Source organism: Sardina pilchardus, chromosome 6, assembly GCF_963854185.1.
Source record: "Sardina pilchardus chromosome 6, fSarPil1.1, whole genome shotgun sequence".
NCBI lineage: Eukaryota > Metazoa > Chordata > Actinopteri > Clupeiformes > Clupeidae > Sardina > Sardina pilchardus.
Window position 1 is genome coordinate 17,832,366 of NC_084999.1, and position 71,932 is coordinate 17,904,297.

The 71,932-nt window shown below is 41.7% G+C and overlaps 4 protein-coding genes and 1 long non-coding RNA gene across 11 annotated transcripts; 3 read left to right on the forward strand and 2 right to left on the reverse strand.

The window, feature by feature from the left end:
• Positions 1–9,776: 9,776 nt before the first annotated feature.
• Positions 9,777–13,131, reverse strand: LOC134083375 (serine/threonine-protein kinase pim-1-like). Its single transcript, XM_062539703.1, has 9 exons — positions 13,098–13,131; positions 12,233–12,880; positions 11,993–12,087; positions 11,770–11,820; positions 11,212–11,590; positions 10,938–11,114; positions 10,298–10,764; positions 10,014–10,175; positions 9,777–9,854 (listed from the first exon to the last, which is right to left on the reverse strand). The coding sequence occupies exons 1-7, from the start codon at positions 13,129–13,131 to the stop codon at positions 10,667–10,669; spliced, it is 1,482 nt and encodes a 493-aa protein (XP_062395687.1). The 3' UTR covers positions 9,777–9,854; positions 10,014–10,175; positions 10,298–10,666.
• Positions 13,132–24,134: 11,003 nt separating this feature from the next.
• rpz (rapunzel) lies at positions 24,135–34,630 on the forward strand. 4 transcript variants are annotated; one of them, XM_062538807.1, is made up of 4 exons: positions 24,135–24,268; positions 25,820–25,886; positions 28,909–28,988; positions 32,290–34,630. In XM_062538807.1, the coding sequence occupies exon 4, from the start codon at positions 32,325–32,327 to the stop codon at positions 33,015–33,017; it is 693 nt and encodes a 230-aa protein (XP_062394791.1). In that variant the 5' UTR covers positions 24,135–24,268; positions 25,820–25,886; positions 28,909–28,988; positions 32,290–32,324; the 3' UTR covers positions 33,018–34,630. The 4 variants fall into 4 exon arrangements, with proteins under 4 accessions (XP_062394791.1, XP_062394790.1, XP_062394789.1 ...); XM_062538806.1 differs by having other exon boundaries at positions 24,137–24,268; positions 32,286–34,630; XM_062538805.1 differs by lacking the exon at positions 32,290–34,630 and adding an exon at positions 30,633–31,737 and having other exon boundaries at positions 24,159–24,268.
• A 6,313-nt stretch (positions 34,631–40,943) lies between these two features.
• On the reverse strand, positions 40,944–45,678 carry LOC134082814 (uncharacterized). Its single transcript, XR_009939662.1, has 3 exons — positions 45,437–45,678; positions 41,088–41,143; positions 40,944–41,000 (listed from the first exon to the last, which is right to left on the reverse strand). It is a non-coding gene; the product is annotated as an uncharacterized LOC134082814 (long non-coding RNA).
• Positions 45,013–48,704, forward strand: LOC134082812 (protein rapunzel-like). Its single transcript, XM_062538804.1, has 3 exons — positions 45,013–45,068; positions 45,820–45,946; positions 46,360–48,704. The coding sequence occupies exon 3, from the start codon at positions 46,363–46,365 to the stop codon at positions 47,545–47,547; it is 1,185 nt and encodes a 394-aa protein (XP_062394788.1). The 5' UTR covers positions 45,013–45,068; positions 45,820–45,946; positions 46,360–46,362; the 3' UTR covers positions 47,548–48,704.
• Positions 48,705–57,554: 8,850 nt separating this feature from the next.
• Positions 57,555–65,834, forward strand: rpz5 (rapunzel 5). 4 transcript variants are annotated; one of them, XM_062538810.1, is made up of 3 exons: positions 57,580–57,698; positions 58,217–58,288; positions 59,324–61,073. In XM_062538810.1, the coding sequence occupies exon 3, from the start codon at positions 59,389–59,391 to the stop codon at positions 60,568–60,570; it is 1,182 nt and encodes a 393-aa protein (XP_062394794.1). In that variant the 5' UTR covers positions 57,580–57,698; positions 58,217–58,288; positions 59,324–59,388; the 3' UTR covers positions 60,571–61,073. The 4 variants fall into 4 exon arrangements, with proteins under 4 accessions (XP_062394793.1, XP_062394794.1, XP_062394796.1 ...); XM_062538812.1 differs by lacking the exons at positions 58,217–58,288; positions 59,324–61,073 and adding exons at positions 63,310–63,389; positions 63,595–65,834 and having other exon boundaries at positions 57,585–57,698; XM_062538811.1 differs by lacking the exons at positions 57,580–57,698; positions 58,217–58,288; positions 59,324–61,073 and adding exons at positions 61,347–61,453; positions 63,310–63,389; positions 63,595–65,834.
• Positions 65,835–71,932: the final 6,098 nt, after the last annotated feature.

The window sequence follows — 71,932 nt, forward strand, 5'->3', positions numbered from 1 at the left end:
ACAGGGAGAGAAAATCTAGAGGGTTATCATTAGATACATTTCTGTCTCCTAGATATCCAATAGGCTCATCAAATGGTTTGATCCAATCGTGAAACACCTCCTCATTCCCCAAATGAATCCAACCATCGCTAGTTTGCCCACCCGTGAAGCCTCCATCACGTGTACTAGTACTAGCGCTATTTTGCCTTCCCCTGTTGCCTCTCCCACGTGAAGTCCCAGCCCTGCTGCCTCTCCCACGTCCACCTGCCCTCCTACTAACACTACGGCCACGTTTACCCGTTACCCCCACCTCTGTTGGGCAAAGAAACAAACGAAACATCGTGTTGTGCTTGGTGGTCACGTTCACTCTCATCAGCAAGCATGGCAGCATCGCCGGTATCACTGTCACTAGTGTCTGCACGATCGTCATTCCCTAAAGGTAAATGTTCACCTTCAGAGTCAGAATCGGCATATACTCCTAGCTGCTGCAGTACTTGCTCGGTCGAGAACATTTTTCTCGCCATTTTCTCGCTTCAAACTATCGCAAACAATGTATTTCAATGGTGAAAACAGCTTCCGCGTTCAGTGTACAACTCTACGAGACAGCCACACTTTCAGCTCTGTTTCCTCGAACATTTTTCATTGGAACATGACGTAAATGTAGGCTTGAATGAAAGCCCTGGGTGTCTGCCATCTAGTGGTAAGGAGTACATTTGCGATTTTACACTCTACTCGCGTCTGTCGCCTGTTTTATTCAGTGATGACGCTTGTCGCCGTACGGCGCCTTGGGCGGTTAGAGGGTTAATGACCTCATGTCGGAATGGCACGTTGTTTGAAAAAAAAGTTAAATACCGCCACTGCGACCATGAAAAAAAAAAAATGTCGGAGTGGTGGAACTTTCTCCCATAAAGAGACATGCCTCCACTACGACAATTGGACGTCAATGTCGGAGTGCTGGTATGTCGGAATGAACGGCGGTAGCCGGTTTGGCCCGCTAGTCAGATTTCTCCTCGCTCAGATAAGTTTTTTCCTCGCTCGGAGAGAAGTTTCCTCTGACTGCGCGCGTGCGCGGAGATAATTTGCGCTCGCAGTTAATTTTTACGAGCGCGAAATAATATAATACGCTCGAATGTATATTTATCGAGAGAGTGTTTTTTGGCACTATTGTGTCGCCATATTCTACCTTGAATAGAGAAATTCTTTGCTGCTTTTCTAATGGCTCTCTTGGAGGACTCAGTGACTCCTTGACGGTACTTATCTTTGCTAGAAAGATAAAAAAAAAAAAAAAAAAAATCTTGTAATAACACCATCTTAACAATCACTATTACTAACAGTCACTATTACAATCACAAAAAATGCTTTAAATAAAAATAATGGGCTAACAAGTAATGCTTTGTAAGTTACTGACAGCTAACGTCAACACAAAATGTAATTAAATTGGGGCTGGCTGGCTAATGCTACAAAACACTATGAAACTAAACAACTCTAACTCTAATAGCTAATGAATAATACTAAAACTAATGTAAATTATCACAAAAAATGCAAAAAAGGGTTATTAGAGGGCCTGTGGCGGTAGATGTGTGTATCCCAATGGAAAGTCAGGTCGTGCTCTCGCTGGTGTGAGGTGGAATGATGCAGTGACAAGATGTACTGCATATACAGTCTATGGTACTGCACGTTAATAGAGCTCCACAGTCCCGCCCACAGCCTTGCCCGGAAGTAAAAATCCAATACAATTTCTCCATTGACAACTGGAGAATAAGCCATAAAATCGTAACCGTCCATGGTAGACTTAAAACCAGCTACGATGTGACTATAAGCGATTATACCTGCTCATATACAGTATGTCAAAAGTTAATGGGGCATCAACCTTGTTTTGAGAAAACAATGTTTTATTCACAATTTAACGAGAGAGTACTACACTACCCGACACCCTAACGTGTAAAACTGGTGAAAGCAGAGCCTTTGATTGGTAGAGATCGCCGTTGCCATGGCAATCCCAAACAAACTGTACTCAACTTTTCCTGGGCCTATCGTCCAGCTATCGTCTTGCTGGAACTTCAAAACTTAAAATGGCTGCAGGGCTGTCAGGACCGATGTGTGGTCTTCCAAAAAAGAACGGTTTTCTCATCTTGAATTTACTCAATGGAAACGGTAGGAAGTAATCATCTTCTTTTCTCAGATTAATATGGAACCATGTTAAACTATCGTTAGGCTGCAAATGTTGGAAATGTGTGTACGTTTGCAAAGCATCACGGGATTTGAGTTCTCTAACTCGGAATTTAAGATATGTACACAGTCTTGTACCTTTCGCTTTTTTTACATTTTCTGTTCATTTTTTCACTCGAAATTATAAGTTATATGCTTATGAGTCACATCGTAGCTGGTTAGCCTAAGGCATGGTCTAAAACTCTTTATATCCTGATTTTTCCAGAAGTCAATGGGAGAAATTAATGAGAAATTTACTTCCGGGCAAGCACCTCTCTCAGAGGAGGGGCGGGACTGGTGAGCTCTATACGCGAGCCCTCACCAGATAGCGTTCTTATGCGCGAGCCCTCACCAGATAGCGTTCTTAGTGACCAGCGTAGCAACGCTGCCGAACAGCTGATTAGAACGGTATTGTCACGTCATCCGGAACTTCTTCCCTGGCCGGAACAGATTTACTGTGACAGAACCTCACAGCTGATGTTCATGCTACATTGGCAACTCTGCTCTGGAGAAGTCGGCATATGCCTCAGTCACCTTGGGATGGACTAGCGTATAGTTTAGCAATACAACTCAACGGGTTTGGTAAAGGTTATAAATGGTTTCCATATTTCTTCTCTTGAAGAAATATGGAAACCATTTATAACCTTTACCAAACCCAACTAACATAATCTGTAACCACATATATCCCTTCTGATTAACAACAGCATCACCAACAGTAATTACATATCCACCCTGTCCAAGCACTGCACAAACACTTCTTGTCCCTAGTCTCCTGTCTTTGTCTCTCGTCTGTCAATGTGTCTTGTCTCTTGTCTATCGCTGTGTTTTGTCTCTTGTCTGTCTCTTGTCAGCCTGTCCCATATGTCCAACAGTTTGTTGTTGCTGTTGTTGTTTTGTTTTTGTTTTTTTGTTTTGTTTCCTATTTGATGTATGAACCCCCCTTGAAACAAAAAAGCTGTAACTAAAAAAAAAAAAAGATGTCCCCCGAAGAGGGGGGGTGGTGGTGGGATAAAAAAAAGCAATACAACTCAACAACATCAACTAGGGCAAGATTGTAGTTCTATGCACACAGTATCTGCCACATTTTGTACAGCTCCACACAGGGGTTAAATTGGGATTGGTTATGTGGGGGGGCTCTGCCCCGTACCCGCCTCCGGCCTGCCCAAATATACATTTGTAAAATACCCTCTAATTTGATAACCATACCATATTGCCCCCCATTTGTTATTGTTTATTATTGTGTATATTGTTTTGAAGAAAATTCTGTGGGGGTCTGGGGGTCCTCCCCCTGAATTTTTTTACTATCATACATGTTATTTGCTACATTCTAGTGCATTTTAATGGGTTGTTAGCTGACTTTACAGAGGTAGGTTGAGCCATAATATTTAAAATCTTGTCACAATGTTAAGGTGAAAAATCAGCATGTGGAGAAATGTTCAATATGTTGGTGTAAATATTGATCCCTCCACAAACAGACACACATGCACACATAATTACTAGTAGCTAAAAATGTTTTGTCATTTGTGTACTGATTTCAAGACTATTACACTTAGTCATATCTTTAATGGGGTGTGTAGGTCTCTAATTGATTGCACATTAGTGGTGTGTGCAATTGAGTGCCTGTCGCTTTAAGAAATACGTGAGGGTGATTAGCCTTCATTCTCACGGTTTTACGCGAGTGAAACAAAGTTGCATAGTGCATGACAAGGATATTTGGATGCAATTCTTTATGCTTTCTGTGTCATTAGATAAAATACATGTTCAAAACACTAACAAGTCGAAGAAAATCGTTCTGGGATCATATAAGAGATGAGTGTTTTGCAGTGTTCCTTTATGATTTTAGTGAGCACTATGACTTTAGTTAGCAAGCTCTTTCCAGGTACAGTTGCATAGAACGCAGTGGGCAGCACAGATAAACGTGCCGCACGCACCACTAGCCTCAACTACTCGCTGAGGAGCAAGTATCAAATAAGTCGCGAACGTAGTAGAAGAGAAGTGTTAGTGTTCTAGAATCTCTGATCGCGAATGCCCTACTGAGCTTTGAGAGGTCGTCTTGCTATCAGGAAAACTAGACGTTTTTTGTCAATTGTTAAAAATATATTGTTTAATCAGAACTGAAAAGCGTGAAAAAGGTTCGTTGCTTATGAGTTGTGATCATGTGTCATAGTCTAATACCGCATGAGCTTATGTGCCGGGGCTCAGCCCCGGAGAGCCCCGGCCCAATTTAATCACTGGCTCCACACAACATTACAAATGGTAAGACTGGTTAAATAAGAGGGTAAACTCACCCAAAGCACAGAAAGATCAGGTAGATCCCCCCCCACTGAGGCCTTTGTAGAGTGTGCTCCTGTGAAGTGAAGTGTAAAGCGTGTATAAGTGGAAATGCTCAATGGCTTATAGACCTGAAATCAAAATACCCATGTATTGTTACAATATTGCTTTTACCTTACCTTGCACAAAATGTCTGTGCTGTCTGCTAAACCGAAGAGCTGAACAACCGAGGTCTGTTGTTCAGCTCTTCGGTTTAGCAGACAGCACAGACATTTTGTCCACTGGGCTTGGTTTTATACCCTGTAGTGTTTGCAGGACATACTTTAAGCACATCTCCAGTAAAACAACATTATTTCAAAACAGTAATAAGTTATATGTTTTTGGTTGACTTACCAAAGTCCTAGGTTTGTGCCACTGCTGTTCTCCCTCTGTACAGCTTAGCGTAGGGGGGACTACAGGTACCTTCAGCTGCTAGTAGTGAGCTGACTGATACAAAAGAGCAACACAGTGGTTGCACAGCACAGCTCCAGCAATGCAAGAACATCTGTGGCTTGCTGTCTTTAAGCACCACCTGCAATGTCAGAATGTCATAGTGAGTCACAAATTATCATAGGCTGGTCAGTCATTCTTTTTCAATACTTATAAATGCTTATTTATGAGTACATGACAACAAACTTTGAGCTTGAACTTCATTGCTTACAGATTCTTTTAAGATACAGTCTTGCATTGTGACTAATTTATTTAGACCAGCAGACCACTCCTGATGTTGAATCCTCTATCTAACATTTTGAAGTTAGGAGATAGGATAATATTCTAAGTTATGTGTTTGATTAATGTGCTGAAAATGATATGCCATAATATTCAGCACAGTAATACAACCTTTCAAAGTAGGCTACCTTTCACTCCAGACTGTAGCTTAATTGAAGGATCAAAACAATGAGCAAGAAAACCTTCACCCAGTGGGGACCAGCTAGGTAAACTTACCTTTTAATCTGCTTACATTTGCATCTATTTTCTAGTCACCATCATCAATTCACTAAACTTTACCCTAGCTGATTCCCCACCTGCTAACATTAACAAATGCAAGCAAAAACCCAGTGAGGACAAGCAATGCACAGTGAACCTGTGGCAGCTAGCTAAGCTACAGTAAACATAGCACTACAGTACACATTGATGATCCCTGGGACATAAGAAAAACGCTGGATTATTTGGCTGATAGGCGAACTCTTAACTTATTATTACATTATCTTCTTATCTCATCTTATCTTATCCATAACTACTGTAGCATACACTCAAGCTGTTTTGTTTTTTCTTTTTTTTCCCTCAGCGATCTGTAGTACATTGCCCAGACGCCCACCTCTCCTGAATCCTGATCTTTTATGGAAACTGATATAATTTGTTTTTATTAATAACAACATTAGTATTTGATAACAAGCAAACATCGTCGCAAATACTAGCTGGTACTTTTACTAGGTAGCGTTACTGTGCGTTCACACCACCGGCGACTTGAGCTTCCAAAGATTCCGGAAGTCATTCATTTTCAATGGAAGCCGGCTTCTCTCAGCTGGCAGCAGCGACCAATCCGTTGGCGTCGCGTTTTGGGCGTCTTGAGCGACTAGAGAAAGTTGAAAATGGTTTAACTTTATGGTAATGGGCTATGACGCAGTTCAGCGACCAAACGATCAGCAACGAACATAGAATGCTACTACGTCAGAGCGGCCAAAGAATCCAAGCTTCCCACGGTGTCCTTTACAGGGCGTCCAGAGCGATTTTGGAAGCTCAAGTCGTCGGCGGTGTGAACGCACAGTTAGTCAAGCGCTAACGTTAGCAGTTATCAGATACTTACCCTCATAGTTGTGAATGTACGAGGAAATGTACATTTTAAATCCCTTGTCCCTCTTACTCTTCGGGGTGCAGGATAGGGCACCTACGATCCTGTGGACGTCACTGACGCTCACTGCCCCGGTAAATCTGCAAGACATCGGGAAAGTGAAAAGTAAGAACTGTTAGCGGCGGCTGCCAATCGACAGGCTCTTACTGTGCGTTCACACCGCCGGCGACTTGAGCTTCCAAAGATTCCGGAAGTCATTAATTTTCAATGGAAGCCGGCTTCTCTCAGCTGCCAGCAGCGACCAATCCGTCGGCGTCGCGTTTTGGGCGTCTTGAGCGACTAGAGAAAGTTGAAAATGGTTTAACTTTATGGTAATGAGGTATGACGCAGTTCAGCGACCAAACGACCAGCAACGAACATAGAATGCTACTACGTCAGAGCGGCCAAAGAATCCAAGCTGATCCAAGCTTCCCACGGCGTCCTTTACAGGGCGTCCAGAGCGATTTTGGAAGCTCAAGTCGCTCTTGGTCTGAACGCACAGTTAACCGGAAAGTGATCTGCCAACCCCGAATGGAATCGAATGTTCGCTCCGTCCATTGTGCACGTAGCCCATATGTTAACCCTCAATACCCCAATAGAATTCTAGAATATTGCAGCTGTTTACTGAGAACAACAAAGAAATTCTATGAAATATTTTATGTCACTCTGCAAATTTACTTATATTAAGATAACAAAGCAGAAATTACAATTACAAGTTTATTTTTGTTTTCAAAAGCAGGAGTTGTATTTTAATTTTGATATCAAATACTGTATGTATCTTAATATCTACTGATATTAACATATGCTTGACTCGCTAAATGTCATTTTTATAGCCAGGTGTAATTTGGACTAACTCAGACATATACTTGTATATTACATTTTACATCTTCTTAAAGTATTCAAATAATTAAATATTTATTTGTTTGCCAACACAAGTATCATTAATAACATACTGTATATTGACAGAATGTCAGTGACTAAATCAAGATAACAGATTTTCTCAAACCAACAAAGTATGTGAGTGAGTGTGAGAGAGATCTAACAAGAAAGAGATGAAATGAGACATGCACTCTGACTCTACTGACTACAACATTCCATGAAATTCATGAAAGCATGATCCTGCTTTACAAAGGGACACACAGCATGTGGAGCACCCAAATGATGTTTTAACACATCTCCCCGATTTTGCCCTCTTTTGAATCCGAATACACACCACACAGTCTCGTTTGCGTCCCTCAAATTTACAGTATAGGGAATGGCCTGCTTTCAAGTTAGGTGTTACGACCCTTCCCACTTCTGCGCCTGGCTGCCTCTTAGCTTTTCTTTTCGTGCTGCTTTAACCATCACACAATTCATGGACCAGTTGCATTTTTAAGCTTTTAAGGGAGAATTGACGTCTGTTTTTGGGTAGTGGCCTCTGAAGAGTAACCCACAAAATATAGGCGTTCACTAATGCGATGTTTTGAACATTTGAGTTTTTAACTATTGATTTCCTTTTCTCTTAGAGAACAGGTATACTTGTATTTAATAAATGTGCATTATTTATTTATACCAGTTTACATTGTATTGTCCATTTTCTCCCCCCTTAATGCTGAACCTAGAAATTACCTAAACATAACAATAACCCTTAGAGGCACTTCCTTTTACTTTAAAGTAATCTTTATTAAAGGTAGGGTATGGAATGAGCTTTTTTGGTCATTTTTGCAAAATCACTTGAAATCCTATTCCTAACCCACTTACAGCCACTGAGTTGGAAGTACTGAAATGGAAATTAAACATGTCAATCATCTGCGGAACGGGCAGGGCTCGAAAAACTCCAGCCAATAGAATTCTAAACCCCATACCATAATTTCACAGCTCATTTGTCAATCTAACGGTCTTCCTCTTCCTCCTCCTCCTCCCCCTCCCCCCCGCACGCGCGACCCTTTCGTGCACATAGCACGAAAGCTGTTGACCGCGAGTCAGTGCTGAAACGAAAGTAACTAGGCCTGCTACACGTCCCATAATGTTCCCCTCAAATTGTATGTGTCACTTCATTTCTATACATACTAAGGCAGCGGATACCTACGGAAACTCAATCACCCACACAATAAATAAGCTATGTAGCAAAAATGACATTTTACCGTGACTCGAAGAGTGTTGTAAACATGAAATCGAAACTTAACTGCTTGGAGCTACAGTGGAATAGGCGAACCAGCGGGCCAGCACTAAACTCGGATATTTCAGAAGATAAACGCCCTGGTAAGAACCAAACCAGATTCTGTTCAAATATACACACCTATGGCTACTGAAAGATGTAAGGTAGCCTAGGCTATATCAAATGTTATTTTGGTGTATTAAAATGCATCGTTGTTTTAGAATTTCCGAACGAAAGGGCTGGTAGACAAAGTGCTTTTACCATAATGTAGGCTATAAAATCATCTACCTTGTCTGATTTGTGGAACTATTACCTACAACCCTTTGGAGGTGAATAAAGAATGTAATTGGGGAAGTTGATGTGGGTGATTGTATGGAGACTAGAGCTCATAGTGCTGTAGACGCCAGGCTGGCATTTCATTTAGACTGGCTCGCTCTCGCGCATAATTTTCGTTGGTGCATGGAGGGCGGGACTTGAGGTTGTATGTATTCAAAATCTGCCGGCCGTTTTGCGAATTCCGTACCCAACCTTTAAGTAGAGTAGGGGTGCTACACTGATTTCATGTGTTGGTACTGATTGATGATGAAATGATTATGCACTGAACAGTTAAAGATTTTCACCATTGTAGGATGGTTGGATTCACAGTATCTATACTGTATATGTGACCATTCATAGCGAAATCAGTCGTTTTGCGCACAACGTTATTTTGAGAAAATCAACAATAACAAACTTCCGGGTTAAAATGTTGAATTTCACGTTTTCGCCTCATTCGACTGTATACAGTCTACAGTTTCATATCGTGAACGCATTTCACGGAAAAACATACGTTTTGACTGTTAAACCCGGCGAAGATTCAACACATTTGCTGTCATTCCCGTTGTGCACGCGCTGCTTAAAAAGGTGATTTCTCCTCTTCTGGCATATCGTGACAGGAGAACCATGTCAACTTTGGATGCTGTTATCTTAGCGATAGTTTGTGTAATACCCTCGATATACATATCGTTGGAAAGCTTAGTTTATGGCCGTTCACGTGAGCACAATAACTTAATTTAATTAATTTTACCGAAACGACTCCGCTTTACAGGGTCACATATAGCTAGGCTATTCTCTTTCCTTTCATCATCCATGTTGCATGGATGTAACACATTTTTTAAGATGTTGTGTCTGATGCATTAAAGTTGCCTTTTTAAATACATATCCACACTATGTACATAATTAATGATCTGGCTAATTGACAAACTGAAAAGAAAACATGTAGTTGTATGCTCATTTTTAATTGATATTTCATGACCTCATGAAAAATATTGAATTGCTAATATGAGATGGCTGGTACAGTGGAGATGGAGGTGGAAAACGGTAGACTCAGAAGAATGCCTTTCTGGAACAGCCCTTGATAAAAACAATAATTAACAATACATTACAACATGTAATGGATTTCCTACCTCACAGTCTTTTACTATTTTACAGGGTATTTACATTTACATTTTACACAGTATTTTGCAAAGCTGTTCAGTGTACAAGCAAGTAACAGTAGGCCTAACGTCTTACCTTTTACTGAAATGAAAAGTGCTTCCCACAACAGGCCCCGTCCGTGGTACTTGTAGGACTCAGGCATGCTTGGTGTGCAGCCAACAGCCAGGCTGGGAGAGTGACATTCAACCAGCCCTGCTGAACCTGGTCATCTAATGGGGGGTGTTCTCCAGAGCAGGCCTTTGAGAAGAAGACGATTTGTAATTGTTATGGAAGCTTTTGTCTGACCTTTCATGCCAATTTGTCAATACATTTAAATACAAGTGTTCTTTTGGAAAGTATAAATTGCCATCTGAACCCACCATGGGTTGGTAGATGCTGCCTGCTCCGTCTACAGGGGAACTTCATGGTTCATGGTGGATTATGAACCCAGCAGGGTTAGGAGAGCTCAGTGAGACACCTCACAATCTCAATCAACCAACCCTTCTGAGACTAGATGCCCCTGCACACTTGCGGACCTAATAGACCCCAATGTCAGTTCCTGTGGAGATGATATTATTCATCAGTCAATGATGGAATCGTGGAAAAAGATATTAGATTACACGTTCATACACACAGCTGGTCAAAATAAAACAATAAAAAAGATTTTCATCTGTGTTGTGTGTGACATTGATATTCACTGTCGATCAGTCTTACAGGTTCCTCCTCTCTCTCCATGCTGTAACCTAACCCTACTCTGTGGAGAACCACTTGTGCTGGAGGATTTCCTCCAGGACTGGCCGTTTGGTTGGGTCTTTCCTCAAACACAGGTGAATGAGATTACGGCATTCTGCACAGTTACAGGATTGGACAGGAGAGCAAAACAAAGTCTTGTTAAATCTGTATGTCAGTACTACGTATTTACCTGGGCTTCTTTCTGCATATCCAGTTTGGGGAAGGTTGTCTGAGGATAAACAATAACTATGAAGTCCAGAGAGCTTAAAAGCTCTTATATTCGCTCACCACCGGATAGTCCCCTGCTGAACTGCAGGGCTCCAGAGACAATCTCGCCCTCGCCCACAAATGGCAGCTTGCCACAGAGGAGGTTGTAGAGCAGCACACCCAAGGACCAAACGGTGGCCGGCCGGCCCTGGTAGCTTCTCTGTAACCACCACTCAGGTGGGATATATCCTTTTGTGCCTGCCATAAAAAATAGTGAGGTCAGCGTGACAGCCTTGGATACAAACATGTCGGACACAAATTTCCTTCACAAGTGAATGTGTAATGTGCACCATACCAGAAAATGTGTTATAGGGGCTCTTTGTCAAGAGGTCCCCACAGCCAAAGTCAATCAGTTTGACAGTCACATCGTCAGTTTTCACCAAGAGGTTCTCTGGCTTGATGTCACGATGCAGAACACCACGGTCACGGCAGTGTTTCGCAGCAAGCACCACCTGACGCATGATGTGCTTCGCTTGGTTCTCACTGAGCCGACATGGGAGTCTCTGGCAGTAGTTCAATAGATCCATGCAGGGCATGGGCCGCTCCAGGACAAAAATGAAGAAGATGGGCCCCTCAAACCACTCCAGGAGGTTGACGATGTTGGGGCACTCAGGGGGCTGGGACACGATGGTCATGAGAGCCACCTCCAGAGGGAGGCTCACGCCGCTGTCAGGCTGAGAGGGAGGAGTTGAGGGACATAAGAATTACAACTGGAGTTGGAACTGGAATCAGAATCACACTGATGACATGCCTGAGGTATTTCATAGATAAGGAGTATGCCATTTCAGATGCATATTATGGTGACAGGCTTAACTAAATGTCACTGTTTGTTTCCATTAAAGTAAATACCTACCATGGTAATATACTCAGATGCACGGGTCCTGGCGACCAGCTTAATGGCAACCTGCATGAAGTAAGATAAATATTTAATTGACTTGATTGAGTAAATTGATTTGAGAACAGGAATATGTTAAATAGTAAGAAGAGTACTATCTTTATTTGATATTTATATAGGCCTACACATATTTACAAAACAGTAGTAAAAATACCAAAGACCAAGAAGTGAAGAAACTCACTGGTAATCCATCAGACTTTCTGATTCCTGCATAAACACGTCCAAACCCTCCTTTACCGAGCAGTTCTCCAACTGTGTAGCGTGATTCAAAGGTCACTGCAAATAAATTAACAGCTGTATGTCAGTTTGTAATATCAAGTGATATGGGAGTGTTCTCTCTGCAGGTAATTCTACCATCTTTATTACAGGAATTGATGAATAAAAGGTCTATCAATATATTTTTTATATTAAATTTGTAAACCTTGAAGGAGGGATGGGTCGAAGGGCTCTCTTGGTGTCTTTTCCGTGGCAGGCTCAGAAGAACGTCTCTTTTTCAGCGTAGATGTGCTGGTGTTCTCGCTAGATTTCCCCTTGACCGAGGAACCCATCTTCCTCTTTTGTGTGGCTTTAGGTGTTTTGCTGGCCTCTGCCTTGTCCGAACCGCTGACCTGGCATATTTGCAGTGGTGCTGTCCCTGACGTGGATTTCTGGTCAATGGAAGATGGCCCCTCCCAGAAATCACAAACACCTCCTGCTCTTGGACACTTGGACACTTTGCTGTGACCTCCGTGCTCCGAAGGACGCTCGGAGCTACCAACACCTGAGGCCATGTTGCCCAGGTTTGGGGTGCCCGAAGATGGCGGAGTCATTTTCTTCCCCAGTGTGCTGTAGTCCCTCTTTCTCCTGCTTTTGCCAGTGGGGGCTGCAGCTGGTGCAGGTGATGGTGGGCCCTGGGTTGGCCACTGTCTGCGGTCACTCTCCGGCCTGTTGTGTCCATGCTGGGTGGACAGAGTGGTGGAGGGTGCAGCAGTGGGCTCCCTGGACAAGCCTGAGCTGGAAGGGAGGACATCCCTCCTGCTGCAGGTGCTGGTGCTGGCAACCCGGCGGCTTCTTCCCACCTTTCTCTTACCTGAAAAGAACAATATGGCTGAGAACTGCTCTTTGTGGTGTGACTTTCTGTTTGTTATTTTCCACATTTTACATTAAAAATGGGCTTCTTGCAAAGCTAATAATGTTATAGCCTATTTAGGCCTACTCTTACCCACTTTCTGGTCAGAAATAAATTATTGAATATGTTTATATAGCAACTACAGTATATATTGACCTACACAACACTTTGAACTTACCTTGTGATATTGGCTCCGACGATGGCCTATGCATAATTAATATTAATAATTAATAATTAATCAGATATCATTTCTGGTTGACATGAACACAACCGTATGCTCTGCAAATAAAATTAATATGAAGTCTCTCTGAAGTCGCCTATGAGCGTGGGTGCCGATATGTTACGTCACAATGGTGAAGTAGCAGATTCCTAGGTAACGTCAGTTCCCTTAGAATGCTCAGGACCTGAAGTTCCATTCGAGCTGTGGCAGCAAAGAGGTGTTTTTTGTAGGCTACCTTAAAATAAAGTTTCCCAAATTCGCTTCGCGGCCCTCTATCTGCTTTAACCGTATGCAAGATTACCAGATCGGGTAACGGATCTGTAATTCGATGGAATGACTTGCTTCGATGTCGCAATACATCATATTTTCATAAAGTCGTAGCATAGGCTACAATAGCTTTTCATAGAATAGAATAGAATAGAATAGAATAGAAACTTTAACAATGTTGGTGGTATTTTTGGTAGCTCAGTCCGGTGGGGGGAGATGGGGATTAATAGCGGGGGGGGGGGGGGGGGGGGGGGGGATAATAAAAAAATAAAAAGTAGTAGACACTGTTCTTGAAGCGCGTCGTTCCAGTCCTCAGAGATCTATATTCTCCCGGAGGGCAGAAGTTGGAAGAACGACTGTTAGAGCTCCCATATCAGACGGTGATTGAACATGAAATTATGCTTTCAATGATGGCTTTGTAGAAGAGCACCAAAAGGGTTTTGTTGACGTTAGACTTTTTTCAGTTGTCTGTCGTCATGCAACATACTTTACCTTGTCTGTGAACATCGTTATTTGCTGGATAAACAAATAACAAAAGTGCTCATTGTTGCTTTAAATAAAACTTAAACTTTGATTTAAGATACGCCTACAATATGCAGTGAAATGCTTAATGTTCTGACTCCAGTGACAATTGGGTATAGGCAATATAGACTGTATAACATTGAATACAGGCTAGGCTATTATGGGGGAGAACCGGCACAATCGTAACACTTTTTTACTGTCTCAGTTCAAACTAGCTTTACACAAAGACGATAGACTTGAGAGCTGTGAAACTTGACCAGCACAGAGTCATACGTCTATACTCCATGAAAGTTGAAACAGAATTGAAAAAAATATTTTATAGTTTGTTTATAATTTAACTGAACAGTGTCATGTACCTTTGTTACAACCTAGACGCAGCCATAAAAAGTGCGGCACAGTTGTAACGGTATAGCGTCATGGTTGTAACAGTGCTAAAATCGTGTTAAAATCGTGAATCCTATAACATATTTTAACACAAAACACTGATGGCTTAAACAAAGAACATCTGTTTTCATACATAATCAACAAAAAAAGTCAAAATGTATGACTGTTAAAGCTAATTTATTGTATGAGTGATTAGCCATTGGAGACCGTATGATACGATGTTATGCTAGCTCAGAACAACCTTTAAATATGCTTATTTTGGTCATATCGACTTGATAAAACCTGTTAATATAGTTGATAAACTGCTTATCTCTTACATGTCTGAAGCATTTGGTCCAACACTGATATTTGAAGTTGCTGTGTTAACTTTAATTGAGGGTGATCGCGGCACAAAATCATAATCCATAACTCGCAATGATAACTGCTCACGCATGCGCGATAAAATCAGTTCATTTTGCCATAGAGACGGGTGTTACAACCAAAGATTCTAGAACAGAGCTCTGTTCTAGAATCTTTGGTTACAACTAAGCCGCACAGGTCATGTTTTTATTTTCATTTAATTGCATTTGCTATGACTATATAAATCAAATGGCTCTCATGTTAACTTGAAACAGAGGGACTGGCGATATGAATGGCATTTGATTGAAGTCTACACATTAAAATTTCGCGACGCAAACTTAAACAAACAGCTGCGGTTTAAAATAAAATAAAAATCGCGATGCTTGAATTTGGCTCTTTTTTGCTTAATATCTCTGGTTGTATGTACAATAGACCATTCATATTTGGATGGCTATACGATTGTAGATAATTACTTGATATGAGTCTATTTGCGTTCCTGTAGCTACACCATATCTTGAGAAATAAACACTGTTACATTTGTACCGCTGTTACAATTGTCCCAGTTCTCCCCTATAGTAGCCTAAGGGCTGCAACTGTGCCGTCCTCACGAGCCGCAAAGCTCAAGCAACGTATGTGGAGTTTGTATGTTAAGATTTACCAGTTCGCTGATCCGATGGATGCTGCACCGAGTCAGACACACCGCAGAACGTTTCGTGCGCTGTCAGTGGTGCTGAATGCGACTGCAGTCTCGCCGTTTGTATTAGGCCCCATTGAACATGGCCGCTCACAGGAAAATAGGACTACATTATTTGAATAGACCTTAGAAATTAGTGATACAACTTCTGCACTGTCACTGCAGTAGCCTCGTGTTGTTTGATTTAGGTCTTCTTTGCGATGTGGCTTGAATGTTAATCCTCGTTGTAAGTCGCTTTGAATGTAAGTGCTAAATGACTAAATGTAAATGTAGCCTATTGTAAATAAAATTGCAGCTCAAAGCTACAGATGAGCATACAATACATGTTTTACCCGACGTGAGATAAATGCAATTTCAATGATAGCCTAATAGGCCATCAGAATAGCAGAATTGACAGTAAAGTTAACCTTGACTTTCACTTGACTTTATTTGCACACACTACACTGAATTCACAGAAAACAGTGTTTTATAAAAAAAAAAAAATACAGTACCTGATTTATGACAGTTGAATGTCCCTTGATCATATTTGTTGTATGACTTATGGTTGCATGAGAGGGGTGGGACTGTAACATTAATCATTTTAGGCTTTAAAGCAGTTCTTTTACTAAAGTAATATTAGCCTATGTGAATTTATAATAGACATAATGTCCAGTGTCCAGAGTTCCTGGTAATGCATTAGTCATAGGCTTATGAAACAAAACAAAAAAGGGAATTCCTACATTTTATTACTTAGCTTGGCTCTCATGATTTAGTTAGGGGAATTAGAGGTTAGAGGTTATCCACTGATCCACTAACATTGAGACAATCACTCGTGTAGGGTAAATAGATTCGCAACACCCAATGATTTTTGACTGGCCTCCAGGTACTTTTGTTATTGCCATTTTCTTTACTTTCATAAAGCCACATTTATTGCGTGGTCTTGTGTGTTTTAGTAATGGTAGTCAGTAGGCCTAGTTCTTTAACTTCAACCTTGAGAAAGAAAACAGACAATGAAGTGCTTGCAATATTTTTATTGAAATGAAGTTGGTTACAGTGGAGAAAAAGGATTAGCTTGGCTCCACCTGTCTACGCGCTTCCGCTCAATTTCATTTCCCTTCAGTACTCCGTCTGGGATACCTTGATCCACTTTCGTTTACTTTGGCAAATGCACCGCCGTCAAATCAGCGAACAGTTCCGGGAACAGTTCATCATGTGTCCCCTATGGTTAACATACATCATTACCAGACGTTAGGGATTGAACTCCAATGATTTCAAACTTCAGACAAGCATCCACCAACCAGGAAATAAATGTTTGCGAATGGATCTCATAGACAGGATGGCAACAGTGGACAGAGAAATACCATGGAACACCTGTTGAAGTAAAATAATACTGAAGGCATTTTCTACCTCACAATATGTAGAGTATTCTTTAAAGGGATTCAGTATGAATCGAATGATGGTTACTTTTTACCTTTGCAATTCCCAATGGAAGAAACTAAGCTGCACTGATGCTTGTCCTTCTTTACTCTTCTATCATCTTCTCAAAATTAACTCAGATCTCATTCATTGTGACCACCGGGTCCTTTGTTACCTGTCTGGACAAGGCCCTTTGTCCCAGATTACTAGCTGAGCGGCCAGATCTAGGAAGGTTTCTTGTTAGTCTTGTTAACTAACAAAGTCATGTTAATTCTCTGTGTTAGTTACTACTCACCTAGACTTTTTGCAACTCATCATCTGTGAGGATTTCTCTGAATGTCTAGGTAGGCTACAGGTATGACTGTATATTCTGGAGAGCATAAAAGCTCTGGCATTGCCTCCAGAGACTAGCCTTACTCACAAATGGCAGGTTGGCACAGAGAGTAGCACACCCGGGGACTTAAAGGAATAGTTCGGAATTTTGGACATAGGACCTCATTTCCAACTTTACCGAGGTGATATAGGTCGGTGGAGACCGTTTTTATCGCGTTTAGCCCCTTCCTTCAGTTGCAGCGTCCCCCTTTGTTAACGCTGGTTTTGAGCTAATACATTTCTACGGTAACATCAGTCTGACATCAACAACAGTCTTACGGTGCGTATCCATTATTGCGGCGCGTAGACGCTTGCAGACGCCTAGACCCTCTCTTCGTCGCCGCTTGTGGTCGTGTAGTAGGCTAAAGCAGTTTATTACATCGAAATACACAATGCCAGCACACATAGGCAACTAAAGTGAAGATAGCTACTTAATACGTAACACTATTAGCCAGTGCAAGTAATTTTAACATATTTTGTTGAAATACTCACAAATGTCATTGCCATGTTCCTCCAAAGCACCTTTCTGTCTTGGTTCAAGTCGCCAACAATGTCATTTTGATAGGGTGCAGTGGCAAACTTGTTCTAAACTTAATGGCTTAGCCGCTATATAACTTATATATTTTCATTAAACCGAGACGATTAGCAGGCGGAACAAATATTTCTAGCAGGCTATGGTTCCGGACCGGAGGACTAGAGCAAAGGAGAACACTTGTTTACCAAAGACGTACTTTCATTGGCTAGCTGCCTCGCGTTTACCGCTTTCATTTGCATAAAGTTCAGCAGAGCCCAACTTCTTGACGCATCGCCTCTGTTGAAATGACCGCGCCGCCTTCCCAAGGTGCTTTGCGGAAGCGTTAACTACGCCGTGCCGCTCTCCATAGGAAATGAATGGGCTATGTGCGGCGCGGTGGCTTTTGCCGCGATAATGGACACGTAACGTTACTCACTCCACCGCACACCCGAGACAAGTCAATTAAATCGTCGGACTATCGATATACATGTCCGTGTTGATAGAATAATTTTAGAAATAAAACTAACCTTGCAACTCAATGATTTATTACATTTTGAGGGACTAGTTTCTCAATATCAATCCGCCACTGCCATACAGGGAACAAAGTAGGCTATTGCAATGCGATGCAAGGTTCGTTTTATTTCTAACATGGTTCTATCAACACTAGGCATGTGCATCGATAGTCTGACGTTAAAATGTATTTGTTTCGGGTGTTCTGTGGAGTGTTTTCAGTGGCAGGCTGGATGTTACCGTTGACTTGCGTTATCTTGGCACCAGATTAGCACGAGATGAACGCTGCAACTCATAGGAAGGGCAGAAATTCACTGAAAATGGTCTTCACCGACCTATATCACCCAGACTGAGTTGGAAATGAGGTCCTATGTCCAAAATTCCGAACTATTGCTTTAACAGTGTCTGGGATGGCCAAGATGTTCTCCAGCTAGGATTAAGGGTCAGTGGTGGGGTTCTGTTCACCCCTGAGAGGTCCGGGGCCTTTCAGACAGCTTGAGGCAGTTTGCTATACCTTGACATTTTTAAGTTTTTCATCTAGCTAAAAACATCTATGTAAAAGTATACATATGGTTACACTCTGGATGACATCAACAATAATAATATGAGAGTAAAGTGAATGTAATGAAATTAGTTTTTATTATTTTTTTGTGGAAACAACCTGTTTTCAAAGGTCTTCAGAATGCAGAATGTAAAAAATGTTATGTTAGTTTCACATTGGAAAAAAAGGCGTAAATGAAGCCAGTGGCTCTTTCAAATGCAAATCCGAGGATTTTCTTTTATTGTTATTACAAAACCATCGATACATTTTCTTCATCGATTCAAAGTTTCTAATAGTCATGTGTGTTTGGAACAGTTTTTCACACAAGTCAACATCTGCCTGGAAAATCACTAGTCTTAAAGAGGAACTATGCAGGATTGGCGATTTCATCTCTGGTTTCGGTTTCGTTTTTCATTTTCGCTCATTTTATGCTTGCATTTTCTCTGCAGAGCTTCCCCGACAGCTTTAGCGTGTATATTTATACATGTATAAGCTATATTTAAATATATAAATTGCAAGCGTGGTTCTTCGTCTCAGACTTCCAGATGTAAACACGGAGCGATCGTCTCCTGCAGAAAGTTGCATAGGGTCTCTTTAACCTGCATTTCCATTTGTACTCATTGTGAATAATGTAAATAATCTTACTGTAGGGAGATGGTGAATAACCTGATTTCATGAGTGGTGGCGTGTTCCTTTCAGAGTGCAGGTCAGAGAGGACTGAAGTATTGTACAAAGCATGTTCCCGTGTTCCCATGGGCCATTGCTCATTCTGGATCTTCTTGAAGTCTGTGATTCTCAAAGGTCATTGAAATTACACCCCTTCCTTCCATGCTCCTGAAGAAATGTGTGGATAGGCTGGAATTGTTTTTAATTTGGTCTAAGCCACTGTGCTTGTTTACATTATCAGAAATGGAAGGTCTAGCATATAACTTCTACCAGGAAGACTTAAATTCTACATCATTCATTCATTTATTACCCTCATCCAATCACCAACTTTCACCTCTCTTAAAATGACTTTTTCTAACATACTTGCTTCACTGCCTACCAACCACACCTTCCCCACAGTCCCCACCTTCCTCCCCACCAACAGTTTGGTCCCTGTCACCTTGTCCAGGGGGGTAGCTCCACCCTGGCAGCTTTGACCAGGCAGGATTGGCCGGGTTAAGCCACTTCAAAACTTTGGACTGCTGATGATTTAACTATTTCAAAAGACCTCTGAAGTTCACCTACAGAAAAACCACCTTTGACAGCTGGTATCTTGTGATCTTTCATATGGGAAAATAACATGGGGGTTTTGAAATGCAGATGTTTGGTTGGGTAGTGCACATAGTGGTTGGGTAGTACCAAGACACCTAATACCTCAAAAAAACTCAAAAAGCCCTGTGTAATAAGGCAGAATTAAAAAAAAAATGCTTCAATGTTAGATCTTGTTTTTTCCTTTTATTTTTCAATTAAACTAGGTCGATCATACACTGAACAAAATATTAACACAACACTTTTTTGCCCCCATTTATCATGAGCTGAACTCAAGATCTTAGACTTTTTCTAAAGGCCTATTTCTCTCAAATGTTCGCAAATCTGTGTAAGTGATAATTTATCTTTGCCGATATAATCCATCCACCTCACAGGTGTGGCATATCAAGATGCTGATTACACAGCATGATTATTGTACCAGTGTGCCTAAGGCTGGCCACAATAAAAGGCCACTCTGAAATGTGCAGTTCCATCTCACAGCACAATGCCATACATGTTGCCAGTTTCGAGGCAGCATGCAAGTGGCATGATGACTGAATGTTCACCAGAGCTGTTGCTCATGAATTGGATTTTAATTTCTCTACCTTAAGACGTCTCCAAAGGAGTTTAAGAGAATATGGCAGTACATCAAACTGGCCTCACAACCTCAAACCATGTGTAACCACACCTGCCCAAAACCTCCACATCTAGCATCTTTACCTCCATGATCGTCATCCTCATCGTAACCTACCTGAGTGGGAAAATGCTCGCATTTGATGGCGTCTGGCTCTTTGGAGAGGTGTTCTCTTCACAGATGAATCCCGTTTTTCACTGTAGAAGGCAGATGGCAGACAGCATGTATGGCGACGTACTGTATGGGTGAGCGGTTTGCTGTAAACTTTGTGGATTGAGTGGTCCATGGTGGCGGTGGGGTTATGGTATTGCCAGGAGTGTTTTATGCACAACGAACAGGTGCCTTTTCCTGATGGCATTTTAATGCACAGAGATAACGTGACGAGATCCTGAGGTCCATTGTTGTGCCATTCATCCATGACCATCACCTCATGTCGCAGCGTAATAATGCACGGACCCATGTTGCAAGGATCTGTGCACAATTTCTGGAAGTTGAAAACATCCCAGTTCTTGCATGGCCAGCATACTCACCGGATATGTCACCCATTGAGCATGTTTGGGATGCTTTAAATTGGCATATACTGTATGACAGCATATTCCAGGTCCTGCCAATATCCAGCAACTTCGCAAAGCCATGAAGAGGAGTGGACCAACATTCCACAGGCCACAATCAACAACCTGATCAACTCTATGCAAAGGAGATGTGTTGCACTGCCCCAGGCAAATGATGGTCACACCAGATACTAACTGGTTTCCAGTCCTAGCTCCAAATCAGCTCTTGGTGAACCTCTCACCATTTCTGTAGATGGCAGCACCATCCCTGGCTCCAATCAGGTCAAGAGCATTGGTGTCATATTGGACAACGCACTCTCATTCAGTGCACACGATAAACAGTATGTCTCAAAGTGCCTTTGTCCATCTGAGGAACATTGCAGGGCTTTTGCCCACCACTGACTCTGCAGAGTGCAGAAGTCCTTGTCAATGTATTTTTTTTTTTTTTAGAGTGTGTGTGTGTGTGTGTGTGTGTGTGTGTGTGTGTGTGTGTGTGAAGGTATGTGCTGCTTCTCCACATGTGAAGTTCCTAACGGAAAAATAAAGTTCTTTGAATTGAATTGAATTGAATGCGTATGTGACATCCCATCTTGAGTACTGTAATTCCATCTTGTCTGGAATCTCTAATAAGCCACTCCACCGGCTCCAACTCATCCAGAATGCTGCAGTGCGAATTATAACATGCTCCAAATCCACTAGCCATGTAACACCATTGCTAATGCAACTGCACTGGCTTCCAGTTGCCAACAGAATACATTTCAAAGTCCTGCTCCTGGCATTCAAGTCTCTACACGATTATACCCCCACCTACCTCACTGACCTCCTGGAAGTTTGCACCCCTGCCTGCTCACTGAGATCGTCCTCAGCAGGCCTACTGCATGTCCCTAGTGTGAACCTCAGCATCCTGGGAGAGAGGGCTTTCAGCTACATTGCCCCCAAGCTGTAGAATTCACTGCCTGACTACATCAGACACTGTGATTCAATTACTGACTTTAAAAGCAGACTTAAAACATCTCTCTTTGAGATAGCTTATTGACTGACTGACGGACTTTTATTTTTTGACATTTTCATTTTTATGATATAACTATGATTTTAACAACATTTTTTGTTTGTGAAGTGAAGGGTGCTAATTCATTATTATTATTATTGTTGTTGTTGTTGTTGTTGTTGTTTTAGAAAAGTGCTCACTAACACAGATTTAAATCGAATTGTGAGAAATAAATAAAGATAAAAGAAATAAAGATCATATTGCTGATAATTTTACATTGAAGCTTCAGTTATGCAAAAGTTCATGAATATAAATAAGCATATAACATTTCAACTTTGGGATTCATTTGAACACTTTATCTTGTGCAGGAACTTGAAAATCGCTGTGTTTTTAAGCACATTCCATTCATAATGATATACTTCTAATATGACATGTTACAAAGTCTTTTTTCCAAGGGCTAATAATAGGCCCAAATTAAGGAAACACCATGCAAAATGTGGTGGGGTTTTTTTAACGATATTTTCACTATGCCACAGATTATCTGTGATCTGCCTTCAAGTGGCCCCTGTGATCTTCAGTACTTTAAGATGGAAAACCTTTTTCCATGTTTGCTACCCCAGAGCTACAGTAACTTGCAATGCAACTTGCCATAGGTGGTTGGTTCAATTAACACCCGGATCTCCTTATAGTGTATCAAAGATGGCTTTGGTTCTTTTTTGTAGGTGAACTTCAGAGGTCTATGGTGGGGTGGGGGGTGGAGATTCGCAATGAAACTTTTTTTTTTCTTAAACAAACAACTGGAAGACCTCAAGGAGACGAGAAGACAGTTCCTTAAACGGCACAATCATTCAGAATGCCACACACACATTAGGAATAGAAGAAAAGTACACATCTCCTAGAGAGTTTCAGATATTTTTTTATTATTAGGATTCAAATCAATTATTACATTCCAGACATGTTTCAATAAATATTCCCTAGACTCAAGGTCTGCACTGGCCTTGGTCATTTCTAGAAAGTGGATAAGAAACTGGGGAGGCTGCCTTATTTTTATCTTTTTTATTATGGTATTGACATTTTATAAGCTATTTATTTTCTTTTATTTAGTTAATTAAGGTCTTCTGTTTAATTGATGAATTGCTTGACATAAAATACTTTGGTTCTCCAGCTAACGAACATAGCCTAGTCCTCAAGAGCCCTGTAGGCTAGATTGGTATTTTGTGTGTTTTCTCGCGTGGGCAGCATGGGAGAAACACAACAAACATAATCTCTTAGCAAGTTACATCACGTCCTCAGACATTTCAGCAACATAGGCCTACAGCCTTAACGCAAGACATTCATTACACCAAGGTGGACCACCACCTAAACCACAATGACTTACTGTACCATGCCCCACCCTCACGTAAACGAGGTGTTTCCGCAAAGTCCAAGAAACAGGTGATACCGTCTGGCAGGTAGTATATAATTGAAAGCAAAGTTCTGTCATAGAACAAATCCCATTGAAGCGTTATTTGATAGGACTATATAATACACAACTGGAAGCCTAATATACCAACGAGGACGGGTATATTTTCAAGGCTTAATCTCAGGTTGGCTCTTCGCACATAGCCTTCCATTGTAGTCGGAATTAACAGTATTTTTCATTGGGTGGGACGTTTTGCCAGCCTCAACAGAAGACAACCAGATAACTGTTCGATCGTGTATCTGGACATTTAAGTAGGCCTAGGCCTAATTTAAGATTACAGGGACAATTATTTTAGTCTGTTGAAATTTGGGTAGGCTATCATTGACACAGGGAGCAGCTTCGATGACGGATGTGTTATTGGGTCCTCAATTTGCAATGCAAATAAGCTAAGGACTCTCCAGTCATGATACAGGTTAAAATAAGCGGAAGCTTTTGTAATAGGCTGTGGGTTTTAGAACAAATCTTGTTGAAGTTTTAGAGAGATCCCAAGTTTATTGAGAACATTGTGACTCCCCCATAATGTTAGCTCGCTGTCTAGCATTAAATGCTAGTTCTCTCTTGAGTTAGGCTATTTCAGCACCACCGGTGCAGCTGTCGCTGTTTGAATACAAAGGGCCAGGGCGCAGAACGCACCAACTGTCAAGCGCTATAGGCTACGGTTAAGGCCAGCAGTGTATTTCAAGATTACTTCCTTGAATTAAATTGCAGATCAGGCTCATCACGGTAAGTGTGTTGTGTGTTGCACTGACGAATTACGCTATGTAACAGTGGAAAATGCGCTTTCCTCTCGCTTCCAACGCATTTGTGCTTAAACGACGACGCAGGCTGTAGCCTACAGTACAAAGTGTGTTTACATGCTGCCTTGTCATCCTGACACAGGCCCTAACTATCTGTATTATTGAAATACCATATCGATACATGTTAGCGGTATTGTCCACAGATTCAGCTGTCATTTGGCCTGGGGGTCTCCCTATCTTACATCGCGTAGCGCAATTGACATAGAACACGCAAGTCAGGGCAAGTAGCCTAAGCGTTATTTAGGGTAGCCTAATCTTTGTGATCTACCTTTGTGTTCTTGTGTTTTAAATTAGGCTAGGCTACTCGTGAAATAATGTCTCTCATCTGACTCATCAATATCATCTGGCAATTTAATTTGTATGTTCCTCTTCTGACGAATTTGGCAAATAGGCAACAAAACTGCACTTTAGCAGCGACATTCTGTCGGGGCAACGTCTTAATTTCTTTCACTTACATTCATCTCAGTGAAAATTTGTGTTTGACATTCACAAGCGCAACACTGCAGTTGATAAATACACAGAGCTACGTTTTCGTGAGCGTTTAAGACTGCCTTTTATACAGTCACATTTGGGCGCAGCAGACGTCTAGATTGCGCGGCATCATCTGTGAATGACCGCTTGTGTTCAGAATTTTAGGGACAATTTCAATAATCATTGTGCGCCGAACTGTTTAATACATCTTACTTTATTGTGTTAAAATGAATTAATTAGCAAAAATGTTCAATTAAAAGGAGCCTTACAAACCTTAGTGTGTGCTGAAAGAGAAGTCGGTTTTGGATACACCTGTTAAAACACATATACTATCATTGAGCTCATTTATTTTCAAATTTTGATGATGGCTGAAGAGTGGCTTGATTTTTTCCCGTAAAAACTTATCTTAAAACTTCTCTTTAATACAATAAACCCCCACCCAGTCCTTTAGTTCACACTGCCCCGCTCTGTACAGCTCAAAACACAGGTCTTTGTATGGATAAAAAGTGTGCTTTTGGAGAGGTGCCCTTCAGAAGGGTGCCTACTTTCTGAATGGACAACTCCCGTCAAGAAACAATTTTTCCTTAGTAAAACAAGTAAAATACAACAAAATTAACCACTTAAACATATTCAGTGCCCTTTAGAATTAACTATGGGTCACCATGGACAGCCCCAGGGTCTGGCAGCTGTAAAAAAGCCAGCTGGAGAGTCTCTCTGTCCCAGTTGCGTTTACAGTGACAACTGACGCTTTGTATTGCCTGTATGACTGCTGTTTGGACCTGTAGACATCACAGTCTTGGGGGGAGACCATGGGCACTTGGTAAGGGGCTTTTCTATTTGAAGTTGGTGCCATAACATTTTAATGGAAAATATGGGGATTTTTGGCCCTTTCTGCACCAAAAGGCCCTTGGTGGCCCCATAGGGCCCTTTATACAGCAATTAAATGGTATAGTCCAATATGAGCACCCCTGCCTATTGAACTTACATGGAAGTGCCCCTTTTGCAGGGATTTCTGGGAAGAAGAAGATCAGTACAGATTGGGACTTTGGAGAGGGAGGAAGCACTCTGAAAAGGTAAGAAGTGCTGTAATCTCCAATGGCATGGTTGCCAGTGGGCAGTTAGTAGTGTTGGATGGCCCTATACATCACATCCATGGCTAAAGATGTGACTTTTGAAGTGCTATGTGATTTTGTTTCATAGCTGAAAACAGGGGAGGGTGAGGTCTATGCTAGCCATAGAGAAGGAAATATGGAGTCTAGGCTAGGGGGAGCTATTGCTGCCTCAGGAGTGGAGTGCATATGGTTTGGTGCTTTGTAGCAGTAGAGTGAATGGGACTCTTTTTTTACTACTCACATTGTCAGAAATACTCAGGAAGATGTCTATTGTTAGTTTGTAGCGTGATTAGGAAGTTTGTGTTTGTTCCTCTGTGGTTAAAATGGTGTGTGTCCAGTACAAACAGCCTCTCTGCCAAACTGCCCTTGAACTTGGGGAAAAAGGAAGGAAACTTATGAACAATGCTACAGAGTTGAGGAAATCATTACAAAAACAAGTTGACATTCAAATTGCATTATTTATGAAGACTTATATATGGTATTATGGTGAAAAATATGTAAAGATTGCTATGTGTGTGTAGTGACAGAGAGCTTTCAAGATGGCTGCCCCTATGTGGAGAGTTTTGTTAAAGGGCGCCTTACTTCCTGATTGAGCTCATCACGTTGTTGATTTGTTTACACTCTTATCATAATCATATATATTTTTCTTTTTTTTTACAAAGCTAATTAGGAAAAGGTTAATTTTTAAGTATTTGCTATTCATGAAATTATCACCAAAAAGACAGATTGTATGGTTTTGGCCTCTTTTTACTTACTTTGAACCTAGTATCTAACTGTAGCATCCAAGGCCCAATAGCTTGAATGAAAGTTTACCTCCAGACGTTAGACCCTGCTGTCTGGCCCTGAGTGTCTTAGGTCTTTAAGGTTTGCTATGGGGTAAACATACTCTGTGTGACAACTTAACACAAGCCTCCAAGACAGCGGTGCTATACTAGTCACATTGAGGCTTACACAGAGATGGATAGGTGCCACTGTAAACCTAACATTGGCATCTCAGGCCTCACTGGACTGTTAAAACATACAGAAGTATTACCACAAAGGGTTAAACTATGAGAAGTGATATAACAACTAAGTTACAAGGAAAACATGTGTATTCATTTGCGACGACTCCCATACTATGACTTACTTATTTATTGTAAATTGCTATTTAAGATGGCTAATTATATTTTACATTAGTTTTTAAGCTATTAACCCTTTCACTGCTTAAAGAAATATTCAGATTTCTTCACATTTTGATGCAAAGTTGGCAATTCCACCTCAACGAGTTATATGCTTTTATAAAAAGTTAAACAGAGCCATAATTATCAAGTCTTCATACATGATTTGATTAACTAGTTAAATAAATAATACAAATGATCATGATTATTATATCATATAATGAGAACTAATTCCTAAAATGTTTTGAGCGTCCTCTGTAGAGTTATACATGAAAGGGTTAAATAAATAAGGATGGCTGGTTGAGTACTCAAAAGGTACATAATGCCCTCACTAAAGCAGTTTCATATTCTTTCCCACACTTCTTTTACAGAAATGGTTTTTTTTTTTTTACATTAGAAATACCCTCATGTATTGGCTTACACACCTTTGTCCATATTAAAAACTGCCCAGGCATTAAAGGGTTAAACATGTCTTGTCAAGTGGGGCCTCACTTCCCTTGCATCTTCCTGCCACTGTTACTTACTTGGGCACAATTGTGAACAAAAAAGGTGAAAATGAAAATCACTGCCCCCTGTGGTCAATTACAGGAACAATGTCCATGCTCCCATAAGAAAGAGTGTTGAACCATGTCCCAAGAGTGCATAACCTCCCTTCTGCTCACTCCTCTGCACACATGCTGGTCCTCTATGCTTTTTACTATGCTCATGACACTGCTGCATTTCGACTGCATCTGGCTTCCTGGTTGGGTCAAACCCAGAGTGTGCCATTGGTAGAGGTGTGAAAACCCTGATATGACTGGAGGGCTAGATTTAGCTTGCATCCACTCAGGCTATCTCTCTTACACTGAGCTGCTGCTGCTCCTGCTTTGTTCTGTGAACCCCATAGCTGTGTTACGTGTCTGAGCATGTGGTTGAGTTGGGTGTTGGGCCACACCTACTGGGGGCTATTTCTCTTTCATTTTCTGGATTAGATGTCTCACACAAAGTATACATTACCTAGCTGAGGTGTGGTGTGAGTACATTATTGATGCTCTCCCATGGCACAGCAGTGACCTTACAATGTTCTGTTGCTGCCATCAGAGGAGGGTTCTGCATGGGTGGCTCTGCAGTGACACAGAAAATGGAACACATTTTAGTTATTTTAGTTATTTTTTTTTACAAACAACTCAGGTTTTTTTACTTCAAGAGCACCTGGCATAAGTTTACCGACGTAGACAACAAGAGCACTCAACATTTTCTTTTACTTCTAACATTTTAGTTATTGTTGTTTAATCCTCTGTCTTAAAGAGTAGGACTACGCTGTTAGACTAAGATGAAAGTGTAATGAAGTGAATATGAAAAACACAGGGAAGTTGCTCCTACGCATTGAGTCATAGATTGCACATTTTACAACACTAAACACAGAACATATATGGGGGAGGTATGTCAGTGAAGGGGCATCTTGCAGAAATAACACACTGTTATTTTCTTACTCATCCTGTTCCTGTGTAACATCTCAGCTTTCACATGAAACAGGAAGTGCAGAAAGGAAAGGGCAGCATGCTGCTCACCCCTTCACCCCAGCGGCAACCCTAAGACCCTATAAGGCTTTAATATTTCAAAGCCATATTTATGACAAACCCAAGAGGCCCACGTCTATGCAGCAGAGAAGTCTGAGAAGACCTGTATTAGTTCACAGCTACATCCCTCACTTGCAATATTTCTTTAATGTAATAGGAATATAATAATTGTCCACACAACAAAGGTGTCAAAATGTCCGCTGATTTTGTATGTAGGCTGTTGTATCACAGTGTGATTGACATCTGTCCTGTCTTGCCCTTCTACAGGTGATATCTGAATCATATGCCACTCTCCAGGAGTTCTTTAAGACACCATAAACAACTTCTCTTCCAAAGAAGACTTCAACGTAAGACCTGAACCAAAATACTATTGCTTTACACTGTCAATGGGCATTTGGGAAACAAAAAAGGGATGTCAGCACTTCAGATTGGTCTCCACATTCAATTTAGTTATGACAGTGGAAGAATGTGTTTTAATAAGATAAACAAACATAGTGCTCATAATTCATGGTCACTGGCGTTCTTGCTCTGAAACAGCTGACAACTTAAGGGTCCAAGGGCAGGGAATGGGGGGGGGAGGGATCAGCTGTTTAACAACATGTGGTCTGCCCCTAAACCTCTCGTCTCCCTTTCCACATCCACCACTGTCCCGCCCAGTCATACAGCACATTTAACTACCACGTCATTACTGGCCCTTTGTCCTCACCGCAGCAATATGAGCCGCCCTTTCTACATTCAAAACATTATTTCATTATTCTAATTCAGTAAAATCGGACTAGTTCGGCTGGACCTTTTTCCAAAGAATAGCCTGGGTCTGCCCCTGCACCAACTGCTGCAGCCATTTTCTGTGCAGCAGTATGGGTGTGACAGCCCAGGCTCTGTGGATTGCGGAAAGGCTGCATTTTTTCCACCCCTAATCCAATCAGCATTGTTCAAGTATGAGTCACTCCCACACCCTGCCCTTATATGGCATAGAGGCTGGGACTGCCTTAGAGTGAAATGGTGGCTGCCTGTTCACAAACAACAGCAGCTCGCCATTAGGAAGAACAGCTGAGGAGCCTAAACCAAGGTAAGATATCATGTCCAGCTCTGTTTTCTCTCTTCAAAATGCTTGCTGTGAAATGGTTTCATGTTGCTGTTGTGACCAGATGTTGTTTTGATGTCACGGGAGCCCCGTGAGATACACATTTGACTGCCTGAAGCTAACTGTAGCCGTGTAGCATTAGAAAAGATTTTACTTCCTCAAATCATTCTGATCGTTGTCATTAATCACACTGGCTAGTCAGAGTTGTTTCGATGGCAATGATTTAAGACCTTGTTTCACTTGAGCCGTGTACAGTATGTGTTTTTTTTCTGCCTCTGCTCCGGTTGCTATCTGTAGAGAGATTATGTAATATGTCAAATTGTAGTGAGGCAGAAAATAAGGCATGATTGCACTGTGACATGTTTACCTGCACAGTATATTCCTGGTAAATGAAGCTATTCAAATGGACTGTTCTGTGTTTTATTTTCCAAAGAGTGGTAGCTAAAGAAAACAAGCTTTCTCTCCTTGCTAGAGAGGGAGGGACTGCAAGCATGGCACAGCTCTGAGTGAATGCTGATAGGTTTCAGTGTGCTAAGTTCAGAACTGGACAGCACCCTGTGACTCTGTTGTAAATATGAATGTTTTAAGCTTATAAAATGTTTAGATTTGTGGATTGAAAAAGAATTAAGAACAAATCTAGCAAAACAGATAAAGCTAAGCAACATAACAGATATGCACCATACCTCTTTATAAAACGTCTCTTCTACCAACATTTATGATGAATTAACTGGGTCTATACCTGCCATCCAAAGACTTTTGAATATGATACAATATTATATGATAACCAATCCATGTCCGGCTGACATAAATCAAAAAGACAATCACCACTTGGAGCTAGATTAAGTCATACAATAACAAGTGCTTTACCAACAAGTGCACAACCTAACCTTTCTTTTCGTGGTTTCAGATCTGCCATTTTGGGACCAACAAGGAGTGATGGCAAACAAGGAGCAAATCAAACAGACTGCAGTCAAGGTGCTGGGCTGCGTGGAGAAAGTCTCCTCCTTCGCCTCCTCCATCGACCCGCTGTTTGGCATCGTCTCCTCCCTGGTGGGCGTCGTGCGCAAGGGCCTGGGCGAGGAGGAGGCCCACGAGATGGACGGTGAATTCCGGCAGGTCCACGAGAAGCTGGAGAGCATCTCGCAGCGCAACAAGCAGACCTTGCAGCAGATCCGCATCGACGAGGTCAACGAGACGTTCGGCAAGTACGAGGAGTACATTAAGCACCAGTACGCGGCCTTCAACACCATGGTGGAGCGAGTCAAGAGGGACCCTGAGCATGCCAAGCGCTACATGGAAGACTTCGAGAGCATCTACGAGAAGGACAAGAGCGACATGAGCTTGGACGTGTACTACCGCGGGGTGATGGGGAAGGGCTCTGCGTTTGGCAGGCCGCTGCTGAAAGTGTATCTGGATCACTGTGACGGCAACAGGAAGATCATGGAGGCAAGGTGCTCTCACATCGCCCACCTCTTCCATATCGGGCTCATGGCTCTGATGGCCTACACAGCCGTCACCGAGGACGATGAGGACGAGGTCAAGGAGAAATGGGCCCAGCGAGTGGCTGAAATACAGGACAAAATGTTGGAGATGTTGAAGCAATGCAAAGAGAACTAGGATTGGTGGAGGGTTGGGTGTTTTAATAGGCTCTTCACCGTCCCTCCTCTAAGAGATAAAACTGGACAAAGCCATTTTTGGGACCAAAAAATATCTATATTATAATGTCTATAATTTAGGTGTGAGCAAATGGTCTTTTTCTTCAAAGAAGTTATTATTTGATGTGACATTTTATACTATATTCATATAGCACTGAATGTTTTTTTGTTGTTCTCTTGCAATTTCTGTTTATCATTCATATGCTGCAATGTGTGCGGAAAGACTGAATCTATGTCATACATGTATGTATATTCTGCAGTTTCAAGTATTTGCATATTGTCATTCACTCCGCATAATCATGGACCATCTACAGGATGTGTATCTATTTTGAACATTAAAGCAAATGCTATTCCTGCGCATTGTCATTGTTTATGATTTACATATTAATAGTTTAATGACTAAATGCTACCTGATATAAAAATGTACATTATTAACGTATGTTGTCATATTAGCCTAGGGTAGATTATACCCTTCATTGAATAATAGAATAAGTCATACAGTATGTTTATATGCTCATAGACTAAATCGCTTCCATAGAATACTGCAAGCTTGCCTTCTTTTACCCTTATCTTAATATCTACCACCTGAAATATGTCATCAAGTAAGATGGCCTCCAGATGTACTTTTTCAACATCAGAAGTCAACCTGTAAATCTGGTTTTATCCTTGAGTTGTGCAGTAACAAGGAACAGATGTTTGCCTCTCAGGCTTTGCTATGGCTCAGCAAATTACAACGGCATGAGTTTTTCTTTTCACAAAAACTAGCATGTGACGTCACATCTCCTCTAAATATGGCAAATTCTTCGTTAAAACTTCGCAAGATCATGACTTGATAAGAAAAGCCTCTTAATTTGTGGTGCGTTAAGGGTAACTAACTGTTGTCCATCTTCATGTCATTTCCTCAGCCAGGCTGTTGCCGGCCTGCTGCCTAGTCTCCTGCTGCCATGGCGGACACCGACATTGAGATCCTGGAGGACCGCGACAAGTTGAAGCGGAGCATGGTGAAGGTGCTGGAGTGCGTGGCCACCATCTCGTCGGCGGCCGCCGTGGTCAATCCCATCTTCGGCGTGGCCGGCTCGCTCATCCGCGTGGTGCTGCACCACATCGACGACGAGGAGATCAAGACGCTGAAGCGCGAGTTCGGCACCGTGCACCGCGCCCTGGACGAGCTCTCGCAGCAGCACCGCAGCGCCCTGCTCCAGATCAAGAAGGAGACGCTGGACGGCCAGTACTGCCGCGTGGAGGAGAACCTCCGCAACCAGTTCCGCAAGTTCATGGAGGTCGTGGAGGCGCGTCCGGGCACGCACCAGGAGCGCAAGAAGGACGACTTCGAGGAGAGCTACGCCAACGACATGGGCGACCAGAACCTGCACACGCTCTACGAGGGCGTGATGGGCAAGCCCAAGCTGTTCAGCCGGCCCATCCTGGAGGTGTACTTGAAGCACTCGCAGGGCGACCGACGCATCATGGAGCGCCTGTGCACGCGCCTCACCTACCTCTTCTGCATCGGCCTGATCGCGCTCATGGGCTACGCCGCCATCATCGGCGACGACGAGGAGGGCCTGAGCGAGGAGTGGACCGAGAAGATGGAGAACGTCCAGGAGCGCATGCAGGACGTGCTGCGGAGGTGCAAGTGAGGAGGCCAGAGGAGGCGAGGATGCTCCCTCCCGACTGCTCCTTCTTCTCATGTTAACATGCATTGGACCTTCCTCCCTCAAAGACACTTCCTTTCTCTCTCTTCTCCTCTTTGCCTTTTCTTACTGTGGTTTCATTCTCTGTATGCATACAGCAATCCGAGATTCCACTCCTAAAGCTCTTGGTATAGCCAGCAGGTGACCCAGAATGTTGTAGAGCTCGAGAGGTTCCCAGGCTGTGATGCAAACTGCACTTTCTCTTTCACTCACCTGTGCTTGTGTACTGTTCAGGTCTGATATTTTTTCTGTTATCTCTACACTTCTTTTTTTTCCCCAACAATCGTAGTGACTTCCCGGTGGCTTTGCGAGGGTACGAAACTAGCTCTCATACAGTCGTTGTTCAGGCATATTTAGCAGCAGTTAGGCAGATTAGCAGCAGCAGAAAGGCAGTTCCACTATCGTATTCTACCATAATCTCGCGTCCTACCATGTGAGATAGAGTCTTTAAGAGCAGTGGCGTGAAACAATATAGCCTCATATGCATGACTGGTCTGTGATCACACTATAGCATTAACCACAGGAAGACAAACCTGGAGGTGATATGAAAAACACTAATACACTTGCTAATACCACTGAGTGAGCAGCCTCACACACACACTACAGCTATTACTACTATCTATTACACCACAATACAGGTTCATGACCCTATGAGAAGTGGACATTATGGCACTATTCATGTTCCACAATTTACCAGAACAAATGATTCCATATGCTACCACTACTATCACGCAACCTGCTTTTTTTGATCACTTAAACAAGCCAATTTCTTCTTCTGCCGGCTTCTTAGTTTGGCAAGATCCAGCTTTACTCTCAAAAAAGAACACTATAGACCAGCACTACCCAAAATAGACCATAACACTACATTCAGTTTGATGGGAATTCTGGTTTCATAACACCTCATTGTTCAAGCACTACAACACACACACACACACACACACACACACACACACACACACATTGTGCTGTAAACAGTACATCATATTCTTTAGGCATGGAATATTATGATAAGAGATGTGAAATAATGCCGTAACAAACAAGTGAGTTAAAAGAAAAGGTCAACATTCTATACATAGGAATGCATAGCCCTCTGGTGAATGCTCTGTTAAAGAATCAAGTCAATTATGTTTTATTAAAATGAAGATATACATGTTTTGTTTATCATGCACATTTTTGCCATTATACTTTGTTATTATTATTTTTTTTATTTAGTCAAATTCTAATTTTCATGTCATTTAATTAATGGCATTTATATATTTTTCATACCTTTCAAATTGTTTTGACAAAACGCCTTCAGTGCCTCTATGGTGTAATACATGTTATGCTCCAAGGCTTCAAGTTTCATGTGTTTCAAAATTGTCTATAAAAAGATTTGAAAAAATATGTTCAGCAGCAAAGCATTGCTGTATTGACAAATTCACTCATATTTAGTTGAAGGAAAGTCCAACTGGACATTACAGGACGCTAATGTGTTCTTGTGATATATTCAGCAATTTCCCTAAATTATGTGACGTTTAATTCTCTGTTGCATAATGCTTCCAATAAATATATATAACAAACCTACCATGAAAGTGACTATTCATCCGAGAACAGTTCGCCCTCTGCTGGTGTTGCATGGTTTTTCCTTGTGGAGGAGAAAAGCAACCAGTTACTGTAGGAAAATATCTTGACAGGTCTTTTTACAAGTCTTTCAAACTCTACAAAACGCTAAAACATTTAGATTAAAGTGCTTTGTATGACCTGTCTCATCCAAAGTCATCTAATGGCTCACATTTGTAAAATGTTAATTGGACACTGACAATTTCACAAAATTTAACAGAATCGTCAGTTAGATAGAGGAATTGTCAGTAGATGCGTTGACATACAGTAGTCAAACATTTCCTGCAGTGTGATTGCAGCAGAAGAGGATTGCTACACCTGACCTGAAGAATCAGACAGGACATGACTGGCGATGCCTTGCATATTATCAACAAAATTGAAATCTATCTCTGTTACTATTTAAACATTAGATTAATTGGGGATTTTTTTGCTGAAAAGATCATTGAATTTGGCCTGTATTGCTAAATACTGCTTTTACACACAGTCAGGGGTGTAGTGGTAAGGTGCATAAACTCTGTGATCAACAGGACAACACGTTCACTGGTAAGGTGGACCATTGCATACTGGTGTAAATGTATTAGAGCCCATGCAATAAATTGGTCTGCCGATATTATCGGCTGATATTACTGTAGTTATTTGCTAATCGGTGTAAATTTTCAGTATTTTCGTTCCAGCTTAACCTTATGTCCAACAGTATAATGTGGTTATAACGAGTAACGTAAGCAGCACCATGTTGCTTTACAACACTAGAAAAGGACTCATGAAGACATCTTCTTCAAAATTATAATTTGAAGTGGCACTCAGTGACACCATAAGGCAGTGCAATATGGATAAATTGTGTTGCGCAGACCAGATTCAACAATACTAACTTTATGAAACTATAGACAACTGTAAAACGACAGAAGGGTATTTGATGATGTGGTGATGTTTTGATTCCAAAGGCCAAGCGAACTTAATCAGGATGCATAGTAGGCTATCCTGTATCCAAGCAATAACACGCCCCAGCTGCCGGCCACAGCTGTGGCGCGACTGGCTGGGGCACCTGCACCGTACGCCGGCGACCCGGGCGATTGCCGCCCTGTGGTCCTTTCCAGATCCCCTCCCCGCTCTCTCTCCCATTCGCTTCCTGTCTCTCTCCACTGTCACTGTCAAATAAAGGCACCCCCCCCCCCCCCCCCCCCCCTCAAAAAAAAAATAAAAAAATCAAATAAAAAATAAAATCTGTCTGCCTCTATGGGAATTTAACATGGGGGTTCCAATACTTATTGTCCCTGGATTTTAAGGAAAAACATTTATTTATTTACGATGCAGTATATAATTCATTATAATTGATGTCCTTAAAGGTTGGATATTTCCTCTTTTTTTTAAGGTATTAAACTCCAGGGGCTGGATAGGCTGGGTGAACCCTGCCTGAACTTCCGGGGATTTGAATTTAGCCCGGCAGCTCAGGCTGGAAACCAGCAGATCTATCTCCTCTGTTTACAGCCAGAACCTTTGGCTCCAGTCAGAAACGACCATACTCTAGTCCTCGCATGTTATTGGCCGGTGACGTGACGATAACGTAACTTAAGCGACGCGAAGCAGCAGTTCAGTGTAGGCCTACACACTCACGCTTCTGTTTTGGAAGATTTTAAAGGCAAGTTTTCTTTGAAAACAGAACAAAAACTTGCCCTGGAACAGTTCATACAGAAGAAGGACGTGTTTGCGATTCTACCGACCGGCTCTGGAAAAAGTTTAATTTACCAACTAGCCCCGTTCGTATGGAGTGATTTGAACGATGCACATTATTGATCAGGCCTCTTGTGCAGTAGAAACAAAGCGCAGCCTCCCCATACTAATGTTCAATCTTAAAAGATTGGGCTTAGTATGGTGAAAACCAGACTAGGGGCTGGTTGCACAAAGCACCTTAAGTTTTGTCCCTTAAGTGTCAACCTTAAGGCTTAATTTCACCTTAGGTAAGGAATTTATTTAAAGGGATATTCCGCCATTTTTGGAAATACGCTCATTTTCCACCTCCCCTCGAGCAAAACAATCGATATTTACCTTGTTCCCGTTCATCCAGCCATTCTGTGAGTCTGGCGATACAACTTTTAGCTTCAGCCTAGCATAGATCATTGAATCCGATTAGACCATTAGCTTCTCGCCTGCTAGCTTCATGTTTAAAAGTGACTAAGAATTCTGGTAATTTTCCCATTTAAAATGGGTCTCCTCTCAAGTTAGAAAGTGCAATAAGACCAACTGAAAATGAAACCTGGCGTTTTTCTAGGCTGATTTGACATGGAACTACACTCTCATCTGGCGTAATAATCAAGGCAACTTGCAAACTACTGGCACTACTACTGCTTCTTGTCTATGGGGACTATTTTCAGATGCTGCGTACGATATCATTGCGCCTATGGTACGTTTGCAAGTTGTCTTGATTATTACGCCAGATGAGAGTGTAGTTCCATGTCAAATCAGCCTAGAAAAACGCCAGGTTTCATTTTCAGTTGGTCTTATTGCACTTTCTAACTTGAGAGGAGACACGTTTTAAATGGGAAAATTACCAAAAATCTTAGTCACTTTTAAACATGAAGCTAGCAGGCGAGAAGCTAATGGTCTAATCCGATTCAATGATCTATGCTAGGCTGAAGCTAAAAGTTGTATCGCCAGACTCACAGAATGGCTGGATGAACGGGAGCAAGGTAAATATCGATTGTTTTGCTCGAGGGGAGGTGGAAAATGAGCGTATTTCCAAAAATGGCGGAATATCCCTTTAAGGGTGTTGCACAAAATTTCTTAGATGGTACCCTTATACAGTAGGCAAGGAAATCCGTTAAGTGATTTACTGCATTCAAAGGGATTTTCTGGCACGACAATTCAACAGTTTCCACGGTGACATACCTGTAGCCTATCTGTGTCATTAGTAGCCTAGATCTACCTAGATCAATCTGCCACGCTGTGAAACTGTCAAAAGTGTCAAAAAATGGAGGGCAACAAGGCGAGAAAAACAAATTGGACGGGGGAGGAAAAGGTTATTCTTCTTGAAGAATATAGCAAACAAAAACATGTAATAAAAAGTAAATTTGACACGGTTATAACCGCAAACAAGAAGCTGAAATGTTGGGAGGAAATGACGGCAAAAATAAATGCAAGAGGTCTTGTGAAGAGGACCAAAGACGTCCTCAAAAAAAAAAAAAAAACACATTATGACTGTTTTGGCAAAGAAGGAAATCATTTCTTACAGGAGAGTACTGAAGGGTACAGGTAACCCATTTTGGGTGTTTTTGCCTTTTGCCCGCATTGCACATCATCTACTCAGGAGGGCACTGCTCCCACATACTTTGTGACTATGTGATGTACAGGCAAAGGGTTACAGAGGTTTGAATGTTGCCTTCTCTTTCAGCCGGTAACATACATCTCTGGAACTGCCCACATTTGGGCCCTCTAGGTCACTTGAAATGGCCTTGAAACACAATTGAGGCCTGACACCAAGTCTTGTGAAGCTGTAACGAAAAGTAGATGATGACTATAGAGTAAAATATGGATTTTTCACAAATTCATTTGTGTTGAAATACCTATGCGTCCTTTTACCTATGAAATACCTATGTTATCCTTTTTCTTTGATTGTATGACAGTCAGTGTCATGCAAATGTGGATAAAACTAAAATCTCCAGAATGTTAGCTTTCATTTGACAACAAGATTATGTTTCTAGTCAAAGGGGTTCTTGAGCTTAATTCCCCAAATGGTGGAATATCCCTTTAAGTGATGAAATATATTGCTCTACTTTTACGCTCTATGCCCTTTCAGTTTTAGAATTTCAGTTATTTCACAATAGGTTTCTGAGAATTGCTGTGCTACTTTAAGAGTATTACTTTCATTTATGTGGTGATGATCATGATGAAACAGTGAAATGTTTTAGATTTGTGAACAGAGAATGAATAATGAGTTAAGGTATACAGTATTACAGCATCCATTTGAATAGTTGCAAAGTTATGATAGGTAAGATTTTTGGCTGGATATAAGGAACTAAAGGTCTTCAAGTCCTATGACCATACACCATATATGACCAAATAAACATTACAGTTCAATATATTGAAAAGGAAAAATACTTGTACTTCTGAATACTTCAGTATTTTTAAAAGCAAGTAGGATAATTCTGTACTTCGACTTAAGTAAAAAATCTGACTTCAGTAAAAACACCTCCACTTTTAGGCCTATTGGAGTAATATTTCACATGATGTATCTATACTTTCACTTAAGTAGCCTAGGCCTAAAGGAATTGTGTACTTCGTCCGCCTCTGATGTTATTATATTATTTTGGACAAAGTTCTGCAAATTTCACTTCAATGTAGACTGAAGCATGCGTTATGAACTAGCGCAGCAATCTCCGGAAACGGTGGTAATATCGCAGTGATATCACGGTCAAGGCTGTAAATCCGTCCGTTCCAGAATATGTAGTTCATATTATCAATCTTTGCTTCTGGTGTTTGTGCAACCGGGCCCTGGAGATTTAACAAAAGTCTGAGTAGCCCTATGAAGGAATTAGGAAAGTATATGAAAAGTGAGATCAAACTGTAACGAGTTAGTATAGGCTGGGTAAACCCTGCCTGATCTGCCGGCAATTTGGATTTCGCCCTGCAGCTCAGGCTGGAAACCTGCACATTTATCTCTCCTGCTTCCTGTCCAAGTTTGCTGGCTCCGTCCAATCACAAACTGGCTTATCCACAAAGCGCACCTAGATCATTGGTCTGATTGGTTGAAGGACTGTCCAAGCTCACAGAGTCATTTGAATTACAGAATCAACTAGGCCTACAGAAGTTTAAATTAGTTAGTCATTCCATTATTTTGGATTTAAAACATGCAAGGGTATGCCTACATGTACAGTATATACTACAATGTACTGTAAATGGCCATTTTAAAATTATTTTCATATTTTGCGTGTTACATTCATTTAACATTTTGCAACATAGATTAGCCACAATACAATACAATACAGGTCTTGGCACATACAGTACCAGCACAAGTTTGACTTGAGAGGAATATGCTGATTTCGCTTCAATTGAGTTATTTGCACTATTTAGGCTATGTTTACATCGATGTCCACTTCGGTAAGGTTAGACAGAAATGGGCTTTGAGCTTCTCTGGTTCAACAAATTATAAGCAAAATGTTTTCATTACACAATAGGCAGCTCTATCTGTAATAAGGATTTCGCCCGCACAAACCGTCTACATAATGTGGATAAATAAAATGCATCCCTGCAGGCTAAGCATTCTGCTTTCAGCCGAGCGTCTAGGGGCGGCGAGGAGGACCTGAGCGAGGAGTGAGCCAAGAAGATGGAGAACGTCCAGGAGCGCATGCAGGACGTGCTGAGGAGGTGCAAGTGAGGAGGCCAGAGGAGGCGAGGATGCTCCCTCCCAACTGCTCCCTCCATACTTCTACTGTAATTCTAATTTTCATGTCATTGAATTGACAACGACGTCATAGATTTCAATTATATTTCAAATTAATTTGACAAAGCATGCTGCCGAAGATTTGAAATAATATAATTTAATGAAGGCAGCTTAATGCAAAACTCCAAGAACAGTTCGCCCTCTGCTGGTGTTGCATGGTTTTTCCTTGTGGAGGAGAAAAGCAACCAGTTAGCCGAACATCTTGACTTTTCAACTCTTTCAAACTCCACAATAAGATAAAACGTTTATATTAAAGTGCCTTCTATGATCTGACTCATCCAATGACTCACATTTATAAAATGTTACACAATTGGACATTGTGACAATTCTATAAAATATACAAAATGAGCAGTTAGATAGGCAACACAAATTTTAAGATTTAGATGTCCTGTAGTGTGAGAAGAATCAGACAGGACATTAGTGCTGATGCCCTTGCATAATATCAATTTATCAAATTAAAACCCATCTATGTTACCATTTACAAATTAGGCAGAAAAGGTCATTGAATGTAGCCTATATTGCTAAATGCTGCTTTGCTTTCACACATGGGAATAGATGAATGGACAATTTGTCATTACAAGTAAGCATTACAAGTAAGTAAGCATAAGAAAGAGGGCAAGATCAGATGAACTTCACTACAACCTATAAACTAAAGTCCACCTAGGGCTGACTGATAACCTCAAAATGATGGGCAAGATACCAATGAGTGAAATGAGTATCTATCAGCCATCCTCCATTACTGGGAGTCACTAACATGTAGATTAGTCATCATTTTGAATGTATCAAAATTATTTGATAAAAAAAAAAGTGCTTGATGAGAGTCTTAAGTAAAACACTCACTGTGGTATGGAGAGAATATAGCAGGAATATTGCAGAATATTGCAGAACAGTGGAAGCTGAAAAGAAACAACATTCAATATCTTGTTTATGAATATGTGTAATAATTTCAAAAAGTGTACTAGAGGCTGTGTATCCAATCTTACTGTGATATTCAAAATACACTGTTGAGGACTGACGGACTGGTAAGGACAGCTGGAACCTGGAAACAAACAATAACTGTGTAAGTAATGAGAAACATTATTATCAAACAATAATAAAGAAACCAAGCCTCTCCCTCTATACCCAGAGACAAATGGTTGAAAACGCTGGACACGATGACTATTGACTAGGCACACCTACTGGAATAATGAATTGCATGTCTATCTGTGTGTTCAACAGGTCAGCCCAATTTGGCACATTTACTGGAAAAAAATGGAATTGCATGTCCATCTGTATGTTCAATACGTCAGCCCACTTTGTCTTGTCCATTCATGTCATATGCTGTCAATCTGTCATATTCATTTATCCGTCTATCTGTCCTTCGATCTGTTTGATTGTCTGTGTGAGGGTTTGTCATGTCCTGTTGCATCATGTCTGTTGTGTATTCTCATGATATTAGGATGAGTGAGTGGTGGTGCGGAGCGGGTGGGCTGTTTGCCAGCAAAATGCCAGCAAAATGCCAGCAAAATGTTTTAGTCTCCACTCAACTTCTGTGGTTCATTGAGTCAATTTCAAAGTGTTAAAATTAGTCATCCGGGCTATTAGCAGATGCCTATGAATATATTTTACATCTCCAGAGCATTTGACACCACATTTTCAGCAGTCTGCTTGAATGAAGGTTTTTCTTTTTGACAAGAACTGTTGAATGAGAATGAATGCGCAGTTGTGCAAAGCTATGAAATCTAGTCTACATCACTGACCAAAAAGAGGCACATTCAAGGGTCTAAACTTGGCAACATCATAACGTCTCACAGTGAACTGTGCCTTCTAGCGGGTGGTCTTTCCCAACCTGCTATTCCAAACTAACACTGGACAGAAAATGGCAACCATTTCCGGCCTTGTGCAGAACAAACATTCTGCTAAACTGTGCATACCCCTGAGAGCTCCATCAGGTGTATTAGGCTCCATCAGCTGCATTAGGCTCCATCAGCTGCATTAGGCTCCATCAGCTGCATTCGGCTACACAATCTACTCAGCCTACTGTGAACTTCTTCAAGTGACCATGTTAACTTGTTATCAATAGACACAGTATGTAAAACCCACCAAATTATTGTGTTATTTTTAAAATTCATAATGGTCTGGGAGAGTGGCTGTAATGATCCTATACACTTGAGGTCATTGTTAACGGCCTTACAAGTGGCCAATTTCAAAAGCCCCAACACTGACAGTTTCTCAAAGCCTGGCAAATATATAGCCTAGGCCTAGACCAGCCCATGAAGTACCCAAACTGAATTACTTTAACAGTAACATCCCAATATTATCCAACTGTAATATTAATATCATAAAACCAATTAACCATAAACAATCATTGATATGTGCCACTGCCATCTGCTTGCTTTAGCTAAAACTAAGCTGGTACAAGGCCTGAAGCCTGCCACCAGTTGCCCTGACCAATCCAGCCTAGGTAGCCTGGGCCTACAATGATGAACGCACATACCGTAGCATAATACATGAGACCATAGCTATATTGAATGAATTAAGTTCAAAATACTACCCAAACACCACCTTTAAACATAGCTACTGATATGGCTCCATGGACCCATCTTAGTGCAGTCACCACCATGTTTTTTGTTCTTCTAAATGTTTTCTTTTACTTGCTTCTTTCCAGCATGGTGATGGCAGGCGTCTTCCTCTTGAGGTCGCCCTGATGACCATGGTCTCCCAGCCTTCATCGTACTCTAATGTCCTGAGACTGCTGGACTGGTCTGAACAGCCCCACCACTACATCCTGGTCTTGGAGCGCCCCAGTCCCTGTTCCGACCTGTTTGATTTCTGTGAGATATTTAACGGTCGGCTATCTGAGGTACAAGCCAGGCAGATATTTTGGCAGGTTGTTGAAGCCCTCATTCACTGCCGCAATTGTGCCGTTTTCCACCGGGATGTTAAAACACAAAATATCCTGGTCAATCTCAGTGATTGGACAGTGAGTCACACCACAAGTGAAGCCACTCTTTGACACCAGCATTCACCACCACAGCCTTGAGTTCCACTAGACCACCAGGACCTTAAGTTCCACTAGACCACCTGGGCCTTTAGTTCCGCTAGACCACCAGGGCCTTGAGTTCTGCTTGACCACCAGGGCCTTGAGTTGCACTGACTAGACCACTAGAGCCTTGAGTTCCGCTAGACCAACAGGGGCTTGAGTTCCGCTAGACCACCAGGGCCTTGAGTTCCGCTAGACCACCAGGGCCTTGAGTTGCACTGACTAGACCACCAGGGCCTTGAGTTCCGCTAGACCACCAGGACCTTGAGTTCTGCTAGACCACCAGGACCTTGAGTTCCGCTAGACCACCAGGACCTTGAGTCCTGCTGGACCACTAGAGCCTTGAGTTCCACTAAACAATTAGGGTCTGGGGTTTGTTTCATGGCTGTCTTACTCCTGATAGAGTAGTACAAAGAGCATATAGGAGTGCAGCTCAGTTGAACTTACAGTATAGTCATCATCTTCATCATTTGCATCTACACAACTTCACAGCAGACTCAGTGGGACAGGCTGATATATACTGAGCTTTCTCATTGGCCCAATACAAACAATAATTACAGTAATAGGGATGGATTTCCATGGACACAGGATAGGGATCGTCTCCCCAACATTAGATCTGTTTTGAGCAGCAATGATTTTGCACGCGATGATCGGATCTGGACATTTGTTTACCTCTACAGATGCCTCATCCAGCATTGGAATTAAATAAAGTTAATACTTTTGAAGGACTCCATAATATATTATTATTAATAAAAAGAATATCAATTTTTAAAAAGGATATAAATTCAATCATTTTTTACCAGTTTGTGCTTTTCTCGATTTGACCGTTTGATTACACTAATTGGTCATAATTTGTCTAATTTAGCTATTATTTAGCATTTAGTCTGTTATTTCATCTGCAATAAAATCTTCTCTGACAGATGTTTAAGTGCAAGGGTCAACAGAAATGGATGGCAGCATGCCAGAGCCCACATACACCAGTCTAGGTGACATGTGCATTTCTCCTCCACTAGGTGTCAATGAAGCTTGGGAAGATTGTTTTCACAGAGCTATTTTGAGTCACGGTGTTATCTGACGTAGTAGACACTTTGCGCTGTGAAACAGGTGTACAGTATGCTGAGAATATTTGGTTTTCTTCAGACACTATGAGGTCTGGATTAGTGGAGTTCAGAGGATTCATTCATGCTGTCAACTTCGATGTAAATTGAGCAGCTGGGATTTAAAAACGTCAATCACCTAGTGGTTGGATTGTCTTCACATAGTCTACTTCGTCTCAGTTGTTTAGCGATGATTACTCACAGACTTCGGTAATCCTCATAGCAGACAAAACAACATCCAACATCGAGTATTTTCAGACATTCTTCCTCATTGTCAATTAAGCTCCTGAAGAATGTTCTTGTTGCGACAAGAATAACAGGTTTTCTATAGCTCAACTAGGAGGAAAACGTAGGCCCAAGGGTGAATTATTATTTTAACAACGAGATATGACATCACAGAAAATCTTACCTTAAAGGTTCTTTTGAAATCATGCATAGCGTTATAATGGACCGTGGCGCCCCACTCTCCAACCCGGACAATTACGCACGGTTACGCATCGCATTGAGCGTGCACTAGAGTGGGATGTGCCTAAATGTATTGGCCCAGACGAGACATTGAATTCAGAGCAGGCTGCTGTATGTAGAGATTGCGTTCTCTGTTTCCATTTCACATATCTATGCGTAAACTGAATTTTCCAGTAAAGTGCACACGCTGTTTTGATTTTTCATTTACGTAATAATCTATATATAGTGTCAACTACACTGCACCGAACTAAGTATTTGGTTTGAGCTTGTGTTTGTTAAGTGCGCAAGACACACACCTTAACGCAACATAAGCCTGCAGCACGAGCATCACTAGGCTACCCCACCATATCGTTCGATTCCCTACCACCAACGTGTTTAAAGTAGGCTACACTAATAATTATTATTCTTTGGCACATAACCTTCAGATATATAATTGCAGCAGTAAATAGTTATTTTGTTTATGGATTAATTTGAGTATGACATTACTAAATGAAGTGGACATAAGCGAAATACCAAATGCTATATACCACCAAATATTATATTTTTTATGTAAATTGATACAAATCAGATATGCCATATTGGTTTCTAAGGTACACAAAAATATACTGCACATGTGATACATTTAAATAACTAAATGGAGCAGCTCACTCCTGAAGGAGCAGTAGATGGATATGTGTGTTCCCAGGCCCCTCAAGTACTGCACGTCACGAATGAATTTGTTTTTAAAATTGTTATTTGTATGACTCACCATCTTTTGAGCTGATTCTCGCACTGGTCATCAGGAGAGTCGTTTAATAAGCACTGCGCAGTGTGCGCACTTGTTTAACCATTTTCTGATCATGGGTGGAACGCCAGCATGTCTGTGGAGAATAAAAAAAATCCCAGTCTCTTCCAATGACCTCTACAAATAAGCCAGAACATTATGTATGATAAAAGAAAGACATCGACGCGAGGTGTTTCCAAAAATGTCTGTCCACATCATGCGCTCAAGCAAATTCTCTGTCTCCATCCCTCCCTCCCTCTCTCTCTCTCTCTCTCTCTCTCTCTCTCTCTCTCTCTCTCTCTCTCTCTGTCGGTCTCTCTCTCACCCTGTCTCTCCCTCTGCCCTACTCCCCCTCTTTCTTATCACAGATTTGTATCGTCACTCCTGCCAGAATCTGTGTTAAACCCAAAGACTGGGAATTTTTTGGAACTTCGTGGACTAGCAGCTGTTCTCCCGGCCAGGCGTGACAAGAGTTGCTGTGCGATAATATTGCAGGTACAGAATGGCGTTGTTATCGGATGATGTGATGCGGGTGTATGTGTCATAGGGGCTCAGAGGTAAACAGTCGTTTTCAAGGTGTGTCCTGGCTATGCGGATTAAAAAAAAACGGATGTAAATTTAAAATGGGTCTCCCGCGACAGCAAAATTACATCAAGCAATGCGCACTTCATTTCAATGTAGTGTTGGCTAAATACATACAAATTCAAATACTGTAAAAATATATATATATTGATGCAAGGCTGCTGAACTGTTAAGACAATGCTAGTTGACTATCAGACTGTAGGTAATTTACAGACTGCTATTACTTATATGTGTGTGTGTGTGTGTGTGTGTGTGTGTGTGTGACATATGTGCCATTCAAATGTGTTATTTACTAACTTTGGTCTTTCACATGGGTGTTTTTGCAGGAAATGCCGAGTCAGCTTGAGAAAGTGGTGGCCCAGAAAAAAGAGGCCATCGAGGCAGCGATGGATATGTTCGAGAGAGGGGCAGAGGTGCTGGCCAGCACTGTAGGGGAGCTCTTTCCTCTCTGTGAGGCTGCCGCCCCTGTTCTCCGCCTTGCCCTGGACAATGTGCAGAGTAAAGAAGTGTTTTACGTGAAGGAGCAGTTCTTGGTGGTGCGAAACCAGCTGGACGTCCTCTCTTCTCAGCTGGAGGACATTGACTGTGAGATTAAGAAGGGCCGGCTGGACTCCCAGTACTTTTTAGTAGAGGAAAACCTACGCAACCAGTTCCGCAAATATGTTGACATCCTGGAAGCAAAACCCCAGTTCCGCGAGGTCAAGAAGAGGTTGTTCTTGGAGCATTTCAGCAAAACAGGAGGGGAGAAGAACCTCTGTGTCCTCCATGATGCACTCATGGGCACCAACACGTTTGGCGAATCCATCCTGGAGGTGGTAGAGAGGTACGAGGCTCGCAACAGGAGGGTCCTGGAGGACTTTTGTGTGCGGATGAAGGAGCTCTTCTGCCTGGGATTGATTGCCTTGCTCGGCTACTGTGCCCTTAGCCAAGGAGAGGAAGAAGAGCAGGAAAAGATTCAGGAGTGGAGCGGCAAAATCCAGGAGGTTGAGACCAAAATGAAGACTGCCATCGAGGCGTGCGTCACAGCGTTCCCTGAGCAGGCATGCCTGGATGCCCAGAGGCTGGTGAAGGAGAAGGAGAGCAAGAACCTCCAGGACCTAGCCGAGGAGCTACGGGACTTCCTGGTGCGGAAGTACGATTGGGTCAGCTGGTCCGTCCGCGTGATCAACCACTCCGGGAGCAGCTACCGCAACTGGAGGGCTGGCGAGACCTTCCATCTGGTGAGCGGGCAGAGCTGGTTCGACGTGCTGCAAGTGAACGACACAAACCTGGTGGTCTCCTACAGCTGTTGTCCCCAGCCAGTGCCCAAGGAGAGCATCCAGGAGCTGATGGCAGGGCCGGCGAAGAGGGCGGATGCCAAGACAGTGGTGGAGGCCCTGCAGAAGCAGCTGGCCGGGTTTGTGGTCCACGCCATCAGTCGCCACAAGGAGAGCTGTGTTGCTTGGAACTTTCCGGAAGACTGCCATTACTGGGAGAGGCACAAAAATGTGTCTCTTTGTGTTCACTCAGAGTGAGGCAGCGGTTGACAGAACTTTACCCTCGACTTGTAGTCCAGATTAGTGGTTTAAATGGTAATTTTTCCCAGGCCACATTGTGAGTATGACTTTATGTGTATGCAAATGTATTACTAACAATAACAGTATTTCATGTTGGCCTTAATTTATTTCCTAACTAAAGAAGAGCATTCAAGTATTCAATTATTGCTAAAAAACAAAACAAAAACATTTCTTATCAAATTAAATGAATGCAGCAAATAAAATATAGCATATTTATTACCCGTGTCAACTAGTATGACATGCTAAACACCTCTTCTATGAAAATACGTCATGTGTACAGCTGTAACATGAACATGATGGTAATATGCACATTTCTCCTCAAATAGTGAGATCAGCCATTTTAAAACAAGTGCACTTTACCTCGTAATGGCAGCAACAGCCTATTTTTCCACATGCCACCCCTGTAGAGCGCTTCTCGAGTTATTTGAAATTCTGCGTCGTGACAGTGAGTTCAGCAGCAGAAGAAAGAGAGCTCCAACTCCAGAGAGACCATTCTCACGGAAATGGGCCTGTCAAAAGTGCCCTTCTGTTCTGGCCCCGTACGACTCCAGCTTGCCCTACTTACCACCGCCACGGTGAAAGGGGGCCTGGAAGCGGATCTGTGGACCGTGAAAACAATCAGTGCTGGCTCCATAAGCCCAGCTGACTATGTCTGCACTCAGTAGGCTACACTTCACTCAGTACCTCAGACGACCAAAGACTGACATTCATTTCATCTGAGTGTAACAACTATTATCCTCAGCATAGAGAGAGATATTTTGTACTGTAAGTGAAAGCTTTAACTAATGTAATCCCATTTCCACATAAAAACGGAGGTCTTTTGAGGCTCAAATGTCTTTAATTAGTACCAAATGCCATGCATGTAATCAGAGCCATTTACTTTTTAAACAGTCATTTACTTTTTTTCAATTAAACAAGTCACATTAGCTTTTATAACATTTCCTCTAACACTTCAGCTGAGCGTCCTATTGCACTGTTCAGTCTGCTGAGCCCAACATCCTCCACTCACCCTCCTCCTGTAATTGAATATCTGGTGCCTATCTTGTGCAGCATGTTTTGTGTAAACAGAATTTGCAAACAACTGTTGACGTATATTGCTATTAAATCTCTTTGGTGGCCACAAACACCACTCAGAGCGGCTTGTAATTTAATCACCGGCTTTTGCACATAAGTCAGCATATTCTAACCGGAGCCTCAGTACACCATAATAGATTGCGAGTAACCTTTTGCACTGTTAATATAAAAAAGACAAGCTCTGAAGTGCTGTGCTCAGCACTGTAGAATAACTCGTTAGGCATGTTAGAGGTGGGGAGTGGAGGGGGTCCATCCATCATAACACAGCCTGGAGAAAGAGAGGGAAAGATAGAGAGAGAGAGAGAGAGAGAGAGAGAGAGAGAGAGAGAGAGAGAGAGAGAGAGAGAGAGAGAGACTGTACCGGGGCTTCCGCACTACACGGTTGTAAATCAATGGTGTCAAAATCTATGCTGCAGGGTCTGTAATAGGAGGCATTAAATGTTGTCGGTGTGGCTGCACTGCTCTCTGTCTTGTCAGTCATTTAAATTTAAATGAGTATGTGCAGTAAGCCCTTGTAAATTGGGGGAATAATAACATTTAAATGCATGTAGTGACAATCAGTCGTGGATGATGTTGCCAGATGTGGTGATATCTTGCAGGGTCTTCCAATCCAATTCAAATGTCGAAATCCAATCCAAGCTGTAGATAATGTTTTGTGAATTTTTGTGGTGAAACTGAACACAGAGACCACTACGATGAACTGAATATACAATACAATAGACTACAACTACCATGAAGATCATTTTCAACACATTTGTGTTGTTTCATGTATGTATGTACCATGAGTATAAATCAACGGCATAGATGCAAACACCAATATCACTGTTGCATCATTTGGTCAGATTTGGTATTAGAAATGCCAGCTACATTATATATATTATACTGTATATATGGGAATCTTTGCACAGGTTGAGACTCAGATTTATAAGCATGTGTATGTTAACCACAAACAACATTTATGAGAGTGTTATTCTTTTCCAAATATTCCTCCTGTAAAAAAGAAAAGAGATGGACCATCAGAGACACAGTGCTGGAAACTCCTGAATTCATTAGTGGTCATGTGGGCAGAGCCCTGGCTGCAGTTATTGATCCATGAAGCTCTTATCCCTGATAAAGGCTTTTCTATGGCCACGCCAGAATCCTCACCGTCACTGCTCACATTCCCACGTGTTGGACATCAAACTGGAGCTTGTGGCTTTGCTGCTGCCTGTTTTGTGGTAAAGGCAAATGGCGAGTTATGAGATGAATGTTTTTTCATGTCAGTTTGTTAAGAGTGAAGCTGCTTTAATGCCTTTGTGAGGCAGAGGGCGCTATCAACAAACAGATCAACAAGGTTTTGGTGAAGTGCTTTAGCTGGTGGATCCCACACTCTGAACCCTCTGAATTGGCTGATGTCCACCCACAGGTTCAAACAGACAAATAAAAGGATTACGCATCTGTAGGACTATCTGTAGAACCTTCCAGGTAGGTTTACATCAGACAAATTCAATTTATTTATTATCTCTATCAGCTGAGTTAATGGAGAAGCACTTGGCGTGACATTTGAAGATAGCGGCTACTTTGATACTCCGATAATATCCTTTATCAACAGATCACAGGACAGATGGCAGTGCTGTTGCAGTCTTTTAAGCTTTAAAAAAAATATTTTAATACTTTTACTACTTTCAAGTTACTTATCTACCTCACTGCTATTCACTTTTGTTATGTAATTGCCATGACATAACACGGTACCCCATTAACTTGTTAACTTATCCCTAACATGCTGCACATGATTAGTGTATCCACATTCAAACGAACCTTGCAAATAACTGGTTTGACTTTCCTCTTAGTTCACATATTCTTCTTGGTCCAAAGTCTGTAAATCCTCTTGCTCCAAAGTTCTCCGATAAGACGTATCAGCCAATATCAATATTTCATAAACAAAAGAGTGATTTTTATGGAGGCCAGCATTAGTGGTCCTCAGGAGGAGGGCGATCAATTGCGGGGCGGCCCAGCCTGCCTGGATCTGGGCGGGTAATGACATTACCTCCCCGTCAGAGTGGACCATCGACCAGGGCCCTGCGGCTTAAGTGGACTAATCTGATAGAAAGCATTAAAACATTTGTTCAGTGACACACAGCAGAGGACCTGCTGAAGCCCTCTAGATTGGCCATCAAAGGGCCTGCTTTGGCAGGAGGACGCAAACACCAAGGTCACACAACTCCAGTCCACTCAGTGTGGACTCAAAGGGTAGTGGGGGTCAGACGTTCCATGTTCGTCATTAGCTATTCCAAATATTTGAGATTAATGGCAAATGCTATGCTCTCTCTCGTCTCTATGACAACCATGTAACTCCTAATGCTTCTCATGTGTGGGCCGGGTTACCCAAACTGCCTCGGTGGAGAGTAATGGCTCCCCTCACCCACTCCTGTGTTTTCCACTGACCCAAAAACCCCTGCACACTACAAACCCCTGCAGCTTTTGCCATACGTCAGCACACAGGAATCTCTCTCCCTCTCTCTCTCACGACTCACTCACTCACTTGCTCACTTTCTTTCTCTGTCTCTCCCTTTCTGTCTCTCTTTCTCTCTCTTTCTCTGTCTCTCCCTTTCTGTCTCTCTCTCTCACACACACACACACACAAACACACGCACACACAAACACACACATACGCACATGCAAACACACTCTTTTCTATCCCTTCCCTATTATACTCCTCTTCCTAGTTTTTCTCTCTCTCACACACACACACACTCTTTCTATCCTCTCCTTATTTCTTGAGGATGAGCCAAACCATCCCCCCATCCATCCTCTCTCACCGTGAGTTCCCGTCCTTCGCCACTGCAGTATATCAGCCTGGCTTGTCAGCGCAGGCCCTCGCAGTAGCAGAGATGCCCACCGCGGTAAACATAAACCAATACTCTCCCGTCTATGGAACACTATGGATAGCACTTTACAGCATATTACAGATAGATAGATAGATAGATAGATAGATAGATAGATAGATAGATAGATAGATACTTTATTGATCCCCAAGGGGAAATTCAAGATAATACTATAATCTGACCTGTCGCGGGAAAGTCTATATAGTTTTAAATTGAAAGAGAGTAAGAGAAATAGGTTTAAAGTAGGAAAGAGTGATCAGGTGTGGCCACATAAGAACATGCTGGAGTGGGTGGTAGTGCATGGGGCCATGTTGGGACTGCCCCAGGGGGGAGGGGCTGGGAGAATGAAGGCATGAGAAAGGACAGGAGGGGGGTTGAAACACCACAGCTGTGAGCACTGAACTCCACTAAACAGGAAGCAATCGCTGGACTTTCATTTCCTGGCACCGGAGCTCTGCGACATGCAAAAATATTAGTTTCTGTCAAGTAATGTGGTAGACTGGTCCCTTTAAAAAGCTATAAATAGCCTGTACGCTTTCTCCTACACTTCTGTCAACAAAACCATTAGGAAATTAAAGTTGTAATCGGTATATTGATCTCTGTACCGGCTCCCTTGTAATTTCTCTCTTGTGAGGTGTACACACTTACACAGACACACTCTCTCTCTCTCTCTCTCTCTCTCTCTCTCTCTCTCTCTCTCTCTCTCTCTCTCTCTCTCTCTCTCACACACACACACCACCAGACTATGTGAATGGTGAAGCAAGACTGAGTAAAACTGACATGCAGGAAATCCACAAGCAATTTGAATTAGCATTTTAATTAATTATTCATTTGATGCACTTATATTGAGCAAAGACTATCACTGATATCGGTTCTCTTAAACGGAACACCAGATTACTCATTTAAAGTGACACAGTAAGCATTTTTAATTATGTGATGCACTGTCAATGGAGAGAATTTTTACCACATTTCACCATCCACCTCCATTGAGTATAACAATACTGTACATGTTTCCACCTTGTATGGTTGCTCTTGTTTTGTGGAATGTCGAACCAATTTCTGAAACTTCAGAGAGGCACAACATATTGATCAATGGTCATGTACTGTGAGTCGATGAAGAGAATTTTGACCACATTTCACCATTCACCTCTAATAAGTATTACACTGTAATATGTCTCCGCATAATGGCACTTACTTTCTGATAATGACTGGCTGACAATATAGTACATTCTCCCTTACATACTTTTATATAACACCTTATCCCATACATACTTATCATGCAAAGAGAGTGATGCCACAATCAGAGAAAGTCCTGCAGCTTCAACATGGTGGAATTTAAACATTTGCATTCAGCCTGAAGGTAGACGATTATTTCCTTGTTCTGTGTTGGGGCATAGGGACCAATGTAAGTTTGTGTCCGATCAATGACATCTTGGAGTGTGTGTACTCATCTCTTTTCTTTCATCCTGCGCGGATTTGTATTGATCTAAGACGTCGAACAGATCGGTTCTGTTGGACTTATTGAGGATTTGGATTCAAGAACGGTCTGTACAGGCTTTGCACTGCATACTGATGTGGAATTATTCTTCCAGAAGTACTATGATGGCACTAAGCATCTTATTTTAAACCTTTCTATTTCTGTAGAAATGATTTGCCAAAAAATAGCACAAGAGCTTGATAGAAGGTGCATTACGCTCTTATTTAGAAGAAAATAAATAATGCTGTGAGATGTTTTCCAGGACTCCTGAGCATTCTTGGAATGTTTTAAGAGTGTACTTCAGGGCCTCTTTAAAGGCTTGCATTGCAATTTGTTAACAAATCTGGTTAAATAGCCTACCTGAGAGGAGAAAAGACAAGACACACAAAATGCACCATCATACCAGATTTATTTTTATTTTCCATCATTGCAATGTTAAAAGTCTAGAAGCTTGTTTTACCCAACAGTAGTTACTTCCTCACCCATTAACCTGAGTATCTTTGCTGAGATGTGGCCCAGCCCAGAGCAGTACAGAGCAGGGGTGGAGACCACAGGCAGAATAAGCAGGTCTGGGTGCTGATGCAAGATATGTTTATGGTTAGGGTTAGGGTTGTTGTATTTAGCAGACATTTTTGTCAAAAGCGATTTAAAGAACCTTACAATGATTGAAATTAACAGTAAGTTGGTAAGCCAACATTTAGCAAAGTAGTAATAATAACATTGCAATGTCATATAATCAATAATGAAAATAAACAAATACACTTAATGTACAAAACTTAATTGAATAGATAAGTCTTTAGATCCCTCTTGAATTATCCAAATTTAACTCAGGAACGCAGACCTCTAGGCAACTCATTCCACCAATGTGGAGCCACTGGAAACAAGTCTTGAATTTGACCTCCTAACATTTATGACTGGTTGGTTGCCAAAGAGGACCACAGTGAGCGATTGGGGATATAGAGCTGGATCATGGGGTTGAAATAGAGCAGATCTAGTAAGTGTCCTATAGACCAGTGTGGCGCTGTGATCTCTAGAGCAGCAGTGTGAATCGGTGTGTGGAATCAAGGAGGAATGGAGGAAATACAACATGTGCCAGTGCAGGGCCTTCTGCTACATATTACCAATTACAGTACAATATGACAACTGCACATGTGTTAAGATTAAGATAAGTACTAAGAAGTCCCTTGATTTCACAAAAGTGTGGGTAATGTTAAATATTGTTTATCAATAACCTAGTACTGGATTTGGAAAGGTCAGTTTAATTCTAAAACCATGATGTAGGACAATAAGTCATAAACACAGAGAGCACAGGTAGTATTGTGTTCTCTATTTGAAACCCCATCCAGGAGTCATTGTTCATCCCTTTATGCCAGGGAAATAATGGGAGTGAAAATCAAACATCACAGTATGCTCACAAGGGCTCAGCTGCAGAACTGAGCAGGAATTCCCCTTTCCCAGCAGTGCTGTCAATGGTTAAGTATGGACACAGCACACTGTGCGTATTTAGGAATGAAACGTGTCATTGAAAGACTGCAAGAGTAAGTAAAATCTGTGAGATTCTCAAATGATTTCCTCTTGGTTCATGAGTTATCTTTCTTCACAGCTTCCTCTCAGGCTGTCTGTCTACCGAGGGAACAGTGAATTCCATCATTTTGGCATGTACAACGATCCCTGGCCATCCCGCGCGATGTAACTGGAGTTTTCCTATTGACTCACTCAGCACCAGGATGTCTGTGACCTGGAAACATCTGCCTCCTCAGATCCAGAGGCATGTTCTGACATGTTCAAGGACAATGCTGTCACACACCACAAGTTTATGGCAGACGTGCTCTGTTTTTGGTGACTACAGTTTTACAGACCCTGAACCCTCTGTTAATGCTCAAGAGGGTGGAGCTTCATCCACCCCATTTTAGTAAATGATTGTAAATGTAAACCAAATGTCACTAGCATATTGTTTTAAGGTTCAAGAAAGTATTCATGGCATGTTAGGCTATAACTGGACAGCCCACCTTAAAATAAGATTCCTCGATTTCACTTTGGTGGAACTGTGAAAAGCATGTAGAGGCACGAGGACATGCAGTCCATAACAGACTCGTTTCTGTATGCAAATGTAGTGGGATCCAGGATACAGTGTGTTGACCTCATTGGTGATTCACAGTTAGAACAACAGTGATGTTCACCTGTCAAACCAGGGCCCCACAGATATTTTCTATCGGTCATCATGAAGATACTTCATCTGTGAAAACATTGACTCTGATGCTTTTCAGCGGGAGACTGAAATCCCCTCTTAAATGTTGTCCCATCTCTACACTGCATTAATCATCTCATACTTATACCTAAAACAAAGTTTTGCCTTTGCTTATTTGTTACAACACAGTAATCAGCATTGCAATAACATGATTTATACCATTATAAATAGTTAAACATCAAATTCTGTAAACTAATAGGCTATCTATATACAGGTGCCAGCAGGTGAACCTGTCTCCCTTTTAACGGTCAAATGTACAGGTGCATAGCTGGTTCCCACACCTGTGATCTCAGGGCTTATGTTAATCACACACTGGTTACTGCAGGCTCGCCTCAGCACGCTCATTCTCTTAAGACCCATAAGTCATCTCTGCTGTACGACTTTCTCCAGGGAAGAGTAACTGTTCCCATATGCAATTTGGAGGCAGGCAAGATGCTCAGATGTTCATGTCAATTTCATCCTGTCTTGAGTCCGTTGCGGAAGTGAAAGTCTTGCAACAATCAGGGGAAAAGTAAACCCTACAAATGCTTTTTCTGTGTAGAATTGTATCCAAGAGAGAAGGATGGGGGAGGTCTGCTGGTTGAACTAAAGTGACATCTTGTGGCAACAGGAAACTGTAAAACTGGCCAATGGTAAAGATCCAATATGATACACTGTTCAAACAAACACACTCAGCTTATTCTTGCAAATAACTTATAACAAAATGTAAGAAAAACAGAATGTGGTTTTTTTTCTGTCTAATTACTCATACCAGGCAAATTTGCATATGCCCGACGTAATCACCATACTCTTTTGTTTATTTTATCTTCAACTGAACATTAAAGTGGGTAATTCCAGTTAACAGTCACAAGAAACCTGAATGAGGAGGGTGATCATTTGGCAATGCACAGACACTCCAGATGTGGTGCAAACCGTTTCTTGTTTGGCACACCTTATTCACCTGGTTGTCATTAACTTAATGCATTCCATTCTTCTGCTGCGAATTCAAAAACAACACGTGCCAATGCAGTGGCTCTCATGCCATGCTGGCGATCACACTAAATTGTATTTCATCTGCAGGGCTGACCTTTGCACTATAAACTTTGAGTCCACATAATGATAATCTGATGAGCCAGAGTCACCCAAAGACCTTGTTGGCATGATGAGACTATAATTATGCAATAGCAGTGGGCACTGATTATATAATAAGATACAATTTCACAGCAACACAATGCAATAACTTAATAAAATCACAAATTCTTAAATTAAATTATTATCTATATCAGTTACAACATAGATGTAATCATCTCAGCATACTGAACTGCAGTGCAGGTATGGTATACTATGTACTACAGTATATATCACCATACATCATACAGCTCTCATTTGTCGCACTGAGGCAAGCCAGAGGGTGTTTACCCCACACGAGCCTGTGCCACCCATCACGCCACCACATACCGCTGTGCTGCTGCGAGGGCATGATCACAGTTCTGATGGTAACGAGTTAGCATAGTGCGAGATCTAGCAGCGACACGACAGACGCAAGCAAACCCAAAGCGCGCCCACATATTGCACGGCTTACCAGCACCCTTGCCGACCAATGGCCACACAGACCACGTCCGGTCTCCCCTCCATCCTTGTTGAACTGTAGTGATTAGTCATAGCAGCTAATGGGCCACACTGTGAGAGGCTGAACAAAGGCTATGGCTCAGGGTTTCGTTCATTGCTGGGGATGGAGAGACAGTGGCGTCTTTCACTAAGCCCTGACTGTTGTGGCATAACTGATTGAGAGCATTCTCCACCCCCTCACAGCAAGGCTCTAAATGCATCCTTTGACATAACTAAACATGAATAAAGAAGCATGCAAAGGAGGGTCCGCAAAACATTGCACACACAGTATCAAGCAGAGCAGAATTTTCTGCTTTGCCTATTCAAAGATATGAAAATCTCCTGTGTATGTGGAAAAGCTGTGCACTGTGCAACATGCCAGAGCGTTGTGATGGCACGCGTTTGCACTGAAACTACGGCATGGCACTGCAGCATACATTTTCCCTTTCCTAAGTCCAGACATCATGTGGCCATGGCAACTTCAGTGGAGACTCAACAAGGCAGGATTTTGTGAGGCAGAAAGTGCAGGCACTGCTGCGTGCCCTTGTAGAAGGGGCTCCCGTTATCCAGCCAGTTTTTTTTTTCTTCTTCTTCTTTTTTTTCAGATGCTTTGCTGTGTGAATGTGCTGCGTTCTCTCACTCTCCAGGGAGAGTGTTTACAGGATGTTATCAGTCTCGTCTCTGCCTGTCATCCTACAGACAGGGTTCCATGGAATGCTTGGAGGGGAAGGAGGCAATCTGAAGGGGGAGTGCCATACTGAGGGGAGTCTATATATACATCCCTGGGAGGCTGTTGCTCAGAGGCACAGCTGAAATCTGTTGGAGAACACCTCAGTGGCAACATTTTTCAGGACTTGTGGTGAGTCCTTTAAAAATATGCATATTTCATTTTTTTCCCTGAAAACTTAATCCTTGCTGTATTAGAATTAAAACAGGGAAATGTGTTATGTGTTACTGAGTCATCTTTCCTATCACTGTGGGTGATACAAATATCTAGTTCTAAACATTTGATAAAAACAAAAATCTTAATCACTAAATGAAATAAATGAGACATGTCTCTGTTGACAAGCAAGCAGCATTGTTGGAGCATAATGAGCTGATTATAGGCTGTTCAGTTGCAGGATGTTGTTGTTAAATCAATATTGACTGCCACAGGGTTTGTCATGGTGTGTGAAAATACAGTTGGATTATGGCACAGGGATGTGGTGCTGTGCTGTGTGGGGTTTTGTTGGTCTCAGTGGAATGAGCTATGATACGCAGTTTGGATTTTCTCTGTCATACTGCAAAGAGATTTGATTTTATCCGATCAGATGAATGATCAAATTAATTAGATGCTAGATTTACGAGGACATTTTCTGCTCTCATTTTTTTGTGAAGCTGATTTCAAAGTGACCATATTTTCAAAAGAAGACTTGAAATAACACAGCCAAAATCAGGATCTTTTATTCAGTAAGTATTTTTCTCCTCCAAAATATTTCTGAGATCATTAATCTGTTTCTTTAACACAAAAGGGTTAAAGAATAAGTCTATACCATTTTAAATCAGTAGTATAGATATCATGTCGGTAATCAATCTCAATTTAATTCCCCTTGACCTTGGTAAAGGGCTTAATTGGTATGTAAATAATAATGTTCATTTTTATTTGTATTTGACTTGAATTATGTTGCTGTGAGCATTTTTTTTTATTTATTACTTCCCAATGCATCTGAATTTTCCATGGGGTTTTAAGAGTTAACATGGCACTGGGCAGAGAGTGGTTTTCATTCAAGTGCAGTGGGAAAGGGTTTCTCAGATCAGGGTGTGCCTTTTTCTGTAGTGAATATAGAGCCCAGGGAAATGAGATATGTGTGTGAGCTCATCTCCCCTGTGTATTTAAACTACCAAGAAACGTCCTGAAATGTTCATAAGCGTAAATGTCTTCCCCTTTCGGCCATGTTGAGGACATCTGTGTTTGCTCTAGTGCTTGGCTATTGTTTGGGCCATAAATTGTCTTTTGAGAAGTCCTGCACTGAGTGTTGCGCAACTCTGCCATCACTATGAGAACAGAGCCACCATTTTATTTTCAGTTTGTGTTGCTATGAACTTCAAAATAAATGTATCTTAACACATAGTTTGGATGAGTTCAATTACACCTGGGTCCTTATCTATTCCTGTCATTTCTATGTGCTCAAAGGGTGTGGCTATGTGACTCCAACAAGTTCTGACAATTCCTGCACCACTGTCACCTGATCAAAAGCCAGTTTACTTGGCTGCATTTTGAATGTGAAATAGTGTGTGTTTTTTGCCTTGTGTTTTGTTGGAGGTTGATATTTGGTCCCAAAATTTGATCTCAAAGGTCCCGTTTGTGTTGGATCACATTTAACCCATGTGACCTATGTGAAACTCAATCTAGCCATTTGAAATGTCTATTGATCAAAGCCATTGATTTTCATTTTCACCGCAGTTTGGATGCTGTTCATTTTGCGTCTTGTCTCTCCCATACAGGATTGAAGACATCGCTGAGCAGAAAAAGGAGGCGAATCAAGCCCCCTCTTTAATTGTGGTGCATAATGAATCGTGTCGAAGAATGGGTCCTGGAGAACAGGGACAAGATTGAAAAAGGAGTAGAGATCATGGGCCAAGGCTGTGAGGTGCTTGCTTCCACGGTGGGTCAATTCCACCCCATTTTGGAAGCTGTGTTTGTAGCCTCCGCAGAGATCCTCAGCAACCCAGATGGGAAAGAGGCCCGGTACTTGACTGAGCAGTTTGAGAAGGTCAACCAGAAGCTGGAGGGTATACAGGATGAAATCGAAAAGATTGCCCTGGAACTGCAGCGGAGCAGCATGAACAAGCAGAACTTTGACCGTGAGGCGCAGATAATCAGCCAGTATGAGAAGTTTCAAGACTTCATCAATGCCAAGCCCAAGTTCAAGGAGAAGAAGAAGGAGAAATTCATCAGCCACTATGAGAACACGGATCGGGACTTGAACCTGGACGCCTTGTACAACGCCATCACTGGCGAGAACATTTCCGGGGACCCCATGCTTGAAACAGTGGTGAACACGGAGCAGCGGGGCAGGAGGGCGGTGGAAGAGTTCTGCGCCCGAGTCAAGAAGCTGTTCGTCATGGGCATCATTGCAGTCATGGGCCATGCTTCCCTGAAAGACGGAGTCATTGGAGAGGACATGGTCAAGAAGTGGCAGGATCGGATGGAGGATGTGGAGAACCGCATGAAGGCCGCAGTGGACGACTGCACGCAGAACTTCGCTGCCCAGGCCAAGATGGATGTAGAGCGAGAGCTCCTGGACAAACCAGGCAGTGTTGACCCGGAGTTCACCAAATCTCTTCTGGCCGTCCTCTCCAGGAAGTATGACTGGGTTTCCTGGTCCATCCGAGTTTTCAATCATAGTGGAATATTTTTCTGGAATTGGCTGGCTGGCAAGAAGTACCATGGCAGTGGTGGGGGTGGTAACTTTTTTGACCTCTTGACCCAAAACAACATCCGGGTGGTGGTTTCGTTCAGCGCGGATCCAAAGCCTATCAACAAGAACCAACTGCAGGATCAGATAGAGAAACACAAGTTGAAGGGCAACATGGTGTCTGTGGCCCAGGCCTTGTGTGGCAGCCAGCCCAACTGTTTGGTGCATGCCGTGAGCCGATATAAGAAAGTAGAGGAAACGAACAACTTTCAGCCAGAGTGCTATTACTATGGGATACACAAAAGGGCCTACTTATGTATCCATTCAGAGTAGCCTAATTGTACCGAGAGGTAGATATCACAAATGCGGCAATCAGTTAATTCAGTTTTTCATACCTGTGTCATAAATGCTATTATTTGTAAGCCTGACAGCTGGATGTATAGCAACTTGTGACTTGAGATACTATGTTTGTTTGGTTTTTTTTTTTTTACTTTTTGATTTCATGGTGACATGTGCTCATATATTTTTAATCATGAATGGACAAAGAGTAGGCCTATACACTACTTTATACAACTTGATAAAACTTGATCCATAGAACTAAATTCCAAAAAGATGATTGCTTTCAAAAAAGTAATGAGAAGCTAAAAACTCAAGATGTCAAATATCTCCAAATATGTTTTCTTGTGTACTTGTTACATAACTGCTTTTCACCACACAGCACTAATCAAGTTAAACTCAAACCACCAATAAATGTCATAAAACAGGTATTTCCTGATGAATATGTTTTTACTTTAAATACATAGCTTCATTTGTAATAAACAGCCACCTGAACAATACTATTCTTGGTCATAATATCATTGTAAATGCCATTGGTTTTATAGGTCTGCATTGGCAGATAAACTTACAAACTATTCCTATACTAACTTATCCTGCCACACAAGTTAAATGTCTAGAGAAATAGTCTGCTGGTGCACTAGCCTAGAGTGGAGAAGACATGGAATGGCCTTTCATGGTAGCTTACAGTACAGTAAATGGCAGCCCGAAGTTTCACTATGGCAGTAAGCTTACAGCACTCGCTGACTTCTCCCCCGGAATGGGTGTGCCAGTTTATCTATGAGCTGCACTTCGCAGACCACATGATGACCACGTAAGAGAAAAACAGGCAGGGCAAACTTCTCTCCTTACGACAAAACAACGTTTCTGTAAAGATATAAGGGTGAGTTTGGCATATAAGTTTGACACAGCATTTTTTGACAACATAGCCTAATATAATTATACACGAAAATGTATGCAATGACTACGCTATTCACGGGTCTTATAAGAGGCTTAAAAAAAAAGAAGGGAAAAAAACGCACAGTAGGCTACAGGGCGTTATCGTCACAGAAAATAGTTGCTTTCCGAATAACTTTCATTTCACTGTGAGATATCGATTGAATGCCGCTACAATGTAGAACATAAGTGGCGTTGGAATACTGAACTGTCAAGGAAAGACAGCCTAGTAGCCTAATGTTAACTTTGTAAACTGTAACTGGGCCCTCTTCCGGGGTTAAAGGCGTAGGTTTACCTTGAACGAGTGGGCAACGCAAGAAAGGGCTGCCGATGGTGTCATCTAAACGTTAGATTCTAAAGCATTGTATATTGGCTATACTAGCTTTGTTGAAGAAATGGAAGGCCTGGAAGTGCAATAGCAGAATGCTCCATGTGTAATGATTATGTCTCCTGCAAATATACATTAGGCATTTAGGCTATGTTGTCTTTCACATTGCCTATAAGTTTAAGTAAAAAATAGATACATCAAAGAAGCACATTATCACATGTCATAACCTACATGAAATGAAGTCATAAACGTTGGTCTAATGCCACCCATGGTTCATCATTGGAAGCTATTTTTGAGAAGAAAAAAGACCAGGTCTTTGCAGATGAGGAGTGAGACTCCTGCGCACAGAAAAGACACTCCCCACCCAGTCACCCAGGGGAGGAGTGCTGAAGTGGATAGCTGACATAATAACTGTTTCAGCACAAGTGGATGCAAGGCTAAATCAAATAAGCATGATAGCTTTCCTCCATTTTCTTCCTTCTGGAGCTTTTCCCCTCCATAGTACCATTTTGTTGAACTGGTGGAGATTACTAATGACTTTCAGTGCTTTCTGGTTTTGAAGTGGGCATACTTGGCAGGATGTCAATATTACTGTGATAACTTTAAATGTAGGTCTGTGTATGCCATGTACACACACTCACAGACATAGACACACACACACACACACACACAGGCTGAAGTGAATGTCAACCTTTGTGTCTCCAGGTTACTGCGTGCTTCTTCTTTTTTATCATTATTATTATTTTACGTCCTAAAATAATTGTATATAATCCAAAACTGTATGCTTTATAATCCTGAAAAAGGAAGACATTATGCTCATTCAGCAAGCTAAACTAAAAACCCTTGGGAACACTGAGTAGATAGAATGGCTGACAAAAGATTTTCCATTGTCTTGTTTCTATGGTTACTGTCTGAGGTGCTTTGGAAAATGTAGGCTTGCCCAGCAAGTTCAGCTACCTCAGTTAATCATTCTCCACGCCCAGAGTTGCCCTGAGACGGCAGTATTTATGTGCTGAAAGGATTCCTGTTTGAATATAAATACAATGTTTATATAATAATATTTTGGTTTTATGGTTGGTTGTGTGTATGTAGCAGGATCATGAGGGCCACCATGTTTTAGACATAACTTTTAATATTTCACCTGGCAGAGCTGGCATTCATCCACTTACATAGGAATTTAGTCAAACTCATTTAAAGAGTGTAGTAATTAATGAGCAGTTTATGAGTCATTGGATCAAGCTTCAACTTACAAAAAGTTACATGCCAGTTTATGATCTATTGTTTGATGTCCTACTAGACAGGCTCATTGTTTACCTCTTAACCATTACCTGTTGTTTACCCAATTACTTAGACCTTACAGCAAGGCAAGATTTTCCTTTGGTGGGATTTTCTTCACATTCTTGCCTCATAGCTCACTGGGTGTGTCTTACGTTGCTTCACTTGTGAAACTAACCCTTATAGCTTCCTTTTATCAGCTCACACAGCCAGCCCAGCTGGGTCTACACACACTACGTTGTGTCCACGCAGAGCAGACAACATACCAGGATACTAATATGTAAGTACACAGATTACCCATGTATTATATTTATAACAATTACATAACAGTAAACATAATTTAGACAACTTATACGATTGTATTTAGATATAATTATATTACCCTATTTCAACTATTGTATTACTTCCCACAGTCAGAAATAACCAATTCCTTAACACAGCAACACAACTGTTGACAACACAATATTCATGTTTCTCTTTTGCAGAACCTTGATCCTATAGAGTAGATCCTACAAGATGGCCAATCAGCTGCAGCGCCTTGTGGCCGACAGGAAGAATGTGGTCGAGACCGTCATGGATGTGTTTGAGCAAGGGGCAGAGGTGGTGGCCAGCATCGCAGGAGACCTGTTCCCTGTCTTTGCGATAGCAGCACCCATTGTTAGGCTGGCCCTGGACAATGTTGAAAGCAAGGAGGCAGAGTATATGAAGGAGCAGTTCCAGAAGGTACGGGACAGGCTAGAGGTGGCCTCCGAGGACGTCCAGCGCATCAATGAGGAGATCAAGAAGAGTGCGGCAGACGCTGCCTATTTCTCTGTGGAGGAGAATCTGACCAACCAGTTCCGTAAGTACATGGACATTCTCAATGCCAAGCCCAAATTCCGCGAGGTCAAGAAGAAGCTGTTCTTGGAGCACTTCAGCAAGACTGGAGGGGACAAAAACCTGATCACCCTCTTCGGCGCTGTGACGGGGGATAACTTCTCTGGAGAGTCTGTGTTGGAGATCACACTGAACTACGAGCAGAAGAACCGTCGTACTGTTGAGGACTTCTGTGCCAGGCTTAAAAAGCTGTTCTGTATTGGCCTGATCGCTTTAATGGGGTACAATGCACTCAAGGGGGGTGATGACGAGGAGGATTTGCTTAGAGACTGGGGGGAGAAGATGAAGGTTGTTCAGAGCAAAATGACCACCATCATCGAGGACTGCATCAACAGCTTCCCAAAACAGGCCGAGATAGATGTCAAAAGAGTGGTCAGGGACAACCGCGACAAATCCAACAAAGAGCTGGCTGACACCATCGTGGAGACCCTGAAGAAAAAGTATGATTGGGTGCGCTGGTCAGTCCGGGTGTTCGGCTCCCCGTCCGGCCTGTTCAAGAGCAAGAAGGACTTCCAGTGCTTCACAGGCCGGAGTCGTTTTACGGTGCCCTCGGCAGACGACAAGCTGAACGTCATGGTCTCCTACAGCGCCTCTCCAGAGCCTCTGAACAAGGACCAGATCCAGCTGCTGATCGCCAGTCAGAAGAAATCCACTATCACCGTGATGGCGGAGTTGTTGTTTGATAAGGTGCCCGTCTGTGTGGTCCAAACCATAAAGACCTCGTGCAAAGACGTGGTCTGCTCCTACAGCTTCTCAGAGGAGTTGCACTACTGGGAGGACCTGAAGAACTTCTATGTTTGTGTCCATTCTGCTTAATGGCAGTGATGGAATTTATTTTAGACTGAGACCTTTGATACTTCAAAATGGCTATATTCAGTTTAACTTTCTGACTTTTTGTCGATAATAGATTTACTTGCTTAAATGTTGCACAGTGTTGGGATGTTAAAGTATGCTAAGAGACCTTTTACATTATATTACATTTAGCAGACACTTTTTGTCCAAAGTGTGTTACATATTTCAACTATATTGCAAGGGATTACATTGTCCCCAGAGAAACTTGGGGTTAAGTGCCTTGCTCAAGGGCACCATGGTGAAATCCAGGAATTGCACGCTAGCCCAGCTCCTTAACCACTACACTACCCTTGCCCTCTTCTGAATGACCAAACCCGTACAGCAGGAATACAATATTTACAATTCACTGACATCACATTGCTGTATCTTTGTACCAAAAGAATGTTGCCATAATCTTGGACTACTGCAAATAGCATTTGAAGCGAATATAATTTCTTTCCAATATGTATGGGTAATGAATGAAAGAATGAATGGACAGCCTACACTCACATGGGGCTTATTTGCATGCCTTATGTGCCAACTGCAGTGTGATGAGACTGCTTTCTTATTTTATGCACTGATGTGTCTCCCCTCTTTTTTTTACCTTCCCCTTGTCTCATGCACCCGGCCACACACTTACCGCAGTCCCCATAGACTGGGCATGTTGAAACACATGAAGTATGCTAGTGGCAGATGCCGTGTTTACACAGGAATTCCTTGCATAATTATGCATTTGTCTGGTCTTCCATGTGTTTTTTTTTTTTGGAAATTAAACAACCCTTCAAAGTGTTTTTTCAAAGTGCACATAATGGTGGTTTATGAGAAATGTTCGATGAAAGCAAAACATGTGTGAATAGGTACAGCTTACCAACAAATGTTAAATAAATACTTGTTGCAACTAATCATATTGAACTTAAATCATATACAGTATGTTGTTACTGCATGACACCTTTTTAACAACGTAAAGATATATTTTATGGGAAAAACTGGTGAAATAAAAATGCTGTACTCAAGCATCGCTGAGGTTTCCGTAGTTTGTTCCACAATCAAATGTGTTTTTTTACACATCCTTTGATATGTAGTATATGAATAATTTCTGAATAAAGCTCTGAAGGTCTAACAAAATCGATATGCACAAATATGTTATGAATGCCCACATACAGTATGTTGTGAGGTAAGTTGCTGTGATAGGAACTTTATATTGTAATTACTTTTGTAAATCTCTGCATACTTAAAAACTACGATCAGGAAATGAAAATGTATAAAGTATCTATCAACAACAACAAGCACAAATACATTTATGCTTAATTCAGCTGAATGATCGGTTTTCTGTCTCATGTACAGCTTTCGTGCCTATTTGACTCCTAAGTAGCTGTAGCAAGTGTGCTGGTAAAGCAAGATATGCATGTGGCCAACCAGTAGGCGAAAACACCCACTGTCCCCTGTAATTATACAGCGGAACTGCTGGTTTGCAATGCTATATTGGGCTCAAATCCTGAGCCCAAACAGTGACAGACATAACTTAAGAGAGAGGTGAAATGGTAAAAGTATGATGTGGTCCTAACAATGTGACTTTTTACAGAGGGTAAAATTCCACACTTCAGGGCTCATCGTCACTAAACCTACACTCACCCACCCCACCCAACATACAAATGTACAAATACTTCAAAGAAACTTGACAAATGATTTAATGATCACAAATGTAGAAAAATAAGATAAAGCAATAAACAAAGCAAACAAAGAAATAAACAAACAAAGGCAACAAAGGTAATTACTGCCAGAGATCTTACACCTTCCTGTCAGTTTTATTGGCTAGATAAGTGTTACAAGAGACATCGTTTTCTGTTTTTCACCTGATGACTGTAGATTTGATATGTAATGGTATTTGCGTGTGCTGGCCAGAGATCGACATTTTAGAGAGAATTTCAGAGATCACCCAGTTAATGCCTCTGCCTATGCTAGCGGCCTGGAAGGCATACTGTTTCTCAGCCATTTGTCTGTCTGTGCCTCTATGCCTGCACGATTTATGCAAACATTCTGTCCCAGAGGGGATGAAGGATTTTCATCACTGTTGGTGCCGTTAATCACAACAAAGACTAGATGGACTGATTGGGTAATCAAGGCTAAGGGTCAAAGGTCACACAGGGTCCTACATGCCAAACAGTGTTTGTGCAATATCTTGCAAGGGGGCTGAAGGATCTTCATCTAACTTTGCACAGTCAATCACAACAAAGATGATATGGACTGGTTTAGTATTCATTCAAGGTAATTGGGTCAAAGGTCTGGGTCACATGGTGTTCTGCATGCAATGCAGTGGTTGAGTGATATCTCACAAGTGCCTTGAGTGGTGCTCATCAAACCTTAGACAGCAGTTCACTACAAAGCCTGAATGGCCTAGATACTCTTGCTTATGCAGACAGCAGTCAGGTTCACGTGGGGTCTTCCAGGGACATTGAAAGACATTACCTACTGTACAGCCTAACTGTATAGAGGAATGCTTCATATCTTTGTGTCCGGTAAGGTCTGCTGTTTATTCTGTTTATTTATTTACGGTTTGCATTCTGTTTAGTGGACCGTTCGTGAGATATACCACTGACAGTAATGGGTAGAGATGGACGAATCACGGTATGTAGACTGGAAATATGATGACATTTCATGTACGTTAATTTTCTCGCGAACCATTCATCACAGCACCATCACAGCATCATTGGAAAGCTCCGGTTCCGCTCTTTAATGTGAAATTTGTGTGATGTACATAAAACATAAGTACTCTGTGAGCAATTCAACAGAAAATGATGGATATGAATTTAGACACATTATATACTGTATACAGTATATACGGTATATATACTGTATATATATGTATATTGGGGTCAAAGGTCAAGGTCACATATCATCAGAGGGATCATTATGGTCATGTTCACAGCAAAGCATAGGAGGATTAAAGCAGACAGAGATACAGTATACTCAAATGTTTTCATTTGAATTCATTTTGATGATTTTATGATAATGGATTTTGAACATGGATTTTATGGCCTGTCAAGACCCGTCCAATGTTATCAACAGTGAAAATCTGAGTTGTCTTAGGTTAAAGCTGCCACCGGCAGCATTTTTTTTAGTCATATTAGCTTGAACTGTCATGGGATTCTGGAGCTAGAATATTGAATAGGCTGCTTAGGAAAAATCCCGAATTCTCTAGCTCCCTCTGAAGACTGTAATCGCGCTTGCAAAAATCGAGCGCTCCCTACTTTGTTTAAGCAATTACGTTAGGGGGGAGGAATCGCTACCTGTCAGTCACAGCTTGTGCACACGCTACTATCCAACCGCTGCTACTCTGCTGCTCACATACACAACCACGTCTCCAGAGAGGGAGGGGTTTGGGGGGCAGTTTGGAGCTTGGTAGAAGTTGGGGGAGTGACCTGAAAGTTGTATCAGTTTGAATTTTCCGACTTTAGACTCGGAATTTTGAAGGCTTGCCGATGGCAGCTTTAAAGACTTTTCCTCAAAAACCCACCACAAACTACACTATCATTTGTCTGTTCTTTAATGTGAGTTGTGGCAAACACAGCAAACCTCAATAGAGGATTTGTGAATACTCTGTGGATTGGTTATTTGTTCATCCTAATGGTATCCCAGATCCACTATTGAGTCAGGCCAAGACAAGACCATATTTACAGTACACTCTGGATTTTGGCTCTATTGTGTTGTAATATCTCCAGGGTCTTACCATGTAAATCAACTAGTCTGATTTAAATGATGATGATGATGATGATGATGACGACGATGATGACAAATTATGAAGAATGACGATTTGAATCTATTTCCAGAGATGTCCATATATATGCAACTTTTTGCTAGCCTGGTCCTACCATACTCTTGTACATTCATAATGTACAGAGAGTCTGGCCACTTTCCGTTGCCAAGCGTGAACTTCCTTGAATGTGGATACTCTGTTGATGTTTAAAACCATTGGATCTGCCCAGATCTACTCAGATCTGCCATAACCAATCGCTAACATTTGGTCGTGATGTGACATTCTCAAACCAAAGCCATCGATATCTCAAAGTTGCGTCAGCCGTTGACTTCGCTGTTAGAGCGGTCACGTGGTTAGTGGTAGTCTCAATAGTTCCCGGTCCCTGGTTTACTACGGGACTGACAGCAGCGATTGCATTTCTATTTACGGTAAATACTCAATGAAAATGACTATAAACTGCATTGCCACATACATATATTACTCACTGAAAATGCAATATTATGCACACGACCAAAAAAGTCGATAACACCTGAGATATTCATTCATTACCCCGAAGAGAGGAACTACTGAACGACCCATGACATACCCGATGTGCCGCCATTTTTTGTACATGGGAGTGAATGGTTGTGACGCAACTTTGAGATATCGATGGCTTTGGCTCAAACTAGCGCACAACCTCAACGTCATCGTTCTCAGCTACTCCCTCTGTTCGCTGATTGGACCTGCACATTTTTGTCTTGAGAATATGCGAATATACACTAATCCAGCGAAACACGGAAGTAACGCAGCGCCGCCATTACTGCGTGGCTGGCTGCTAAGAAATTAGCCTGTTGGTTCCATAGGCGGCTGTTGCAGAGGTTAGCTGTCATTGATACACGTCTTAATATGTTGTCAATCATAAATTAGTTTTGGCCACAGTCTGACATCATATATCCAATGTTTCCTTTCACCTGGCATTTTCTTTCATGAGCAGGATCTCTTGTTAGACATTCTCTGACAGGATGCTTTTATTGAAAAGCACAGGCAAGTGTCACTCGTCACACTCGCAGGCATGCAGTAATGGCGATATTCAAGATGGCAGCGCCCATAAAGTTTGTTCTGGATTAGTGTATAACGCAGACCCAGACTACGTATGAAGTGAAATGAAAACTGAACGGAAGTACGTACAGTAGGAAGGCGGAACCAGGCTAAGTTTTTGCCTCCTATTTTGCAGTTCCTGGCTGTTCAGCTGATGTTCTCACTTTTCCTATTTTTTTACATAGGCTATATTTCTGATGTAACAAAATGCATTTAATTATCTGACAGTACTGTTAATAGTCAGACTACCAATGTTTTGATAGAGAAATCATTTGAATCTAGTCAAAAAAGAAACATGAGCAGACACATTTGTTACTTTAGCCAGGTTTAATTGTAATCGCCATGACAATCAGGAAACGTAGCCAAAAACGAAGCACAAATAGAAGGAAGAATACAGGCTGTTGTAATAAACGTTTTACTTTTTGTAGCATAATCCCTCTGGTGAAAATGTCAAGGTGTCCAAAGGTGTAACCAAAATGACACCAGAAAAAAAAACATATTTGACATGTTGGTCTAGTACTACGCTTGCAAACCGTTTCAGAGAGTTTCGAAGGGTTTCCCAAAGCCATTGACATTCACAAGTACAAGGGAGGCGATTTCAACGTCTGTTCAAGACGTTTTCTGTTTGTTCATTTTTCTTCCCTAAAATGCACTCAACTGTTACATTGACATCATAGTTGGAACACCTGAACATTGCTCGTACTAATGAGTCATTCAGTGATGAGGAATTTGTGAAGTGTCTCAGATATTGTTGTTGCTACACACATTCCTGGAAATTATCATTTGTAGCATCTGCCAAGTGTTCCACTTTATATGAAAAAATGAAGAGCTATTTAAACTGTAACCCTATGTCTCATTAGGCCTATAGGTCACTGTTGCTGTTGTAGGGTGGGCGTCTTTTTCATTGTGCAGCTTTATTAGGTGGTGTGGAATATTTTTTGGCTTTGAACTGGTTAGCCACCCCTGAAATACACTGTTTAAGTATATGTCACCTCTTATTGATCACTTATGCTACTATGGTGTTCCTCAAGGACCAATTTTGGGCCCATGTGCTTTTTAAGAATAAATATTTTTGTTACTTTCTTAAACAACAGATTAACTTCACAGGACATTAAACCTTGACTCTAGATGTTCTCGGAGCCTTTAGACCATTTGATTAAGGGGATTCACTATGTTTTAGTAATTAAACTATTAATGTAACTCCATGTAATAAGGACTGGCAACACCATGGCATTACTGAGTCAAATATATTGTCTTTATGATATCATTCTGTTTAGGAGATTAAACACTATGGAAAGACTGAATTGTTTTGTTTTTTATCTCCTGTAACTGCCTTTTGTATTTCAGTGGAAAGTTACAGAGAACATATAACCTACACAAAATAAATAACTGCTTCTCTAGTTGCTCTCTGAGGGCTCTTAGGAGAGACTTGGACACGTTGCAGTGGTGAATAGCTTAAGACCTTTTAATCAGACCCAAAATTACCCTTCCATAAATATGATTTGCCCAAACAGCCCTGCATTGAGTCCGGCCCATCAGGTGACCTCAGGAACGCAGAAAAACATCACGTGGCAATGGGACGATATGCTCGGGATGCAGGGATGCATTGTGCTGCTGCTTGTCACCTCGATGTTACCACGTGCCTAGTTTCTAATGGTCTCTATGACAATGATGCTATTTGGTCTACACAGACTCAAAACAGCTGAATATTACATTTATCAATTGTTGAGCGTGGTTTGCCAGTAACGTATTTGTGCTATAACAAAATAACCCAATGACCCAGTAGGAGGCTGCTAGAATTCTGAGGCAGGTCATGAACCTAAAATGCTGTGTGCAACAATGTTACTGCATGTAAGTATTGCATATTGAGTTTCCTCTGCAAGGAACCTAGTGCTTGCCACATAACCTAATGAAGATACTAAAGCATGCTCCTAGTTATGCATTCCAACGCCTAAGGGAGGTGCAAGGATTCTTTAAGGCAGAGACTATTTGCACCCGGGTGTAAATAATGAACATTACTATTTACACCCGGGTGCAAATAATCAACATTACTATTTACACCCGGGTGTAAATAGTGTAATAATCAACATTACTATTTACACCCGGGTGTAAATAGTGTAATAATCAACATTACTATTTACACCCGGGTGTAAATAGTGTAATAATCAACAATACTATTTACACCCGATGTCTAACATCCATGTTCTCTGTCAATAGGCCTGTGTATTTACCAGCTCTACAGTAGGCTAGGCCTAATAGTTTTGAACAGTTTTTAGCTGTTTTGC

Coding starts and splice junctions, on each gene's coding strand:
- rpz (XM_062538805.1), top strand. CDS start 28,925: ATGCCACTCTCCAGGAGTTCTTTAAGACACCATAAACAACTTCTCTTC. Junction 28,989..30,632: donor CTTCCAAAGAAGACTTCAAC/GTAAGACCTGAA, acceptor TCGTGGTTTCAG/ATCTGCCATTTTGGGACCAA.
- LOC134083375 (XM_062539703.1), bottom strand. CDS start 13,131: ATGCATAGGCCATCGTCGGAGCCAATATCACAAG. Junction 12,088..12,232: donor CGACCCATCCCTCCTTCAAG/GTTTACAAATTT, acceptor ATTTATTTGCAG/TGACCTTTGAATCACGCTAC. Junction 11,591..11,769: donor CATCTGAGTATATTACCATG/GTAGGTATTTAC, acceptor CCTCCCTCTCAG/CCTGACAGCGGCGTGAGCCT.
- rpz5 (XM_062538809.1), top strand. CDS start 59,389: ATGAATCGTGTCGAAGAATGGGTCCTGGAGAACAGGGACAAGATTGAA.
- LOC134082812 (XM_062538804.1), top strand. CDS start 46,363: ATGCCGAGTCAGCTTGAGAAAGTGGTGGCCCAGAAAAAAGAGGCCATC.